The following is a 72,089-nucleotide window of genomic DNA, read 5'->3' as shown; positions in this document are numbered from 1 at the left end:
TCCCCCAAACGCTCTTTGATAGCCACTCGCAAAGAGGGTAATTCCAGTTCAACAGGAAAAATAGCTTCTGTACCATACACCAGCTGGAAGGGTGTCTGTCCTGTGGCTGCTTTACGGGAGATTCTGTACGCCTAGAGGGCCTCTGTAAGTCGATCATCCCAATCATGACAATGTGCGGCAATTGTTCTTGTCAAAATCGAGCAGAGGATGCGATTCGTGACTTCGACTTGGCCGTTGGCTCTGGGGTAATAAGGAGTGGACTTGCGATGGCGGATCTTATACAGCTCTGTCAACTCTTCCATGACTTTATTAATGAAATGAGTGCCTCTATCACTTACCAGCTCTAGGGGACTGCCAAAACGGGTGATGATATTCTCGTACATGAACAGGGCCACGCTATTACCATCGTCCCGCTTTAGGGCTTTAGCTTCACACCACTTTGTGACATAATCCGTACATACGAGGATGTATCTGTTCTGTTTCCTTCTGGTAGGAGGATCGATCGGGCCTACGAAGTCAATGCCCCACTTCTCGAAAGGCTTCAAAGGAAGGATAGGTTGCAATGGCATGGCACTTGTCTTCGTGGGTTTCCCCATTCTCTGACAAGCATCACATCTTTTACAGTAATCATAGGCATCCTTATGGAGGGTCGGCCACCAGTATCCTGCTAGCAGAGCCTTCCTGGCTGTGGCTTCTCCTGCAAAGTGGCCTCCACATGGCTCGTCATGGCAAGCCTTCAGAACAATCCCAATCTCATTTCCTGCAACACATCTTCTGAGCACTTCATCTTTGCCTTTCTTGTACAGTGCACTACCTAACAGGGTATAGGGGGCTGATTCTAACATAAGCTTCTTCCTTTCCCGACTAGAAATACCATGAGGATACTGTTGGGTTGCCAGCAGATTGGCAATGTCTGCATACTAGGGGGTTACAGTTTCTACCAAGAATAGGGAAGCATCAGGAAGGTCTGGATCATCCTGCTCCTCGTCTGCAGTCTGCGGGATACGCGACAAATGATCAGCCAGAACATGGGAACGACCAGGTTTGGTAATTACCTCAAAGTCAAACTCTTGGAATAGAAGGAGCCATCTCATCATTCGTCCTTTCACATCCGCTTTGTTCATCAGGAAGGATAAGGCCTCGTGATCCACATAAAATTTTAAGTAAATAGATAGGAGGTAGTGGCGGAACTTTTCTAGGGCAAACACCATTGCCAAGCACTCAAGCTCTATCACTGTATAGTTTCGTTCCCTATCAGTGACTTTTCGGCTTGCGTAATAGATGGGCTGATCCAGCTTCGAGGAGCCCTTCTGGCAGAGAACTATGCCTAAGCCTTCAATAGATGCATCAGTGTGTACATGAAACTCCTTCGTCCAATCAAGAGGTTGCAGAATGGGTGCCTCAATCAGACACTGCTTCAGAGTGTTGAAGGCTTTGTCACATTCTTCCGTCCAAGCAAACTCTGCATCTTTCCTCAGAAGCTTGTGCAAGGAGGTTGCCTTTGTTGCAAAATGAGCTATGAACCTTCTGTAATAACCCACATGGCCTAGGAATCCCCTCAACTGTTTGAGGTTGGTGGGTGCTGTCAGAGCTGTGATCTTTTCGATCTTTGTAGGTTTTGTTGATATCCCTTGTGCAGAGACAATGCGGCCTAACAGAAATCCAGAAGAGACCCCAAAGATGCATTTGTCGGGGTTGAGGGAAATCCCATACTCCCAGCATCGGTCAAAGCATTGTTCCAGGTGTCCCTAGTGTTCACGGATCAAACTATAGACACAGAAGTCATCCAAATATACCTCAATAAATTCGTGCAGATGATTTTGGAATGCAGCCATCATGACTTGCTAGAAAGTAGCAGGAGCATTGCAGAGCCCAAACGGCATCACTTGGTAAGCGTAGGTCCCCCACTCTGTGGTGAAGGTTGTTTTGGATCGGTCTTCTTCTGCTATCTGCACTTGGTTATATCCGTTGAATCCATCCAGAAGGGAATAAAGCTCATGTCATGCCACTGTGTCCAACAGCTGGTCTGTGAAAGGAATCGGGAAGTGATCCTTCTTCGTCTTGGAATTCAACTTGCCGAAATCCACACATATACGAAGCTTGCCATTCTTCTTGGGTACAACCACGATGGGTGAGGCCCATTCACTATTTGCCACTGGATAGATGAACTCGGCTTCCAGAAGCTTCGGTAGCTCTGCCTTCACCAATGTGGAATAATTTAGGTTCATTCGCCTCTGTCGTTGCCGTACTGGCTTGGCATCAGGCTCCAAGTCAATATGATGCTGACATATTGTGGGATCAATCCCCTTTAGGTCTTTGTAGGACTAAGCAAACACATCCAAATTCTCTTTCAACAAGTTATACAAGGTTGACAACTCCTCTTCTGGGAGGCTGCTACCCACCTTCAAGTGGCGTTCAGTGCCATCTGCATCCACAAAAGTCAACTGCCTTTCACCTTCTACTTCACAGATGAAGGTCCCGCGGACTGCTTCTGGGTATAGATCTAACTCCTTCAAGGGAGTGGTGTCCTCTTCCGATGTCCCACTAGAACCAACTTCTTCTTTTGGTGGAGACTTAGGTTGCTCCTTGAGATGTTGAAATGGGATTAGAGCAGTTTTGGGTTTGGTCTCACGATCAGTTACCTCTTGGCTTGAAGACTCATCTTCTGATGACGCATCCAGGAATGTCACATAACAGGAACCTTCTGATGCCTGTTGGAATTGTGGGACTGGTGCTTGTTGGCACGGTGCATCATCATCATCTTTTCTTGGCAAAGGTGGTTGAGGACGGTAAGAGCCACTACTGAAAGATGGCTTGTTCTTCTTAACCCATTTCTTATAAAGATTTTGCATATAAGAAGATCCATTTACTAGACCAAATGGTACCATCGCCATTCTATCCCACAACATGAGCTCGTCTGCTTCTGATGCTTCTGGAGGTTCTTCTTCATATGTATCTTCTTCGGGTGGGATAGATCCTTCCATTTCGCTTTCATAACCTTCTCCTTCCATATCCTCTCCATCCTCTTCTGTCTCTGTCTCTGGCTCTGTCTTTGTCTCTAGCTCTGTCTCTGTCTCTGTAGGAGCTCTGTAAGAGAAGAACGGGTTTTCTGTTTCATCCTCTGCCTCTGTCTCTAGCTCTGTTATGGCCATGTAACAGGGAGAGCAGTACATCCATGCTTCTATCTCACTGTCAGAAGTGATTTCGGAAAGCGTTCCTAGTTCAGACAAGAAGTATTCACCCATTGATAATGGCTTTGCATCTTTTGGGAGTCGGCTTACAATATCCACTGATAAGGAATGTGCCACTGTTTTCTTGGGATCTGTTTGACAGCATCTTCGTCCGCTGATGTGCCATCTATAGCTTCATTAGGGGAGTCAGAAGATAATTCCAAGGAGGTGGATCCATGTCCTTTTTGAGCACCATATAACTTCAGCACCACTTTGTGGGGTCCTCTACCCAAGGTCAAGGTTCCTTTGAACCAATCCGTCCTTGCTCTAGCTTCAAAAAGCCATGGTCTGCCTAGTAACAGAGGGTAGGATGTACCATAAGAGTTTGGCTTCACCACCAGATAGGTTAGCCAATAATCTCTTCCAGCCACTGTAGTCTTCACATATGGGAGAATACCCAAAGGCTTGATTCTGCTCTGATCCGCCAGTCTGATGAGCCATTGGGTTGGTTGCACATCTTATAGGCCTAGATCCTTCATTGTCACATCCGTCATTACGTTTACTGATGACCCACCATCAATCAGTGCATTTGCAATGAAGCAACCTTCTATCCACACGCCGATCTCTGGGGTACCCGGATCTAGGAAGGCGTTAGCCACGTCCACTTCTTTTACAGGCTCTGGAGCTTTGTTGGGCTTTGTTGCTGTTGAGGGAGCAATCCTTAGGCCACGTCTTCTTGTCAGTATACTTTTGAACCTTTTTCGGCAACTGGGAGACAACATCAATAATTGTCAGAATGTGAGGTTTGGTTTAAAGGTATCTAGATCTCTGACCAGATCGTATTCCTTGATAGGATCCACTGGCTTCTCTAACCGGTTAGGAAATGGGGCAACACCCATTTTCATTTTCCTTCTTTCTTCCAACAGAGGCATCATGGGAACTTCTTCTGCCACTTGTGGCACTTCCTCCTCTTCTATCTCTTGGACCTCTGGTCCTATCTCTAGAACTGTCTCTGTGACTCTCTGTGGCACTGTGGTGCTCTGTACGGCACTGTCAGGCTCTGTTCTGTTCTGTTCTTCTGGTGGAAGATTGAACTTCACTGTTCTGGTAGGAGGATTATTTTCTTTCTAGATAGGTGATTCCTTCTTCTTTGCACGTGTGATGGCAGCAGCTTCCAATTCCACTAAATTGAAGGTAGGCTCTTGGGCCTTGGCCGGACTATCAGTAGCACTGTTTTTCACTGGGGCTGGGCTTGGACAGTCTTTTGCAGTGTGGCCTTCTCCTTTGCATCGACTGCATAAGGGCTTGTAATCCACTGACCTTCTAGGATTTGGACAATTTGGTGAAATGTGTCCCTTTTCTCTGCATCTGTAACACTCTACTTCTGATCTCTGACCACCGCCAGACTGTCTTCCTCTGTAACTTTGAGAGGGAAATCTTCTGGGTCCGAAATTAGGACCAAACTCTCTAGGCTTGGGTCCAATATCTTGTGTTGTCATTTTGGATTCCAGCAAGTTGAATCTTGCGTCTTCTTCCTTCCTTTTCCTATCATGCATCTCCTTCAGAGAGCAAATATCCTCTATATGGTTCTTCCGTAAACAGTAGGAACAAAAAGCTCCAGGGATGGTTGGTTTTCGTGTACATTCAGTGGCTAAATGGCCTACTTGATGACACTTACCACACCAAGTATTTGACCGCATCACATCTCTTCCTGCTCCTGCCACATTGGATATGCTAGCGGTATTCACTTTCAGCGTCTGTAGCTGCTCTGTAATCACATCCATCAACTCCTTTTTTATATTTGCAACTGAGTTGAATAAATAATCCTTCAAGCTTTCTCCTCCTGAGGTACTAGCAGTAGGGTTTTGAGGAGTCTCTGTAATCACTGCATAAACAGGTTGGGTTGGCGCAAGGGGTCTCTGTTCTGGTTCTGATTCAGAGCTCCTATTTGAACTGTTGGCTGTTGGCTCCAGTTGGTAGGGTTCCATTGTTGCTGCTGATTTGGCATTGGGGAAATTGTTTGGGACCATTGTTGTTATGGTTGAACCATCATTTGAGGCATTGATTGTGGCCACTGTGGATTTAGTGCACTGTACTGTGATATTGGGGACATCTGTTTGATAGGGGTAGGGGACTGTCCCTGGGACTGCATTTGGTGGGTACATCATTCCTGGCATCAGAGGAGGTAGGACTCCTCTTCCTGGATTCATCGCCAATCTAGCTTCCACTTCATCGTATAGTCTTGCACCTTCTGTTGCAGCTTGCAGTGTGGCTGGTCTTTGCAGCTCCACAAACTTACGGACTTCTGGTTGTAATCCTCTGAGAAACACCCCCTTCTGAATGCCATCATCTAGATTATGGTTAGTCCATCTCTTCAGGATGGATTCCATTCGTGAGACATAAGCTTCTACTCTTTCTCCAGAGGACTAACTTAGGTTCATAAATTCCTCTCGCATCTGCTCTTCAAAACCTTCACGCCTGCATTTAGTGAGGAAGGCCAACTTCAAGTCGTCCCATGTGCCAAAAGTTCCTGCTGCTTGTCTCTCATACACTAAAATGCCGCGCCCTTGAAAGTGGCGGGGAATATTGCTAACCAATGCTCAGGGGTTCTGGCATTGTTAGCCACACATGCTACCATAAACTCTGCTACATGAAGATCGGGGTCTTCATTGTACTCTCCCTTAAAAACTGGCAATGGGACTACATTCGCTGGCCTATCATCAATATTTCTAGGACAGATCTGCCTTGGAAGTGGGGCTCCAACAGGAGGAGGAAGGGCTTGATGTGCCATTGGGACTTCTGTAAAGAGTTCCGCAAGGGCGTCAAAGGCGGCTTCTGCTACGAGCTCGTTCTCGGCTCTGATTTTTGCTTTCTCTCTTCTCACGTACCTCTGGACTCGTTCTAATGCTTGCCTCTTTATTGCATCATTCATCAGGAGGTTGGCTCCACTCTGTTGTTAGTGCTCCACAAAGGGTTAACAAAAGGCTTTAGTCTCTAGAGGACTGTCTTGCCAACATTTCTTCAACTTCTTCCTTTTCAACGTCTCTGAATTTTGCTTTCATGCCACTGCACAGAGGAAGGTATTCGGTTCTGAAGGTGTCAAAATGCATACGTCTGAGCATTATGGTGGTGCCATCATCATAGTAGTGCCAGCTTCTGATGGTTTCAATAGTGTATGTTGTGAAGAACACTCTGTCTACCAACTTCCAGTGTGTTGCCAATTGAACAAACAGAAGGTTATCAGTGCACCAAGCATCCCATGTATCTTGCTGTTGAGCATCTACGAACAAATTCCAACTCTTTTCCTTCTTGTCTTTGTGAACCTCCACAGACCAAGACTCCTGAAGCTTCTTCACAATCTCCCACTTGATGATGTCTGGAAACTTCTCAATGAAAGCCAAATCTTCCATAGATGGTCATTCTCTTTGTTTTTTCTCTTCAGTTTGTTCCCAAACAGTTTGCCACCAAGATGCAAGTTTCTGCTGCTTCAACAGAAAGAGGAAACTATCCACCACATAGAGCATGCATCATGATGGTGATATGTTTCCACCATTGTGGGATGAACTTCTTGTGGAAAGTGGCTTTGATTATGAGAAATTCCAACTCTTCAGTGGAAGAAGGAACTTTACAAACATCCATTGAATTCTTCTCTTCTTGGCAATGCCATTTCCTTCATTTTCAGCCTCTTCTGGTGCTTGTTGATGGCAAGTTTCTCCTGCTGCGCACCAAAAACATGGAGCCCCAAGAGGAACACCAAGGAAAAGGGAATTCTCTTGCAATAAAATCTACCTTGTAACATCAACAATATTTTTTATTAAGTTTTATATGATCACAATGAAAAAAAGAACACCAGGCACAACAAATCTTCATGCAGCATCATGTAGATCTTCCACGGATTTGATAGAACCAACCATATTCTTCAATATCTTCACAAAATCCATCAATATAACAAAGAAAGCAAAGGAATACACCATCTTTGAATGGAAATACATCACATAGTATTCATCTTCAATATCTTCATGGTATTCTCTCTCAATCTCTCACATACAATCACTCTGTTTTAGTAGAATTGGCTATCTCTAACTCTCTCTCTCTCTCTCTCCATCAATAATACATCATATCCTCACTACAATCTCTCATAATCACTCACAATAATCCTTCTTAGGTCGTGGATACCCCTCCCAAGAGGTATGTCTGATATGAAGAGTCACCGGAGCCACTACAGTGTCTTTTCATAGCTCACTACTGTCACTTCACTCCAATCTTTACTTGAGTCTTTAGCAGCTACTTCTTTCACTTCTTTTAGCCCTTTTGCACTTGTATTCACCTCTTTCCAAGGTTAGAAAACTTTCCCAAGCTACACATACATTCTACAGAACACATACAGAAGCATACAAAACAGTCATAGTACAGTACCAGAACAGCTACAGTACAGAGACAGTACAGAGACAGAAGCTCTACAAAAGACCTACAGAAGGTTACAGAAGGTCATCAAAACCACATAACTCATACTCAAACCATTCCAAACTCTCAAAAACTATTCAATAAACTTTCACAAGATCTCAATCTTCATCAATCATCAATCCATCCCTCCTTACAGAAAGAAAACAGAACAAAACAGAACAAAATAGAAGCTATACAGAAGGTATACATAACCAATCAGAACCTATCAGAACATATCAGAACCTCATATCTCCACTGATAAACATCATGAACTTCCAAACATGATCAATATCATCCAAAACACTCTCAAACCACTTCCAAACCAATCAATCATCTCATAAAATCAACCATTCAGCTTTCAAAAACAACAAAAATCAGTCAAAAAATAGGTCATTTCAACACTCAACATCCAACCTAAGACAAAGGCATGGAAAAAGATGAACAACAAAGCTCTAGGTATTATTGCATGGGGTCTATCAAATGATGTATTACACCACATCTCTAGCACCAGGGATGCAAAGAAGGCATGGAAAGAGCTTGACAGGATATTTGGTACACAAACAAAGAACTCAAAGGTAAAATTACTCGTGCAATTTTATAAGTTGGAAGTTAAAGACAGTTCATCTATGAATGTACACATCAATAAGTTCAAGAGCCTTAAAACTCAGCTTGCAACTCTTAAAAAGAACATTGATGAGAATGAGGCAATAGCAGTGCTACTTGCTAGTGTTAATCATGAACCATATGAGAATCTTGTGTCCACACTAAGTAATGTTCCCAGTCTCTCACTCAAAGACATTGAGCACTCACTGCTTGATGGAGAAAGCAAATTTAAAAGCAAGGATGTAAAAGAAACCAACTCAAGGGATAACCTCTTGTACACCAAGGGTACTTATGCAGCAAAAGGACGTGGTCAAGGATTCGCCACCAGCAGCAACAAGAAATGAATTATTTGTCATTACTCTGGCAAGATTGGCCATGTAGCCAGTGAATGTTTCCATAAGAAGAGAGCACAACAAGTGCAAGATGATCACTATCAAGGTCTGTTTATGAATGAAGGAGAAGAAAAGAATATGCATCTGTCACCATCAAAAACTCTGACAGATTATTCTAAATAAATTTTCATTGTTTTTCCCATAGTGGATGTTTTCTTTCCCTTAGTGGATTTGTATTGAAAAAAAAAACTTTGCCAAAAATGTAAATTTTCAAGCTTGACTTGACTAGGCTAACCATGAGCTAGTCTCCCAGGCCATGTCATCATGTAGGGGGGGCAAAAGCCAATAAGTGTAGGAATTCATCATTTGAGGGGGCGTGTTGGAAAATAGGTCAAATGATGTATGTTGCGTGATGAGGAGACTTGTATCCCATAAGCACACTGAAGAGAGTGGAGAAGCTAAAAAGCTATAAATGCATGTACTTAGTTCACTTGTCAATGCAATGCTATTTGTACCTTGTACTTCATTCCATGTCTCTGTCATGGTCAGCTCAAGATTGTGTTTATGAGTCCAAGCCTACATCTTGGAACATAATTCACTTGAGCAATAGTTTGCCTTCGTGTCAATGTCGTTATAAGTCTTGTTACCGACTTCTGCCCTCCATAGTTAGCGTTATGCTCTAGATCCATGTTTTCCCACATATGTATGTATACAGTGCTAAAAGCCAAAACATTGAGATTGTTGTGGAAGGAAAATAAAAAGTGAGATGATGATAATGGAGGGATATAAAAAAAGATAGCCAAAGGAGCTCTAAAACCTAATTTTGAACAATGTATGCCTCATGCAAGTTTTGCACATGATGTATATATGGAAAATTTATCAAAATGGAAAAAGCATGACCAAAAGCAAATCTAAAACCAATCACCTTTCTTATAAACTACAATCTATTGAGACATCCACAAATTTGAAGAAAGTATTTCCAAACTCTAAAGTGGAATTTACTTTGGGTGAAATCATTGGGATTATGAAGACAGAACTATATGATGAGATCATAGATATCATCAAGAGTAAGCATCAAATTGTGGATGCCACTTTGAGTCAATGCCACTTTGAGATCATAGATATTATCAAGAGTCAATGGCACTTTGAAGGAAGAAGAAGAAGAACCATTTTCATAGAGCATACATGATTTTAATATGCTTGGGATGCAAAAACAAGAATAAGAAGTTGTTGAAAATGCAATAATTTGCAATGAAACTTTCCAAAGAGTAGAACATGTTTACTTCATAGAAAAAGATGCACCAGGGGTTACTCCAAAAAGCCATTGTAGAAGGAATCATTGGGCCAAAGCTACTACAAAGACTCTTATTAAAGTGGGAGATATTAAGGAGCCATGTATTGCATTAATCGATCATGGGTCGGAGGTAAATGTTATGACAAGGACTCTTTATCACAATGGGTGATGGCCGATTGATATGGATCATGGATAGAGGATGTGGGATGTAAATGATACACTAGGGTTTTATATATTGGATATCCAAATGTCAAAAGCACCACATTGAATATATATAGGACGAGCAACATTTATTTGTATAAGATGTATCTACATACCTATGAATATTGGGCAATCGCATATTATTGGATTTTGTATGGAAACTAAGGTGCTATTGTTTGTAGGACACTTTGCAAGAAGATGATCTAGTCTTTGGGTGTTCTTTAGTTTGGATATGATCGATTTCAGTTGGCTATTGAAAGTAGCATTTAAACAAAATAGAAAAACCTTTAGAATAAGTAAGGATATGTACCTTGCCATAGGGAGCAATGAATTCAATTGTGCATATGATAAATTTCATGAATTAAGTTTTGTAGGAGTATATACCATAGATCATTATGCCTTTTCTTGATTACATAATGATAAAAGGGTGTGTGGAAAAGACTAAAGATGAATTGATGAATGAAAAGGGATGTAGAAAGTTTATTGCAGAACATATAGCCAATTGTGAAAAGATCTTAACCAAATCAGAACATGTGAATCTTACACTTTTAGGGAAAAAGTCAATTTATGAGATTAGATAAGCCTTGATTATGGGCCACATGTGTGGACGACGTGGAAGATGCCCATGCCTAGCTAAGGTTGATGCAACTAGAAGAATGAATGAAGTTTGTACATTTGTTTGAAAAGTATATAGATTCTTGGGGGCCTGTGTATTCTATTCATATGGATTTCACACTTTGCTCATATTATAGATGCATTCTATAATTGTTGAGAGAAGGGCAAAGGTTCGAGTGGGATGAAATGCACACAAAAGCAATACAAAAGCTGAAATAGTTGTTGCAAATAATAGCTACAATGAGAATAGCTTATTATAAACATGAAAGACCTATCATTGTTACACATGATACAAGTCTTATAGGGTTTGGATGGGCTTTTGCATAAGATGATGAGTAAGGAAATAGGTATGAGTAAGAGAGTAGAGGAATTGCAATGATAGATTTCATTTCATGACTCCATCTTTAGCACATTGCTATCAGGTTCTAAATCCATGAAAGCCTATTTTGTTTCTTGTAGCTCTTTCTCTTCTCATGCTATGTTTTTTTCTCCAAAAAATGTCTCCCACATTTTTCCTCATTATTAAGGTCCCTCTCCCTTGTCACTTGGCAAGGGAGTGCCAAGTGGCAATCATACCATTAAAGCCTTTAAAATCTCACCTGGGGTCCTAAATATTGTAGTGGGACCTCAAATCTTGCACTAGGACCACACTTCTTGGAGCATGAATGCACTTCAAAAACTAAGTGGAAAATATGCAACTTACCACTTGAGACTCACATCCATTAACACAAATCCCATAATGGGTAAGCATTGAAAAGTCAAATGAATGGCATTTACATTACTTGTCCAATTTGTCTACATGTAGTGACATGTCCATGGTTAAGCAATTTCACATACCAATGGCTCATATATCTTTTTTGAAAAAAACTCTCAAGTGAAGAAACATAGCATATGCTCCTAGACCTTGAAATTATATATTCCTCATCCTCATACCTAGCCCTTGATGGGATATTAGCAAGTGGATTATATTTATCTACAATATGATAAAACTATGGATTCAAGGTCTTGATATAAGCAATCCATTGAAGCACTAGTAATCACAACAAGAAGCAACAAACACAAACACAAGATTACTAAATGACATCAACACAGATACAATAAACAACTAGTCTAGAATAAGCAACCACAAATGTCACTTATATGATAGCATGTTCACATTAAACACTTCTAAATATCAAAGCTATAACCATTGTTCAACCTCACAATACAATGATTTTTCAAAGAATCACTTTGTCACTATATTATTCTAAATTTTCAAAGAAGAATTACTATGTCACTATACCATTGTAATCTTGTATGCATCAATGGACAATGTTAACGAAAAGAATAGCCACAAATGAATGTGATAGTCTCCAATACAAACAAGACAAAACCTTTCTTGTATCTTGTCACTATGATGACTACCCAACGTGAGTCACAATCTCTTACTATATAACCATGCTTCGTATAGTTGGCATCATTGTAAAGCTCACAAGACTACACCTCGCTCGCTTGGCATTTTGTGAGCAAAGGGAAGCAGCTGCATGACTGCTTCCCTTTGCTCACAAAAATGTAAGGACGAGGATGCTTCCACACAATAATTAACAAACCCTATACATGATTATGCACAAAACCCCAATAGTTGCAAGTGGACACTTTAAAAACTCTAAATTTGTTTGTATAAAATATATGCTTCTTATTAGCAATACAACACATCTTAACCATGGATTAATGTTTCTTAGCTAAAAGTGTACACATGACAATGCAAGTTTGTTTCATACTCTCTATGACCCATGTCCATAATCATTTTAGTAGCTACTAGGCAAGACAATGCCAATAATGCATTGTTCCTAACCATTGTCATAGTGGGGTTTCACCATCCAAACCATTTTCATCAGTGCCCACCTTAATCGAACCACCATCCACCGCTTGCATCGAGGGCAAAAGAGAGATTGCCACCAATCTAGCTCTCCTTGAATTGAAGAGCAATAGGTTTGGTCAAGGTTGTATGCAAATACACAATGTATTCATAAGTATCGATGTGGTAAAAGCAATGTTTCTTAGTGTGGCTTCTTTCCATTAGTTTAGGGCTTATTATGGCCTATGAAAGCCATATAATTGCGGTGATGCATGAGTTTAACTCATGTACATTGTTTAGGAACGTTCCCATCATTTGTTTTGCCAAAGAGTTTTGGACATAAAAAGGGTCATGCAATTTAAAAACATTTTTAAAAAATTCTAGAAATTGAAGCCTTCAATAGCAAAAAAGATAGGTTACCAAAGCATCTAACTCTTTGCACTAGGCAAGCTTTGCTAAAGTAAGACACACTTTAACAAATAGGTAGAAAAATGAATCAATTTCAATTAGAAGATAAAATGATAAGATGTGGACAATAGACACAAAATTGTGCTTGCTGTCCCACAAAGTTTATGGTTTTCTCTCATGAGTTCAAGAAAAGAAAGATGACAAAACATTGAATAATTTAAGGGATGTTTGCATCACATTTAAAAGTTGTACTAATACACATTAAGCCTTAGAGGAGTTTACTTTACTCTGTGATAATAGTTTTTCCAAAATTTACTTTACTCTGTGATAATAGTTTTCCAACCAGCATATGATTTAGTTTGGAGTATTTAGCATGTGAAAATAGTTTTCCAAGTGTACTTGTATTTAAACAATAAAAATAGTTTTCACTCTTTAGTGCAACATTAGAATTAGAATTATCCATTAGATTTATAAAAGCAATCCTTATACGTGCATGCTTTACACCTACAAATACCACTAAGATAAACTCAAGGGGAGTCAAGCCCCAAATGTGCTTAATTAGTGAGCTTACCAAGGAATTTACATACATATAGAAAAGACAAAATTTTAGATTGGAGAGACGGATAATTGCCTTGCATCCATCAAAAGAGGAAAGCTCTCACTCACTCACTCACTCACTCACTCACTCACTCACACACACACACACACACTCTCTCTCTCTCTCTCTCTCTCTCTCTCTCTATGAGTCCAAGCTAATCTATCTTGAAACCTAATTCACTTGTGCAACAGTTGGTCATTGTCTAAGTTCAAAGCATCATGATATTGCATTCATTCCATAGTTAAGTACAATGCTTTATAGAAGTTGAGTTGTTCCATTCTCCTCATTGTGCATATGGGATTCAAGACATCTCTTTCTGGAGCATACATGATTTGTTATTTCTCAACACCCCCCTCAAATGATGAGTTCCTACACTTGTTGGCTTTCCCCCCCTACATGATAACATGCCTTGTCCTTCCATGAGTTCATTACACAAGATTGCCTTTATGAGTCCAAGCTAATCTATCTTGGAACTTAATTCACTTGTGCAACAGTTGGTCTATCTTTGCCTATGTCAACACAAGTCTTCTCTTCTTCTTTCATCCTCCATAGCTCCTGCCATGCTCTAGATCCATGTTTTTTAACAGATGGCTCGTATGAGAGAGTTGTGCCAATAAGTTTTTCGGCACAACGTCTTGGATCATTGGAAGAACATATTGGAGGGGAGCAAGGACTACATAGTAGCATCCTTGCATGAGGAGTTTCCGGTACTCACTGCAGTAGATAGGTTTTCCACAGGTTGGATGATGGAGTGCATGCGTGCGTACATGTCACATAGATGATCGGATGCACGCAAGGCACTTAAGAGTGGGGCCTCAAAGACTGAGTGGCTAGATAGAGATGACAGGCGCCAACTCAGAGGGGAGACTACAGATTCTCTAGGATATTAGAGATAGTAGCGCAAGGCAGCGAGGGCACGATGGGAGGCAGGAGTGGTCCATCATCTTGGGAGTAGCAGCCACAGGACTTATCTAGAGGACTTTGTAAGTTTTTATTTTGTTCTGATCGCTTACTTTTTTGCAACATCGCTTTTACTAATAATTGTATTTCTAACAGTTGTATTCTATTTTCTTTGCAGCACTCCATTACAAACCGCAATCCCACCGGCCTAGAGACTTGATATGCAGAGAGACACGATCTCACTGCATTGATCGATAAATTATATGCACTGGTGGCCCAGTAAGTCACTCATCTTTCTTGTACGTAGTTACTAATTTGATTTAAAATGCATTATTATATGGTGGACTGATGTGTAGTTGTTTCTTTTTTTGCAGAGTTTATTCGATGCTCCTTTGCAAACGGGATGAGTTTTCGGATGGTGAGGATCTATAGCTCGCGCTTGGATCCGTGGAGTGCATATCATTTTCTTTTTTGGTCTTGTGATTTATGTAGGCATTTTTTATACACTATGTTATTATCATCCTTTGTATCTTGCCATGGTTCTATGAGTGCTTTCATCAAGTGATGTTATATTTATTTTATGTATCAGTCTTGTGGATTCGAGTACACTTTGCCTTCATTTTGACAACCATTGTACACTTTATTATAACCCTTTTGTATGGCCCAAATACAACACATAGTGCTACATGTGGACACTGCCTTGCCACAATTTTTTTTCTTTGTAACCGTTGTTATTAGCGTCACAAATTTACCTGCACACGTTGTTATTATCATCATAGTTTACGTCTCAAAACTTCGCTATTTGCATTGCAAATGCACCGCAAAATAACGATGCAAATAGGGATGCCAATAGTGACGGTTCTATGGCGTCACTAATACCGACGTGTTTAGCGACGACGGGGGTAATTTTTTTGGTGAACATTTTCATTGCTTTGAACGTTGGTAAGAGGCCTGTATCTTGTAGTGGGTGTCCTGTGCATCTCTATTGCTATAAGTTGGGTAAGTTTTTGTGATGTTATGGTATGTTTGATACTCTCTCCAAGAGCTTTCCAATAGTTATCTAGATTTGTTTGTTTGATAATCTTAGCAAAAGAGCTTTCCAATAGTTACCCTTTGACTTGGCTTATTGTCTTATAAGATCCATACATTTTCTTCTACTCAAGTAATAGCTAACAGTTGGCCCTTACCCTCAACTTTCATGACTATTTAGATAGATATGAAAGTATTCCTTTCAAATTTAATTTCTATAGCAATTCCCTATCCTCACATGTTGTGCCAATTTGTAGGTAGACTAAGTCGTAATAACCAAACAAATCAATGTGTTGAAGCTTCATATATATGCACACACACATGTCCCCCTAACTCCACATAGATGTAAACTTCAAGTGAAGCCAAGGAAAGAAGTTGAGTAAATTTGCAAAAAATCTCAGCTTGGCATACCTATAGGACTCTTGGAAATACATGAGGGTCTTGCTCTTACTTTCATATTCGAGGTCATGGCTACCCACATCTCATTGTGAGTACCTCTCCCTACAATCACATACTATCCTTGGGGAGAGGTCTCTAATTCTCTTATCTCATGCTCCTAAAAGGGGCTTTTGAAGGCATAATGGTTGGACGGAAAGTTCTGAGGAAATTCGGTTGGTAGATGCTAGGCTGCTAGGCACAAGAACGATGCTAGTAGTAGCAAGGCTTATTGCTATGGCTGGAGGAATGTGGTGCAAATGGTTGACTTCTACAACATTGACCAATAATCATGATCATGATGGCCGAGATCTTGAAACAACCAAATGTGCACACAAGGGCTATCAAAATGCTAGCAAGAAATATTGGTGATAGTGATAGAAAGATGGAGAACTTTATTGACAAAATAGGTAGAATTTGCTTCTAAGGTTGGTAGAAAGCGTACTGCATGTGTGTGTGTGTGTCTCTCTCTCTCTCTCTCTCTCTCTCTCTCTCTCTCTCTCTCTCTCTCTCTCTCTCTCTCTCTCTCTCTCTCTCTCTCTCTTGCAACCTTTTGACACCATGCACCTTCCATTTCACATTCACTCATGCCTTCACACGCCATCCATGCACTTGCATGATAGTAAACATTACTTCATACCTACAACAAACATTTTTCATATGCAAAAAGGTGCGACATTTTGAACATTGGGTAAGAAACTTTGATGTCTCCCAATTGATGTTTCTATTGTTTTTGTGCAGGTTTGCTTGCTAAGAGACATGGGCATCCCGTGCATCGCTATTGCTATAAGTTGGGTATGTTTTCATGATGTTATGGTTTGTTTGATGCTTTCTCCAAGAGCTTTCCAATAGGTATCTAGATTTGTTTGTTTGATAATCTTAGTAAGAGCTTTTGAATAGTTATCCTTTGACTTGGCTTATTATCCTTAGATTGATGGTTAGATGGAGTGGGTCAACAAATGGCTTAAGACTTACCTTCACCACCACCATTGCCATGATATATAGCATGCATGATGGGATGGCTAGATACACCTAGTTGAGTTTGCTTATAACAATACCACTCGTGTGAGTATGGGAGTTTCCGCTTTTGAGGATTTCTATAATTATAAGGTGCCCCTCCCCATAATTATGTTCAATGAAAGGATTAATCCACAAAGAAAGGAAGAGCTAGAAAGAATGCATACCCTATTTCATCAATGCAAAGTGAACCTTAAGAAGACACAAGAGCATATGAAACTCTATGCCGATGAGAGACAGAGACCCATGGAGTTTTAAGAAGAAGAGCTAGTGCTTTTGAGGGTGCCCAAGTCTAGGTATACTACATTGAAAGATGGCTCCACAAACACATCGCTATTATGGATCCTTAAACATATTGAAGACTTGGCATGTAGGTTGTAACTCTCTTCTATTACAAATATCCATAATGTTTTTCATGTAACCTGGTTGAAACCTTTCATTGGCTTACAAGGGATTATCTTAAGGAGTTGCCACCCATGGATAAAGAGGGAATTATCCAATATATCCCTAAGGTGATCATTGGCCAGTGGGAAAAGAAGCTTCATACTAGATCCATAGTGGAATATTTGGTGAAATGGAAAGGTTTACCTTTAGATGAGGTTTCTTGGAGACCAATATCGATAGTGGAGAAGTTTCCCTATCTCAAAGAGGTACTTTTGGTTGAAGAATAGACATTTGTGGTCCTTGTTTTAGTGCAGATAAGTCTCAAATACTCCATTGTTTCAAAACTTTTTTTATCCTGATCAATTTTCAGAGATAACTCACCTATATGGGCCAAAAGTACATGTCATCATGAGCTTTCTTTTGACATATGGCAATAATCAAATCGGATAAGTCTATCAAAAGTTATCTTAGTCTTACTACATCAGGGAGATTGTTGTAGATAACATACTGTTCACTATTTGTAGGTTTATATGAAGATATTGTGACCAAGACTTCACCTTTATGGCTTATCATGGATGTACATATGAGTACTTAGTCTTCTCTTTCGATCTAATCAATTTTGTTAAGATTTCTTTAGATTGTCCCCATTTGCATATTCATTGTAAACAAAGTAGTACTATGTCATTCTCATTGAGCAGTTCTTTGCAATAAGATCTTCTTTTGTTTTTGAGGGCAAAAACTTTTAGGTGGGGATAGATTGTAATGAAAGGAAATAGACATTCAATTTTAGTAAGAGAATAATACTCTAGCCACACTAGCACGAGCATAAGATGTAAGAGGATTACTTTTTTAATTATTCATTTAGTAATACAAATCCTTTTCATCTCCAACCTTCTTGCCCAATATCTATGGCTTCCTCTATTTTCTCTCTCTCTTGTCGTTCTCTCTATTTCTAATATTTCTCTCTCCTCTTTATCTCCTTCTTTACACCTACCCAACTTGAGCACTACCAAAATAGGGCCGGCATGCTCTAGAGAAGGAGATCTAGATATGGCTTGAGAGGAGTAAACGAACAACACAAGCCATTAGAGCCTTTGCACATGCACACACACACACGCACACACACACACACACGCATGCACGCGCGCGTGGACACACACACACACACACACACACACACACACACACACACACATCTATAACCATGTGCTCATTATAAGCTATTATTTTGAGAGCGATTTGACTCCTTTGAGAGTCTCGACAGTCTCTTTTGAATGTGCAAGTTAGTTTTATTCAAGCTAGCTTAAAAATATTTGAATTTTTGAAAAATTTCACAAAAGAAAGGGAATAGGAAATTTGAGAGGGTTGGAGAGGAGTGAAAGAGAAAGAAAAGCCAATAAATGTTTCCCATGTGCCTTTGTGGTTCCATCCTCTCACACACACACATCTAAGTTTCCTTTTTTAAGCTTTGCTTAAAAGTTTTCAAAGCTTTTCATAAATAGGAAATAGACACCAGCATGATTTTGAGCTACCATGGCTTCCAATCGTGTTCACAGCGATCGATGGCGCCTTACAACCATAACATCATCGTCGGAACTTACCTGTATGATGTCGAGCAGGGTCGACGCTCACACTCAAACCCTACAGTGGAAGCTGATTCTATCATCAGTTAGCGACATTGCTCAGGCTTGAAAACTAGGTAAGTGCTTGTACATGGATTTCCAGCGTTTGTTTTGCCATCATATGAATGTAATAAGTGAAAAATTCATTGAGCCGCAGCATCAAGTGGTGAGGCAACAAGAAGCTTGAGGCAGCAAAACCAAAGCTGCTTGTGGGAACTATCAACGCTCTTTATTCTATCTGAGATAAGAGACACACACAACCCTGCATGCCCGCAGGACGCAATTGTATTAGCTGAGAAAGTGGGCAAGAGCCATGCTGGCCTTGTTCCTATGTGTAGATAGGATTGCTTGTTGAGAAAGTGGGCAAGAGCCATGCTGGCATTATTCCTATGTGTAGATAAGATTGCTTGCAAGTTGAATGCACTCAGACCTTGATTGCATTAGGATCCTCCTCCTTGGTGGCTCAATCAGAAACAAGGTTCAGTTGGCACAGGAAAGGGATCTGTGTCTGGATTGTGCAGTGGAAGTTTGAAGAATATCCTTTCCATAGAAAATAACATCTCTTTGAATCAAGTTTTTGAACCAAGATCTTGTTTGGGGCCAAAGAAACAGTAGGCCTTGGACTAGAAAGAGTAGCCAATGAAGACAAGAAGCTCGAAATTGGGTGTGAGCTTGGCCTACTTGTCATCCAAGAGTGTGCATATAGGCATGATATTTCAAGATGTGCATGTGGGATAGAGATGGCCTTTTGCTGTAAAAAGGCTTGAACCTTGGGACAGTTGTTGTGGAGCTTCAGTTCAAAGAATATACTGAAGTATTGATTGCTTTCAAGCCTTGACCATAAGAGTTGCTATCAAGTCACAAGGTACACGAAATAGTTGATTGCTTTTGACCATAAGAGTCGCCATCAGGCTTTAGCTCGAAAGGCACAACAGAGCATTGACTGCTTTTGACCATAAGTATCCTAGAAGCTAAACTGCAAAAGCATCGGGTGGGATATGCTCATAACAATGTGATTCTTGTGCTTAGCCACTCTATTCTATGATGTGGAGTTGATTGAGGAGAGATGGTATTGAATGCCATGGCTCTATAAGAAACTCATGGAACTGGTGGGAGATGAACTTGCCTCTATTCTCACTTTGGGCTGCCCCAATGTTGATGCCTATTTGATTTGGCACTAATTGGACCATGGTTATGGGAAATAAGGAGACGAAAACGGAAACATAAATGGAAATGAGAGGGGGAAATGCAATGTCATCACAAGGTCCTTCTAAAGTATGATAGAATTCATGTTTCTAGATCAGATTACTAAAAGAAATTGTTGCAAATAAGAATAGCATGATCAAAAACTTAATGGGTGTGCCATGTGTCTGCATGGTGCACTATGCACGTGTGTTCTAAGGTGACTTGTATGTGAGAATAGCCATTGATTTGTGCGAGCAAGAGAGAGAGAGAGGGGGGGGCGGAAGAAAGAATAGCGAATGAGGATGGCGCCTGCCTTAGCACCATCTGACCTGCTTCTCCCTGCACGCCTGTTGCCGCCCTGCCCCCTGCATGTCACATCTCAACTACCTGTGCACTGTACCTACGCTTGCAGTCCATTTGCTCTGTCTTTGTAACGTGAGAGAGAACAGGAGAGATTGAGAACAACAGAGACAAGGCACAGCCCTGCAGGCACTGCCTTGCAGCTGGTGTGCTTGCACTCCTGCAGTGTGTGCCCTGTCTCTCCTGCGGCCTTCCTATCCTTCTGTCAAATGCAGCAAGCTCCATGATGAACCTACTGCTGCTCCTGCATCCCATGACTCAGGTGATGCTTTGCCTCACTCGTGTGCTCAGGTGGCTTCTACCTTGCAAGATTTGCAAGAACCAAATTGGGAATAGTTGCTCAAGTTTGCAATTCTCTCTTGGAGGAGTATGTCGACCATAATCATTGAGCTATTCCTTCCTGCACAAAGGAGGATATTCTGGATACACAGGTGGATACTTAGAAGGTTCTTTGTTCTTTTTCTGTGTTCCATGAGTGAGGTGTTATTCTTTTCTTTACTGTCTGGCTTCTCATGCTAGCCCGGATCCTTCAGTGGCTGACATCTCTTCTTTAGACTGATTGTGTGGAGGAGATCTTCGTTGGTCCGCGTGGATTCTATGAGGTTGTGCTCCTTTCCACTTTGACTCGGGATCTTTTGCTTACTAAGCAGCCTCTTTTCTTTGATAAGCAGTTGGTGCATGTTGTTTCACGATGGCCAATGGCAGACTTCCAGTCTTTGTTGAAGCATGCATGTCTAGTGTGGGTGGAAGTGGAACGTTGCCCGGTTGTTTATTTTGGCCTGTTGAAGGATGCAATGGCTACAATAGGCCATGTGTTAGTACCCCCAAGTTTGAAGGCAGCCAACTGAAACCGTGTGCATGTTGTGGGATACTGCTGGAATGTGACCCAACTGGTCATGTCTCAATTACAGCAGCATGTGGCCTCTTTGGTTCTGACTAAAGTGAGTTACTTTTGCTGGTCATTGCTTCTCCTGTGGTCAGCTGGGTCACTTCATGGAGGAATGTCCAAATTGAAAGAGTACCTTGGTGGATCAGCCCATGGACAAGGACCAAAACATGCCTTCAACCTCTAGCCAACCACAGATACATCAGCCCGGTCAATCTCAAGGCAAGCAGCCACCTTCTCTGGATTTGGAAACGTGGGGATGGATGGAAGCTTGCTGCAATAGAGGGAAAGTGAAGGAGACTTTCATGCCCATAATACCTACTAAGCCTTCCTCTTTGCAGAATCCCCTCCGTGCTTATTCTCATGGCCGAGATACATTCTCTGATGTGCCTACTACTTCAGTTCCACCTTTTGCCAAGGACCCCCACCCTCCAAACAACAATCGCACTAGCAGCGATCGAGCCAGTCATCGTCGTGCGCACATGGTCTTGCTTAGTTGGCCTTCGATGTTGTTGGTAGAGTCATCACTCCATGGGATCACTAGTATCTAGGTTCTACTTCCCACCCTGTAGATGTGGCTTCTTCCTCATAGGCTGAACATTAGAGATCTAACCCTTTTGCAATTCTTGACAACTTCTTTGAAGATAGTGTACTGAAGACATTGGTAGCGAAGGCTCAGGTCCATGTTGTGGAATCTCGTCAAAACTCTTGATCCTTTGTAGTGCGTCTTGTTTTGGTGTGCCTCTTGTAATCTTGTCCTTTGGTCGTTTCTCAATCTCTTGTATCTGGTTTATGTCTAATGGCCTTGAGCCACCTTGCACTTTGTAATCTTGAAATCTTGTACTTTTTTTCGTAATTAATACAAATTACCCATTACAAAAAGGAGAGAGAGAGAGGATATTATGAAAAAAACGAGAGAGAGAGAGGACATTATGAAAAAAAAAAAGAGTGAACAAAGGATAAAAAAGAGTGAACAAAGGATAAAAAAGAGAGAACAAAGGAAAAATGATAAGACTTGCAATGTGCAACCAGGGTTAACTTGCAGACAAGTGTGTAAACTCAACGGGGGTAGTGAACTCCAAATAGGTGTATGAGGACATGTTTGCAGATAGGTCGTGACGTGCAAGCAGATGTGTAGACACTTGTGAAGGGACTCTAAATATTTCATTAGTTCATGTTGATTTTACTTCCAGTGGTCATGCATTGTTAACTATATTGAAAGCACTCTCCAAGTTTATTTGGGTCTCTTATCATTTCGTATAATCTCCATAAGGTCATTTTTTGGACAAGGAATTGGTGAGACACGTATTATCTCTTAGGAGGGATAATGAAAGGATGATGCCACATGCATGACGATGGAAGCAATTGATGGCGATGGCGATTGCATAAAATGGATACAATGATGATAGATGGGATGGGATAAAGAATGGTTTGCCCAATGGCTCCCTTTTATAGAACTTTTGTCCTATTGAAATTCCAAGTTTTAGTTTTAACTTGTAGTTTAATAGCTTTCTTTTTCAGGCTATATGAGAACCAAATAAATTGGCCAATAATTTGAGGATTAATTTTAGACTACCCGTAGCTTAACACTCATAGCACCAATAAAGTTGACTTGTTCCTTGAGTTTAACATGTGACGGGTATTGCACTATTTTCCTTGGTGTTGTTCCATTGCAAATCAGGCCTAAATTCGGGGTTCCCTCTGCAGTTTTTGGGCCATTCCTTTTGTATGAGAAATTGGGCATGTTGTTTACAGATGACAAGCTTAATGGAACCAACCACTTACTGTGGGCATATATGATGAGGCACGTACTTGTGGCAAAAGGGCTATTGAATTATGCAAATTTGTCCAACATATTTTTTTGCTCAAACATCAAGTTTAGGTGCACTATTGATGCTTCTAGTGTATCATTTGGGGGGGGGGAGGGAGAGAGGAGAGAGAGAGAGATGAAATGATATATGAATGTCTACAAAAGGCCAAATGACTTCTGAGACCATGAGTTACAACCATTTGTGATGATACAATGGTTTGCAAGAACAGTAAGTGTAGAAGAAAATCAACTAAATAAGCTACAATAAAGTGAAACTCTAGTTGATACAATCTATGGTGGTAGAATCTTGGTCTACAAATTCCACTTCAATCTATGAGGTCTAAAGCCACTGATAGGGGGATATCATGGAGTCACATGCAAGGGGATACAAATATTAGGGATAATGTTTTGTTAATTAATACAATTACTCTTTATTGAGAGAGAGAGAGAGAGAGAGAGAGAGAGAGAGAGTGTTCCATCAGCTTTTTTTAATGTGGCAGGTATGGTAATTTGAGTTGCGGTTGTCCTACTTGTCTGATTCACGGGCAGTGATGCAATTTGAAGTGGGGACTCGTGTCCTTTGCCAATCTTCATGGGATAATCAACATCGTACGTGATTGCTAGATTTCATTTTTTAAAGTCCTATCTTTGTCGATTGTACTAGCATATGTGATTATATGTTTGGCCTTCTAAATTTAAGGTGTTACTGTTGATCTTGAGAACCTATTCATATATTGGGAAAATGTGTACACTCTTTGGAAGAGTTCAAAAAAAGAGCCCATTTTCTGGAAAGGTGTATTTTGGAAAGCTAAACCAGTCACTGGCTTAGACAATGCACTCTTTTTGTATGTAGGTGGTGTTTAGGATAGAATTCTTCCTTTGGCCTACGCAGCCTATCCTGAACAAATTACAGCCAACCATTGATGGTAGGCTTTTGCTATTTAACCCAATTATGCCTTTGTGAAAGTGGGGAATGTTGGGGTCAACTTGTAGATAAGAGGCAGCCCTATTCCTTGAGCTTCGAAAGTTTGTTAGTGTGAATTTTGTTACTCTTGCAGTCTTGATACTATTATAACATTCCTGTTTCAAAGCCTCTTCTGCTACTGAGCTGTTTGTGTTTGGCTATACGACAATTATTCAGAAGGTTTTTGATCATGTGTCTTGATGTTGTAAGTAGTAAGATGGTTGTTTATGAATTTTGCAGACACTGCAGAAATTGTTGATCAACGCGATACAAAATTTGGAGCTGAATATTATGTGCACTACCTTGATCGTAAGTACTTAGCCTGGGATATTACTTGATTGAAAAGAATTGATCCAGATAAAGCGTAGTCTTATTGATGAACAATTATTCTGCTTCACGGGGTTTGGCAATTCTTGACTTGTGCCGCTCATTGCAAAAAATTATTACTTCTCCTTCTATCTAAATGCTTCTAAATTCTTCTATCTGAACTCTTCCAAATCCAAGTGCAAGCTTGCCTGCTTGACTTGGGGGGTCATCTTTTACTCCATTCTTCTAGTGTTCATAGCTTACTTCTAGATGTGACATGTTGAGCTAGAAATGTATTACATACTGATTAGCTCTTTAAACCAACCCCAAAACATGTAAATTACCAAAAGTGTCATTAAATAGGGAGTAATTCTAGAGAGTTTCCATACCTGCACTTTCTTCTCCTTTTCCTGGCTTCATGGACAGGTGAGGAGTTTGAAGAATTCATGCACAACAAGTATGGTCCAACTTACCTCCGTCTTGCCAATTTTCCTTCTACATCTAGACCGATTGGTGAGACTAGCCACCTCTTTGATCAAGAAGGACATACAACATTTGTGACAATGGGCAAATCATCTTCTTTATCTCAACTAGGCCCAATGTTAGGTTCATATAACCCCTTTGAGTTATATGAAACAAAACCCTCTCCTGCTTCTCCTTTTGTTGTGCATGATCTGGATAATTTTTAGTATGTCAACTATAATTAACGAGACTCTAGACACAGATGTACATCTATAGGTATGCCTGGAGTGTACCTTCTGTTTCTTCTGAGCATAGAGTTGGCACTTCTTTATTACACTTCCCTCCCATCTCATCCACATCTCTTGAATCTCTTTCTTTTGCATTCAATAATCTTGGATTGCACTCCACTTGTGCATCTAGCACATTGGGAGCTGGGCCTTTCATGTTTGCTCCTAGTTTCTTCTATTTCACTACACCCCATGTCTATCTTCATATGAATGTCAATGTGCACCCTAGTATATCGTTAGGGGGAATGCTACCCTTTAATATTGTGCCTTCCACATTTTTGCAAATGAGCACATCCTTTTATCTTGGGATGGCTGTGATAGGCATCCCCTTGACTACTCTTGGTCACTCATCTCCCCCTACTCATCGACCTTCCAGATGATGGGATTTCTATCCTTTGCTTATGGTGTGTCATCTGACACTCCATAGGTCACTTCTATGTAGGGATTACCATCTTCTATTCCACGTATCCTTATCTCCCCTTCATGGGCTACTCATATGGTCACCATGTTCATGTGCAGTCAATCCATTCCCACACTCAATTTTGAGCTTTAGGAGTTTCCCATTAAGGAAGGGGATGATTTGAAAGTCAAGTTGGACGAATATAGGCTGTTACTCATTGAGTTCGCTATACTATTGTGGTTCTTCGAAGTTGGACGATGATTAAGTCACATTTTGACGCTTGGACTCTCTTGGTAAGATAACCATCGCATTAGTAGTCTTGATAGGACATTGGGCAAATGACATGTATTGTGCTGATGCCTTGGCTGCTTTGGGGTGGGACACCTTAGGGTAAAAATGGGCTCAAGCTTTTCTTCCAATCCCTTTTTGGTTTTAGTTTTGGGCCTGAGAGGGGATGTTGAGCTAAAAATTCATTACATACTGATTAACTCTTTAAAACAGCCCCAAAACATGCAAGTTACCAAAAACGTCATTAAATGGGGAGTGGTTCTAGAGCGTTTTTGTGTCCCACATGCAAAATCCTAATTTGGGAGGATAGAAGGATCTATAAATAGATTGGATGCCCACCATTTAGGCCTATCCTTGTCTTGTAGGTTTCAGTCATTAGCCCTCTTCCACTAGCTGTCCAACATTGAGCGACTACTGCCGCAGATCAGTTGCCATGATCTTTAGGTGGTTACAATCCTGTGTTTACCGGTTTCAGCCCCAAAGACAGCTGCGTTTTGGTTTTGAGCCTATTGCCCTTCCGTTTCCAGAATTGATTTGATTTGCATTTGCATCTACGTTAGGTCATTTTTGTATTTTTAGTACTTTTTTTAATTAGCCTTTCCTTCGATTGGTGGTTACTTCACTTAGGATTTCTCTAGTGGATGACACACATCAACACCTCCCTCAGTCCACTCCCTTGGGAGCCATTGGTTGTTTGACAGCTTTGTCCTTTAGCATCTTATACATTCTTTCCTTTATTTATAGCATTGATTCATTCACTTTAGAGTTCTCTTTCTTCTCTATTTGTGTTTGTGATTTTGCATTTTTGTGTTTTGCATTTAGGGTTTGCGTTTATTGCATTACCATCTGAGTTGTTGTGTTTTAGTTGTGTTTGTACATTCTGTGTTTTCTTAGTAAAATTCCTAACATGTCTTCACATGACCCCGTTGAATACATTTGTTACTTGTAGTGATTAGGTAGATTTCTAGGAGTTACTCTTAGCTATAATCAATACGAAACATGGGAATGAAACCTTATAAGGGATTTGTGGAACCTAGTTCTTTCCCCATTTTGCTTCATATTGATAGAGAAGATGGCTATGTCTAGATGGGGTCGTATGTGGTGAATTATAGAGTCTTTTTACAAGGTTTGTTATGAGATTTGCTTGGTGTACATGAAGGCTTTGGAATCACATCCTTTTAGAAATGCTTGTTTTGGGGCAGCTTAATGTGGCTAATCAGTATCAATGCTTTCTTAGCTCAACTCCTCCTCTCAGGCCCAAAATTGGAACCGGCAAGGGATTGTATTTGTCCAAGCCCATATCTTTTTCTATCCCCAAGGTGTCCCACCCCAAAGCAGCCAAGGCATCGGGCAAAGGGTATATGATGGTTGCCCAGTAACCTACCAAGACTATAGAGGCAATAGCTATCTCATAAAGGGAGCTCGAGTGACCACCCCAAATAGACTAAGGCATTGGACAAAGGGTGCTCCTTGGTTTCTTGGTGGCCTACTAGGACATGCAAAGGTGGATGGAACCACAATGGACTTTGATGTTTTTAATCTCTTTTTTAAAAAAGGGCTTTCAACCTCGAGTTTGATTTAGCATTAAGTTTATGTTTTCAATTAGTATTCGTCCTGTTGAATAATCTATGTCTCTACTACGGGAGAATAAAGGGATGGTCAGACCTAAGACATCACAAAGCAGGCAAGCTATACCAACCACCACTTGATGTCAGTGACAAAGAAATCTATGGGGGGGTGTATGCGGCTAAGCAAAAAAAGATAGGTGGAAGAAAGAAAAGATTGCTATATGAGTTGTTAGGAATATGGTGGATCTAGAGTCTACTAGTCCTTGATCTAAAAGAGTTAAATGCACACATATGTATGTTTACAAGAATAGGATGTCAATGCATGGGATTATGCAAGAGGCAATGCAAATCATCATGCTCATGCAAAATGCTGTGCAACAATGCCATTTGGACAATGCCCTTGTTGGGGAATTGTTTAGTTACCCAAGCACCTTTTACAATTATAGTCATCTAGCGGATGTGGAGAATGATACAATGTATAAATGATGAATGTTTGTGAAGCAATAATGAATGAAAATCCTATCACCCTCGAGATAAGGAGATTGCCCTCTCTTAGTGTGAAAGGGAAAGCAAGAGGGACTCTTCTCTTCAATCTGAAGTAGTAAAAGGGGGGGGGGGGGGGGAGGGTGGCGATACACCCACACCAATCCTGAGTAGCAAGTACTAAAGAATTGATTGATTGACCACTTTGGTCAATATGTTTGTAAAATTTTTGGTTGAAGGCACAAACTCTAGGCGGATGGTATCTAGCTAACAACTTCCTCTTTGGTGAAGTGGAAGTGAACACCAAGATGCCATGTCTGTTGACCAATGATGGGTTTACCAGCTAGTGCTATAGCACTTTGGTTGTCACAATAGAAGATAGTCGGTGAAGCACATGGGAGGTAGAGCACAACTCGTAATCCTCTCAGGTAGACAACCTTTTTGGTGCCATCAAAGAGGGCTTGATACTCTACCTTGACTTATGGCTTGACCATGAAATGGAAGCCATGCCTAAAGAAAAGATATAGCCTTTATGAGATCGTTGGCGGGTGTTGGCATTTGTAGTCTAGTCTGAATCATTGTATCCTTGAAAAAGCAAACCATGACTGTATGTGAGATTGTATGAATAAGTACACTGACCATATCTCACCACATGCATACAAGCAATCTGATTTGACATCTTAGGCGCATTGGAATACTAATTGAGTAAGGAGATAGAATATGCAAGGTCTAGCCTAGTATGAATCAACCAAAGAAGTTTCCCTACAATAGATCTATGGGTATGCTCATGGAAGGGCTGACCTAAGGAATCCTTAGAAAGCTTCACAGTAGAAGCAAGAGGTGTGGCCACAGGCTGTGCCTAATTAGTTTAATATCGCTCAACTAGTTGAAGGGCGTACTTCTGCTGTGAGACATAAATACAATCCTCAAATCAAACTATCTCCATCCCCAAAAAATAGGTCAATTATAGTCATCTTGAAAGTGAAACAAAGTTGGGCCTTTATGTCTGCTACGGTAGTAGAATTTGAGCTTGTAATGAATGAATCATCTATGCATAGAAGGATATAGTTGACCCCCTCTGAAGTGATTTTTACACATAGGTTTGGGTCATAAGGGGTAGAATGATAACCATGAGTTCTAAGAAATTCATCCATGGTGCTTGCTTCAACCCATAAAGAGCTTGTCGCAAATCAAAGACCTTGTCTTTATAGCCTCTAGAAGGAAATCCGAGAGGCTACTCCACATAGAATTTCTCCTTAAAATAACCGATTAGGAAGGTACTTTTGACATCCATTTGATAGAGCGGCCAACTGTGTCGAGTGGCTAGTGCAACTAACAAATGGAATGATGTCAACCGTGCAATCGGTATAGAGGTCTCCTCATAATCAATGCCATGTTTTTGTCGAAAACCTTGCACTACAAGGCGAGCCTTGTATTTATCCAAAGTTCCATCAACTTTTAATTTGGTCCTAAAGATCCACTTGGTCCCGATGACTTTCCTATGGCTCGGACAATCAATCAAGGTTTGAGTCTTATTTTGGTCAATGCTCTCAAGTTCCTTTTTCCATGGCCTCTCACCATTGGGGATGCTTTAGAGATTTCTGCCAACTCTCTTGCTTAGAATACTCTATATAATATGTCATAAAGATAGACACAAAGGAGGCACTAGGTGCAAGCCAGGGGTAGATTTTATAGGATCCTCCAGAGTGGAATCTAGTAGAAGGATCTTTGAATCCGCATGGTTTGCTAGTATCAGTGAGGTAATGGGTCTCGTAGAGGAGGCCCAGATGTTGAAGACTCTGCAAATGGATTACGAGCGGGTAGTAGATGCGGCTTAGATGATAGTATCTCTAATATGGAAGGAAGAGGAATTGGCTTAGAGCTGATGTAGCTCTATGTAAAACATCCCTCTCATAAAAAATGACATCTCTTCGAACAATCACCTTGTTTATTCAGGGATCGAACAAACGATAGGCTTTTGCCTTAGAGAAATAGGCTATAAAAATTAGGAGACTAGCTCGGGGAGTGAGCTTTCCTATCCTATCATCAAGAGTGTTCGTGTAAGTACAAGACGTGAAAACTTTGAAGTGGGAAATGATAGACTGAGTGTAAAAAAAATGCCCTGAAGGGGGTCCTCTAAGGAACTGTCATAGTCGAAAAGCGGTTGAGGATGTACACTGAAGTGTTAACAGCCTCGACCCAAAGGTACTCAAGAAGCTTTGATGCGAACAACATAGAGCATGCCATGTTCATCACAGTTTGGTTCCTATGCTTTATGGCTTCATTCTGAGAGGGGGAGCTGGTAGAGATGAACTGATGAGAGATGCCATGTTTTTGTAGAAACTTGGTGAACTCGTGGGAGATAAACTTGTAAAGAAAAATACCCTAACGCAGAAACATAAACAGAAACCGTACGACAAAGCACAGACTGATAAAAAGAACACAGTTAGGGTTAGGGTTAGAGTAACTCAGAGACAATGAGCACAGTGAATAAATGAAATGATATGACTACTAATAATACGATGCTCATGTAGCAAACACACTATGCAGTGAATGAATATTGAACCTCAAACTCCTGTATCTCTAGGATCAGGGCAAGGGCAATGAGCTGGAGAGTGTGTTGTACTCCGAACGGATCCCGATCGCAGCAAGGCAGTCTCCGGATGTCGAACACCAGCAAACGCAGCAGCGAAAAGCTGGATCCGATGCAGATAGCAGTGAGGAGAGAGAAAAACTAAAAACGAAGCCTTAAGGAGAGAAAAACTAAAAACGCAGGCAGGACATCCTACAGGAGAGAGAAAGACTGAAAACGTAGGCAGGACATCCTACAGGAGAGAGAAAGACTGCAGTGACTGTAGACAAGAGAGAGAACTGTCAGGGTGGCAGATGGAGCCTGCAAATGCAGCAGTTTGCTGGCGTGGCAGGCTGTACGATAGCAGTGCAGATGAATAGCAGTCAGTCGCCAGGCAGAAACAACAGCAATCAGCATGTGGAGGGCTGGAAACAGGTGCCAGACTGTAGGGAACAGTGATGGACAGCAAGGGTTGAGATGTCCTCTGTGACCGGGGTTTGGGCAACAAGCTGGTAACACTTGAAACTTGCAAAAACGAGATTGTAAAAGAGTGGAGGGCTAGCTGCCAATTTATAGAAAATTAGGGTTCTAGATCCTCTCCCACTTAACTTTCTTGATCCGCTCCCCGTTTTAGGATTTTGGCTAAAATAGCCTAAAATAAGCATGTTTTGGGGCTGTTTAAGTGGCTAAGTGCATTTCTTAGCACAACACCCCCGCTCAGTCCAAAAATAGGGCGAGAAAAGTAGGCTAGCCTAAATTTTGATTTACCCCAAGGTGTCCCACCCCAAAGTAGGGCATCGGACAAAAGGTGCACGTCGGCTGCCCAGTGGCCTACCAAGACTACAGAGGCGATGGATATCTTACCAAGGTAGCCTAAGTGATCACCCTAGAGAGGTCAGGGCATCGGACCAAGCGTGCTCATCGGCTGCCCAAGGGCCTACCAAGGCCTACAAAGGCGGATGGAATCAACAATGGACTTGTTTCTTTTGTTTGTTTATTTGTTGTTGTTTTTTTTTTTTTTTTTTTTGAAAAGTGTTTTGAAAATACATAAGTAAGATAGGGACAGCGGCCGATTAAGTGACAGATAGGAAAAGATAAAGAGAGTTTTAAACCTAAGTTATTTACAAAACTAGCAAGCCAATCCCTCGCATTGACGAGGATGAGTGCCTAAGGATGATAAAAGTGAGTGTATGTGCCAATCATGTGTTGAATATGTGAGAGGCAAAAAAAACGGTGGGCTTAGCAAGACAAGCAAAGCAAGCAAGCAAGCAAGGGTAGGGAAACTGCCTTTAGGAGAACTGCCATGTGTTATGCTATAAATATGGTGGATCCTAGAGTCAACCACTTCAAAAGACCGAAAAGGGATAAATGCGCACAGATGCATGTTGACATGAACAGAATGCCAATGCATAGGGTAATGCAAAGGGAGATGCAAGATGTCATGCTCATGCAATATGCTATGCAACGGTGCCACTAGGACAGTGCCCTCGCAGGGGAAGTGTTTACTTGTTTAAGTGCTCTTTTACAATCAGGTTATCCTGATAGTGCGGATGAAGTTACAAATGCCCATAATACAATACAAAAGAATTAATGAATGTAATGTCTAAAAAACTGTAAGCATCATCACTGTCATGATCAAGAGTAGAAGCCGTCCCCTCTCAAACTGGAAGGGAAAGCAAAAGGGAAGCACCCTCTCCCCGTCAAGCTGAAGAAGTAGGGGAGGGTGTCCCCAAGCCGATCCTGGATAGTAGGTACTGAAGAACTGGCTGGTTGACCGCTTTGGTCAAGATATCTGCAAAATTATCTGATGAGGCACAAACTCTAGACAAATAGTGCCTAGCTCAACCTGCTCTCTGGAAAAGTGGAAGTGGACTCTCATATGCCGTGTCTGTGGTGTGATGATTGGATTGCCCGCAAGGGCAATGGCACTTTGGTTGTCGCAATAGACAACTGTGGGAGAGTCACATGGAAAATGAAGCGCCGTCAATAAACTCCTCAGATAGATGGCCTCGGTGGTGCCATCGAAGAGAGCCCGGTACTCAGCCTTGGCCGTGGAAGCCGCCACTGTCTCTTGCTCACGGATGGACCAAGAAATGTGAGCCGTGCCCAAGGTAAAGAGGTAGCCGCCATGGAAATGCTGGGTGTCAGGATCTCCTGTCCAATCAGAATCAGTGTACCCTTGCAAACATAAACTAGAACCATATGTCAAGCCATAAGAAAAAGTACACTGCAAATAACGCAACACACGAAGACATGCAATCCAATGTGACATCCTAGGTGTTGTGAAATACTGATTGAGTATGCTAACTACAATAGAACGATAGGTGTGTGCATCGAAGGGTTGTCCTAGGGTATCCTTCGACAAGTGGACAGTAGGATCAATAGGCGTGGCCACTGGCCATGTCTGATCCGAAGTGTACTGTTCCACAAGTTGAAGTGCGTACTTTTGCTGTGACACAAAAATACATCCTCCAGAACGAACTACCTCCATCCCCAAAAAATAAGATGCCTACATAGCCGGTGCCTAGGGAGCCATCATTTGATGATGATGGTAATCTCATATTCAAATTCTCATGAGTGAGGATGAATGTGAGTGTCTCTTCATCCGATGCTGAGAGTCATCTTCAGACTCTCTCGACGACTCAGATGGTTGTGATGATGATGATGATGATAGTGATGCCTCATCATATATTCATAGGTCTCTCTCTTCTTTGTATCTACTATCATTGTATTCACATGCCACTATGATGCATCATCCATGGATCGTGTATGTACTAGACTCTAGTTGTATCACATGTTGCATGTAGCCCATGCAACTGTGATGGCCACCCTCATGTATTCATCTTATTTTATAATAAAGTGGCTGTTTTCACTTTAAACATGTGTTCTATCATTTAATGATTCATGGTTTAAAAAAAAAATCCTGTTATTTTTTTTTCGTACTAATATTGTGCCGTACCTTATAAAATCATAAGGTACCATTTAGTACTATATTTTATCGTACCGTACTGTATTATACCTTTCGTACCTAACAACTATAGAAAATTGATCAAAATAACAATCAATAACGCTGTTTGGAACCCTTAAAAAATTTGACAATTTTTATCTAATTGCAAATCTCTTAATGGGAAAACATACTAGACATATTAAAGTATTTTTCATAGCTGGATGACATTTTTTGAGATGGCTTTGATTAGAAACACTAAATGTTTTCAATTTTTTGCGAAAATGGTCTCTCAAAGGTGGATATAGAAATATACACTTCCTAGCTTGCTTTGACCATTTCTGTTTTTTTCAACTACTAGCTTGTGTTAATCACATTTCCCTTGAAATTGTTTCTTCTTAATCTTTTTCGTTGATGAGAAATTGAATTTTTTGTAGAAGGTCAAAATCACCATAAAAGTGGTTTTTGTGCTACAAGACTAGTGTTAAGTTTATTTATGGTTGGGCCCTTTACTTTGAAACGAACAAGTTGCTCCTCTCAATGGTAATGGTGAAGATTATCTATCTTAACATCTAGCCTTTTGACAAGCCCAAAGAAATTGTGAAGACTTATGCATACATATTGAAGCAAATATCTCCTCCATATTGCAAGAAATGAGGGCAGCTAGTGAAACTTCCATGTAGGATTCAATTTGCACATGAAATAGGACACAAGCGGTACCCACCACAAAGAACATGAAAGTAGTGGACATCAACCTAACCTCCCAAACATGGAGCCAAACAGGGTCACAACCATGCCTCAAGAGCTGGCATCTCATACCACGAGCCCACACTGTCTGAGTGTGCAGATGTGTTGGCATATGGGCCGAGAGTCCAAAGAGTGGGGATCACACAATGACGTGTATAGTAGAGCCGTGAGTCCTACTAGTTCTCATCGGATATGTAAGGATTTAACACTTCCTACTTATGAATGATTGCTATCCTTAGCAATATCCTCCAAGACAAAGTGGGGAATCGAATCTTCAATGAATGTATGAGCCACCATGCAGCCTTTTCCTTCAAGTGGTTCTTCCACTTGACTAAATACTCAGGATAAACAGTCCGATGAGATCATTTAGTCCTATAGTCAAAAACCAATCAAATTCGAGTGGAATATAATGAGCAGTGTTGATCTGATGCTTCTCATTGCTCATTAAAAAAATTTGCCCTTTCAGCTCAACAATAATACAAACTGTCTCCATCTTTGTGCATACTACAAGAAGTCCATTTTCCCTTCTATTATGCAAGAATGAATAGACTTATCGAGCATCAGCTTGAGATGGCATTCTACATAATCACATTGCAAACATCACAAGGCTCTCAAGTATAAGTACAAAGAACATTACTCCGGATATCTCTTGTGTTGCCCTTTCATTTAACAATAAAGCAAACTGTCTTTCTCTTTGTGCATGCTGTGAGTTATTTTACCATCAAAAATTTGCCAAATATCCCCACATGTTTCTTATAGAAAGTCTGTTGATTTCAAGCCCACAAGGCATGACTAAGTTGGATGTGTAAAACTAGGACAGAGACTGTCACTCTCTATTTTACACATGTCAGGCTTCATGAGAAGGTTTATGATGTGGGAAATTTTCAGAAGCCTTTAAAGTAATAACTAATCTGTTTGAAAATGCCTTTCAGAAAATAGAAGGTTAGATGAATGGGCACTTGCATCTCGCTTAAAAGAATGGAAACCCGAGGCCAGCCCTCCCTGCAGCATGACAGAACAGGTCACTGCTCTTATGATCCCTGCGACACTCGCTTCTGCAGGCCAAGGTTTTGCAGAAAGCAAGCTTGATACTCCAGGCGCAGCAGACCGGAAACTCACCAGAAACTATAAGAGACGATATGATGAGATTCACAATGTTCAGAAGGTATTATTTGAGCAGGACTTTGACTGCAGGCTCATCAGTTAACAGCAAGAATAAGCATTTGTGCAGTAGAGAGTCCAAGACACTTTGATTCAGATAAACCTTGAAGTGCTGATTTGCATCTTTTTAATGTGTTCAAGATTAACTTCAGATGGGTCTTTTGGTTTCAGTGCTGTGCAAAAGACCTTGTTCTCCTAAAAAGTACATAATTTTACAGAGTGTGGATGATCTTGCACCAATTGACCAAACGCTCGAAAAAGAACATGAAGAAAAGACAAAGGTTAAGAACATTCAGGTATGATTTACTTATATCCTTTGTTGTGCAATGGAAATTACAGGGAGTGTCTGCTAGTTTCCTATTTCTCAAGTTGGGCTGAAGTATCTGACCTAGCCATCCTGATGTGTGAGACTTAGACATTTCCCATGAGGATCCTCTCATCGACTTTTGAGGTTTTGGCAGGTGTTTGTTCTGTTTGAATCGGAGCCTTATGAGATAGGATCTTCATAGAGCATTGATTGGACACTCAAGCAATAGGAGCATCACCTCTCAATAGAGGGAATATTCCATTACAATGGGAAGTTGTTGCTGTGATAGAGTTTCCAATCCTTGGCTCTAGCATGTCGAGTCATCTTCATCTACTCCTTTGGCCCCCACTCAAGAACAAATTCGACGGGATGGCCGTGATGCCTAAGCACATGCCCTCAAGAGAGGGGTTATTTCGCACATCAAGTCATGTAAGACAGCTAAGCATGGGGCCAGTTTGCTTCTTTATACCAAGTGCGCAATGAAGCACAAGTTGCCTATTTCCATTAGCAACTAGAAGATCTCCTCATGGATGAAGGAGTGTACCAAATGGGGCCACAGTTGTGTGTGCCAACCATAGTAGGTATTGTACTCGTTGCCACAGCCCAAGTCATGCATGAGGAGTGTTTTAACAAAGCCAAGGTTTTCCACCTAAATCTTCTCCCTAGTAGAGTGTGGTTATATCCATGGGCAGTACCTTTTGCGTAGTCAAGAGGGGGTCTTTCTCCAATGCCTGTAGCTGTTGCTCCCATTTCTTCTGGTTTCCATCCACCCTAGCGATGACCTATCGGACACATGGGCCATGGCATATGAATAGCCCCCTCAGTCAGCACCTTTCAAGATAGTTGAAGATATGGCTGACTGGTCTTGTGCACTTATGCACTTGACTTCACACCACAAGTCCATCTAGCCTCCCTTATAGGGTTTTGAGCTTAAAAATGCATTTTAAACCGATTAGCTCTTTAAAATAGCCCGAAAACTCTCCATGACTGGTTTTCTTGCAGCAATCTGCCCTCAGCTCCTCCAAAACTTCATTCTCCTATCTGCCTCTTATGCCTATTACGTTTTTTTAAAAATGCTCTCTCTCTCTCTCTCTCTCTCTCTTTTGGGAATTTGTGCCACATGGCATACATGTAACAATTTTCCCGTTTAAACCTTCCAGTCTGAAATTCTCCTTGATCGGTGCAAAATTTGACCTTGGCACAAACCGGAGAAGTAATCATTGTGTGAAAACGAAGACAATGACGTGAACAGATTCTGGGGTCCAAAAATAGTAACTTCCTAAATTTTAGGGATGGTGACCCTTGCGTTCCTCAAGTTGTTCTGTGCAACTTTTATTATTGCGGCCACATCAAAAGTGTAATGTGGCTCAGTTACAGTGATTTATATTCCGTGAGCATTCTCACATGTGCATATTCTATCTTGGCTAGGCTCATTGTCCTGCACCATCTCCAGTGGCTAAGCACACAGTCCCAAACCAGTGGCATTTTATTCTTCAGTGCCCATTCAATATGGAACTCGTCCTAAGGCTCAGACAAACCATTAGTCCAATTTGTCCCAATGGCTGCCTCTTCTGGCCATGCAAAGATCCCGCTTATTCCAAGAGAACTTTGGGGGTAAAAAGCAACAACAACAATAGAAAAGAAAAATAAAATATTTATATAAGTAAATAAGAAAAGCAACTGTAAAAAGTATCACCACCTGGTGACAAAACTCTGGGGGTAAAAAGCAACAGCAACAAAAGAAAAGAAAAATAAAATATTTATATAAGTAAATAAGAAAAGCAACTGTAAAAAGTATCACCACCTGGTGACACTTGAGGTTGTGGTGTATTGCTTGGTCTTTTTCATTACATTATTCATCACATGCTGATTCATGATGGCTCAAACCACTCTGCCTTCAGGTCCACTAATACTTTTTCAAGCTACTCCAATGAAGGCTTTGCTGATGCATTATGGTCTTGGTTTGAAGGACAATGCTCTATCAACCAAACCAGCCTGAGCCCTTTCCGGCAGTGGTAGTGCCACTCCAAGGAGGTTAAGGGGGTCTTCCCCAAGGAGATAGCATAGTTTCTTCACCCCCTGGTATTTGTGTTGGTGAGTGGTTGGTCATCGGTGCCGTGGATCTTGGATCTCCCCCTCAATTAGTGCCTCATAGCATCTTTGAGTAGTTTGGTCATGACCTTTCCCTAGGCTAGTTAGTCAGGATTTCTAGGTTATAGGCTAGCTAGACTACATTTCCTTTAGGCTTCGCTACATTTTTCAAGTCTTCTGCTGCATTCTAACACTCATTTAGCTCTCTCTTTCATTTAACACAGCATCCAAAACATCTCAATATGAAACATCTGATATGTAGGTTTCTTTCTTGATCCTTTTGTGTTGGGTTTTGTATTACAGTTAGGACCAACGCAGGTCTTTAGCCACTGCATGCTTAAGATGCATGTAGCCACACACTAACAGAACCATAGACAGAGAGAGAAACGAGAGAGTTAAAGGTGGCACCTGAGTGCACCTTCTGTTATTGCTTTCCATAAATTTTGTTTCTGCTTGAGGTTTGTCTGTGTGAGTATTTCAGTGTTTTACATACAGGTGGTGGAGCTTGGCCGGTATGAAATTGATACATGGTAATTTTCCATACTTCTATTGAGGCAGACGTTGAAATAGATTATAACATTGGGTAACAACATGTTCTGTTTAAGCTTTAGAGGCAGCTACACTGGACACCATCTGAGAAAGTCAACCTTTATTGCTTGCAGGTATTATTCACCTTATCCAGAAGAGTACTCTCAAGTGCATAAATTGTTCGTGTGTGATCATTGTTTAAAGTACATGAGAAAGCGAAAGACACTGTCGAGACACAAAGAGAAATGTTGGATACACCATCCTCCTGGGGAGGAGATATACCAGACATCAACTTTACAAGAAATAACATCACAGGAGCCTGGGGCATCAGAGGATTATTTAGTAAGTGGACAGATGAGACAGAATGCAACGACACTCTCAGTTTTTGAAGTTGACGGAAAGAGGAACACTTTGTACTGCCAGGTACTGTGAGAATAATCTAAGATGTGTAGTGCATGGTTTTGTTTAATAACATACATCACTCATGAAGATTTAGTTCTGCATTGACTGCTGAAAATTTTGGAGTTCTATAGTTTACTTTTTATTTTGATAGTCATACATCTCTTTGTATGTCTTTGGGCAGAATCTTTGTCTGCTTGCTAAACTTTTCCTTGATCACAAGACACTGTATTATGATGTGGATGGCTTCTTGTTCTACATTTTAACAGAAGTACATGAATCCAACTATCATATTGTGGGTTACTTTTCTAAGGTTAGTTTCCTTAATAACTGAGTTTAAATTGGCTGATAAGATTAATGTTTTAATAATACAAAATGCTCATTACTTATTTTGGAGGTTGCATCAGGAGAAAAACTCTATAGAGGATTTCAACATGGCCTGCATTCTGACATTGCCTCCATTTCAGCGAAGGGGATATGGGCACTTTCTTATTGCTCTAGGTAATGCTTAAACGAGTTGCATGTGATGCTGTATTTAAGTAGATTGTTACTGATAGACATCCTGATCATCCCTTCTTTAACAAATAGATGGGGTTAGTGAGAAAAATGGGTGGATTGCTTTAGTGAAAAATGTAGTGCTTTATGAGAAAGTTTGAAAGACAAAGAACATTTAAAGGATTTTAGCTTTTTGTTCAGGTAACAGATTGTAGATTTCTTTCAAAATCTGTGTGTGCTCTTCGGCAGAAGTTTTCTTTTTATGTAGTTTGAGCAACAAGTGCAAGCTTATTCACGCTGCCATATACAAATTCCAGCCTATGAACTTTCAAAGAAGGAGGGAAAGGTGGGTACTCCTGAGCGACCACTTTCAGATCTTGGACAGGTTAGTTCAGGAATTGTCGATATTACTTGTTGATGCATGGTCCAGTCAGGTTTTATGACTCTTGTCTTTCATTTAGTGCCTTTGTAAAATTTTCCCTTATCCAATGTAAGAATTCTACAACCAATAACATAGCTGGCAAGTGAGCAACTCAAACCTTGCTGATATCTTTGAAATGTGATGTATGGATTACCAATCTGGTGTGTGGTGATTCTAATTGGGGTCTAGACGGGTACTATTTTTGTTGCCATGCTGTATTGTTGGCTGCATTATGTAAAGAATGTTCCCTTGTCTCTAGGATTCATATGCAACCTTAATCCTCTTGCTCCTAGGATTCATATATTTCACTTTATAATGTCAGTAGTAATCTTGTAAAGAGTGCACATCTCCAACAATCCAAGAGTAGACTTCCACGGTGGAGGAGGTGCAGGAGGCATGGGAAGTCTTTCTTCTTGTAGTAGGAGCACGAGATGCTTGGAGGGACCTTGCCTTCCGCAGGCAAGATGACTCACTAGATTTCTCCTAGGGCTACAGGCGGTTGGGCGGTGTACTCTTGGAGTGGTTGGACAGGTTTTATGTTGGGAAGTGGGTGTGCTACAGAGGAGGGCAGGTAGGGTAGCTTGATGGGACCACCCTCTCTGATCATTGCCCAGTACTCCTTACACTGGATGCGCTTCCCTTAGTACTAGATGTTGAGAAACCCTTCACCCTTCACCCGCAGTTTGTGTTTTTGCGTTTTTACGTTTTGCGTTTAGGGTTTGCAGCCCCAAAAAGGGGCGCTATCCTAGACTGACTATGCCTATTTATAGGCCACTCTCTCATTCATTCCTTACGTCTGATTCATTCAGTTCGTCACCTCTTCTCTCCAGCCTCTCCACTACCCTCACACCCCTTCAGGAGGACATTGCGGTTTGTGGTTTGTGGCTGTCTTTTATCATCTTCCTTGTGCTACAACACCCTTGTTCCCTTGTATCACATTCACTCCATGATTTAGAACTTCATTATTTCATTCATCAGAGTTTCGTCTCTCTTCTCTTCTCTTCTCCATGTTTGCCGAGTTCACTCCGTGTTCCTCCCTGCAAACCCTACTGTCTCGCTAGTACGTCATCTTTTGACATGGTATCAGAGCTGGATCTGCTCAAACAACGGCAAAGATCCTCCACTCCAGTGAAGGCAAAGACCGGTGGCGGGTTCGACATCCACTTCTCTTCTTTTTCCGCTACATCAAAATCTTGTTTTTGCAAATTTTAGGTGTTTTAGCTTGCTGCCCACACCTCGTTCGCGGAGGACATCTCAGCCGAAGATATCCATTGCTGTCTCTATCAGTTGGTACTTGATTTCCAGTCCTCTTCATGCAGTTTGGAGTTGATTCTAGCCAAGCGACTGCTGTTTTTGTGCAGGCTTGCTGCCCTACAGCCTGCCACATCATCACAGTCCTGCTGCCTGCGTTTTTAGTCTTTCTCTCTCTTGTAGGTTGTCCTGCCTACGTTTTTAGTTTTTATCTCACCTGCTGCCTGCGTTTTTAGTCTTTCTCTCTCCTCACCTGCGTTTTTCTACTGGTTGCAATCTCTTACTGCTAGTCGCATCCTCCTCCCACAAGGAGCTCACATCCAGCCCTTCCATTGCCCTCCCATCCCTTGAGGCGGACATTGTGGTTCGTGCTTCACACTACCCTCACACCCCTTGAGGCGGACATTGCGGTTTGTGGTTCATGGTGGCTGACCTCTTCTACCTCTTTCTTCTTCGACAAGGCACACTGGTATCCATGGCTTCTTTACCAATAGATAACCAGTCTACTGGGTGTTCCTACTGCGGCATGAACGGTCATCCCACCAAAGATTGCCGACTTCGACCTTTGCTCCCCACCCCCCCGGAGTATATGCGTCTTCCACCAGGCACTCCTTGTGCCACCTCTCCTTTCTTGGCCACAGAGATCGTTCTGCATTGACTATCAGAGTACTATGCTTAAGGCAATAAGACGCATCCGATGCGCACTCAGTCCTTTCGAGCACATGGAGGATCGATTAGCGCTACGGCCTCCTGGAGATCGTCGCAATGCCAGCGACAGTCTTCTCCCACTTATTTTCAGGTCCAATGGCTTCCACGACCTACGGCTCTGTAGTGTGCTCTATCGAGAGACAGTGATTGTTTGATACCGTCTCCTCGTCAGTCCGCTCCTTCGAGAGACAGTGGTTGCTTGACTCCTTCCTCTTCTTCGGCTACCCAGTCTGCTCCACTGAGCGACAACGACTATTGCCCACCTCTTGCTCATTGTGAGCCCTACCCTTCCCCACCCTCGACTACCCAGGTTCGAGAGGCTACCTCTGGGAGCTCTTCGGCACCCTAGATACCTTCTTCGGTACGATCGGCGGTACTTCCTTTGTCATTAGACATTTCAAAGTCCGTGATTCATGAGTTTTTGGATTCCCTATCTACTTTAGAGGAGGATTCAGAGGGAGATGTTGTTTCTTTACCCTGAGAGGGGGCATTTACTTCTTTGACTTTAGCGGGGTCCCCTCCATCTCCCACCTCAGAGGGGGAACCTACTCCACATGAAGTTCTTCACCCATCCTCTACTTTCTTGGGGTGGCTGTCTTCGACCAGTCATCTCTTCTACTGATACCCAGGATCTTCACGTATCACCTAGATCGGGACCTCACAGGTTCAGTCGCGACTTAGTGACGAGGCCTTCGTATTTCTTCCAGCATGGATGCACGGAGCTAGTGGCTTCTCTCCCGAGGTTGAGTTTCGGGTTCTCCAGTTCACTTTGTCTACTGTTTTTTACTGTAGGTTCCCTTTCCGGTGGAAATCTTGGATCTTGGGGATCCTCTACATCTTCTTCCTTCTTTTCTCTTCTTGCCTTGGTCACTTGGTTAGCATGGAGCCACCTCTTGAGATCAAGTACGGGCATATCCTTATGGTTCTCGGCACCACACAAAGTTTGACATTCCTCCTATGCATTGCATGTTTTCATCATCTTTGTACTAGGGCGCTTGGGCAAGTGAACAATTTTCCCACGAGGGACACTGTCCAAGTGGCACCTGCTGCATGAGCATTCTTCAGCATGTAGCATTGCATCTCCACCTCACTCTTCTCTTGTTTCCCTTTTTGGGCCTGAGAGGGGTTGTTGAGAAACCCTTCACGCTTCACCCGCAGTTTGCGTTTTTGTGTTTTTGCGTTTTGCGTTTAGGGTTTGCAGCTCCAAAAAGGGGCGCCATCCTAGACTAGTTGTGCTTATTTATAGGCCACTCTCTCATTCATTCCTTACAGTTGATTCATTCAGTCCGTCACCTCTTCTCTCCAACCTCTCCACTACCCTCACACCCCTTCAGGAGGACATTGCGGTTCGTGGTTCGTGGCTGTCTTCATCATCTTCCTTGTGCTATGGCACCCTTATTCCCTTGTATCACATTCACTCTATGATTCATAATTTCATCATATCATTCATTAGAGTTTCGTCTCTCTTTTCTTGTCTTCTCCATGTTTGCCGAGTTCACTCTGTGTTCCTCCCTGCAAACCCTACTGTCTTGCTGGTATATCATCTTTTGACACTAGATACTTGCTCTTTCCGGATTCCTAATTCGATCTATGGTTGGGAGGAGGTGAGGAGATAGATCAAACAACTATGGACTAGGTATTGGATGGCTGGGAGGTGGTCAGATTGCAGAGGACGTGGCAAAGGTTTAAGGGGAGTTGAGTAGGATTTGTCAAGAGATAGCTCTCCAAGCTCGGTAGCAGTGTTGGGACGAGGAGAGGGCACTTCGGAGAGACCTAGCAGCCATTTAGAGACTACTTTGGGAGGCACTTGGAGATCCCACTTTGCACATGCAGGAGTTATGAGTGCGGGCGGCCCTTGCGAGCCTAGAGGATAGGTGTTCAGAGTTCTCCTTGCAACTTTTTGGGTGCGGAAGGGGGACACGATGTGCAGAGAGTTTTTCCATGCACATTGGCCCCACACCTCTGGATTTCAGATCCGAAGTCTTTGTGACTAGCATGGGAGGGTTTGCTCTTGCTTGGAGGAGGTGATGGAGCTTGCCACGGTCTATACATGTAGCTTTTCCAACAGGAGGCAATATCAGATAGGGTGCTTAGATGTAGAGAGCAGGTTTTGAATTGTATCTTGCCCCTTGTGAGAGAGGAGATGGGACAGGAACTCCCCAAGCCCTTCATGGAAAAGGAACTAGCCGAGGCATTCCACATACAAGATGGGCAGAAATGGCCTGAGAGGATGGGCTGTCTAGAGCTTTTTTTCTCCACATATTGGGAGGTGGTGAAGGATCCCCTGTTGCAGGCATTTGAGGAGATCTTCAATACAGGTTGGATGCCGGGCAGCCTATTAGTAGGTCTAGTCAGTCTCCTCCCCAAAGGAGAAGGCCGGTTGGAGTTGTCCTAGTGGCGGCCAATCACCTTGTTATTAGTGGTCTATTAGGCTTTGACAAAGATGATTGGTAGTAGGCTTGGTCCCATTCTCCTAGGCATCATCCATGACACGTTGGTAGGTTTTGTCTAGGATAGGAGCATTCTAGATGACGTCTTCACCTTCTTTGAGACTATTGAGTGGGCCTAGCACAACTGTTAGAGGTTAGCTGTGCTTCTTTTGGACTTTGAGAAGGCCTATGATGGGGTCGACTGGGTAGAAGGTACTATGGCATGACTTGGCCTCCCCTTAGAGTGGATGAGAGGGGTATCATCACTGTACAGGTCAGCTACCAGCAAGGTCCTCATTAGAGGTAGGAGGGGAGAGAAGTGTTGTTTGAAGAGGTCGGGGTATAAAAAAAAGAAAAAGATTTTTCCAGGAAATAGGAAATTTTCATTAGATCCTTGTTTTGCTAATATTTCCCATTCTGAGTATGCATGATTGTCTGATTCTCGTATTTTTGAGTTGGGTAAATTATTTTTCAACTCATTGGGTTCGAGTCCATTGACGGTATCAACTACATCTTCCCTATATTGAGGTTTGGATATATTACGTTTTGGACAAAAAATTTGAAAGAATACTACTAGTTGCTCGATCTAGAAGAATGTTGCTCTTGTGGAGTCTTGGACTGTAAGTAGGGATGGAGAGTGGCAGGGCTGCCCTCTAGCCCCTTACCTCTTCCTATTCTTCATGGAGGCGATGCCCTACTTTCTCCTCTCTTGAGTAAGCGGCCTATGAGGCCTTAGACTCTTAGTCAAAGAGGAGATAGAGTTGGTGGATTTTGAGCCCTCCATGTAGAGGATGATGAGGTGATGTTGGAGCAAGTGAGACTTGCATTGGAGGTATTCTGCATAGCTGTGGGTGCAAAAATCAGTTGGTGGAAGTTAGTTGGTTTTCTCACAGATCCAAATTCTAGCATCGAGTGGGGCATCCACTTCAGCATCAGAATGGTGAGCAGTGGACATATTATTCTTTATCTTGGCTTTCAAGTGGGACTCCAAATTACCCTAACCTAGCAGTCTCTCCTAGTAGTTGATCAAAAGAACGTTGACCTATTGGAGCACGAGTTGCCTCTCCCTGACGGGCAATGCCCTAACGGTCAACTAGGTCTTCTTAGCATTAGCTTGGTACATTGCTTCCTACTAGTGTTTTTCCTTGTATTGTGTGGCTCAACTCTGCTACCTCGTGCAAAATTTTCTTTGGGTTGGTTCGAATGGGTCTCGAGACAAGTAGACCAAGGTTGCATGGGCGACTATCATCCGGCATTTCTCCGGTGTTGGGGGGGGGGGGTTTTGTAAAGAAACTATAGAAAATTAGGGTTCTAGATCCTTTCCCACTTAACTCTCTCGATCCGCTCCCCGTTTTAGGGTTTTGGCTAAAATAAGAATAAAATAAGCATGTTTTGGGGCTGTTTAAGTGGCTAAGAGCAATTCTTAGCACAATAGGGGGGGTTTGGGGATTATCAACCCAAAGTACTAGAGTGGCCCTCTTGGGCAAGTTGGTGGTTCGTGGGCTCACTCAAGGGGGGACAAAGATGGAAGGTTCTTTTGCAGGAGGGCCTTTAGGAGTGCAAGTCACGGCAAAGATGGAGAGTGGAGGCCTTCCTTGCGATGGATTTTCATGTAACCCCAAATCATCCCACCTAGATCCTCTTTCTTGTGCACTTTGCTACGAGTATGATAGGGCTTGTGTAAGGCCTTATTCAAAGGCCCCTAGTATGTGAGGAGATAGACTGCTAGCTAGTGGGCTGGAACCCCCATGTTTGCAATTGAGACAAGATCCAAATTGGTGAGTGACCCCACATCTAGTGGTAGGATGGGAGGCCAGCCCTGCTCGTACTATCAGAGTATGGAGGGAGATCTATATGGCTGGCTGACTGGGTGATTACAGTAGCTGTCTAGATTCCAGCAGGGAATTGAGTCCAAGAGGAGGGAGATTGAGGCAACTATGCCACAGGATTGGTTGGACCTCCCCGTCAGAGAGCCGGTGCTGCTTGGTGAGGTGTGGACGGCTAGGTTCTTACTAGTAGGCATCCCCCCTGTAGGTGGTAGGTAGAATGGGTGGTGCCCCCCACAAGGTTTTGTTCACAATCGAGGTTGGCAAGTATGTTAGCCCTAGACAGAGATCGGCAGGAGGAGGAGCTATTAGCTATACCCTCGAGGAGGATTTGGGTCCTTGGATTCCAAAAGAAGACTTGAGTGCTGGACCCCTATGTACCGTGGAGTGAGTTTTGGGATTGGCATCTCTAGATTTGGGAGAGTAGCCTCTAGATATGGTGGAGTGGGACCTTGGAGAGTGGCTTTGGCGGGCCACAACGGTTGCCAAGAAGCCCCAAGGTTGTTGCACTTGTGTGGTGACCAAAATTTAAGCTCGGAGTGAGCAGAGATAGAGCAGAGAGCTTAGAGAATTGTGTAAAGAGTGTACTCGTGTATTGCATGATACACAAAGAATAAAAATGTATTTATATGTTAGGGTACAAGTAAAGGGTGTGTTCACACCTGTGAGTTTATACACCCGGGAGTTAACACCCGAAGGGGCTTTACACCCAACAACCTTCCACTTAAAGGCCCAAAGTGGTGCCTGTAAACTATCCAACTCCCACTAGTCGAATACAATGCTCATTCTGAGCCTTTGCAAGACTTTTAGTGAGAACATTTGTAGGGTTATCTTGGGTTTTGACCTTAGTCAGTGTGACAAGGCCATCATCCAAGACTAGTCGAATAAAATGGTACCGAACATCTATGTGTTTGGTACGGGTATGAAACATGGCATTTTTAGCCAGACATGTTGCACTCTGGCTATCACAACCAAGCACTGGAGTACGGGAAGAAAGACCAAAATCCTTGACCAAATGGCCAAGCCAAATGGCTTCCTTAGAAGCTTCTGTGGCTGAAATATATTCAACCTTTGTAGTACTCAGTGCTACAATGTTTTGCAACCTTGAACACAAAGAAATAGCTCCGTCAACCATAGTAAAGGCATACCCACTGGTAGACTTTCTAGTGTCAAGATCTTTGCCATGTCCGAATCACAAAACCCTTGCACCTCTAGTGTACCTTTTCCATAGCATATACATTTGTCTTATGTACCTTTTAAGTATCTAAAGATACATTTCACTGCTTCCCAATGTGGTTTGCCAGGGTTAGACATGAATCTACTAACAACTCTCACTGCATGGGCAATGTCTGGTGGACGAGTTGCAACCATGGCATACATCAAAGAACCACAAGCTGATGCATAAGGTATGCCTTTCATTGCAGTAGCAGTTGCATCATCTTTTGGGCAATCAGCTTTGCTAAGCTTTGTATATGGTGGTAAAGGTACACCAAGAGACTTAGCATCAGCCATATTAAATCTGTCAAGTACTTTGCTGATGTACTTGTCTTGTGAGAGAAACAAGTGCTGTCCTCTATCTCTTTTAATGCACATGCCCAAAATGCGTTCAACTAGTCCCAAATCTTTCATTGAGAAGGCTGAACTCAGTTGCCTTTTAAGAGTATGTAAATTACTCTTATGCTTTCCTGCAATCAGCATGTCATATACATATAAAACCAGCACAACAAGGCTTCCATCATCAGCCTTTTTAGTGTATAAGTAGCGGTTTGCATGACTGCGTTTGAATCCATGACTGAGTATAAAGGTATCAAATTTTTTATACCATTGTCTAGGAGCCTGTTGCGGCCCATATAAGCTACGTTTCAGCTTACAGACTAAATGCTCTTTCCTTGGAATAACAAAATCTTCGGGCTGTTTCATGTACAGCTCTTCATCCAAGTCACCATGAAGAAAAGAAGTCTTCACATCCATCTGATCCAACTCTAAATCCAAGGATGCAGTGAGAGCAAACAGTCATCTTCACCACTGGTGAGAAAACCTCTTGGAAGTCTATGCCTTCCTTCTATGTATAGCCCTTAGCAACCAGACGTGCCTTGTATTTGGGCTTTCCATCAATACATTTCACCTTATAAACCCATTTGTTAGGAATAGCCTTCCTATCCTTGGGCAAAGGTACAAGTTCCAATGTGTTGTTCGCATATAGAGATTTCATCTCTTCCTGCATACCAAGCTCCCACTTTTTCTTGTTTTCACATGATTGTGCCTCTTTGAATGTCAAAGGCTCACCTTCATTAGTCAATAAAATGCAATCCAAAGATGGCTGAAACCACTGTGGCTGCCTTCTGATCCGTGTAGACCTTCTTACCCAATTATCCGTGTTGATAGGCAATGGGCCTACATCCTCAGGTATGTGCATACCATCAACTGGTGACTGATTTTCAGCATTTTCTTGCTGCTGTAACCTGTTTTCAGCATGTTCTTCTTGTTGTCCTATTCCATCATGTGCATCAATTTGCTGTCCATTATCTTCTGGCTGTAGCACAATAGGTTGCTGCTCATTTTCAGCATCAAAAGGGACAGTATCTTCAGCTAATGGTTGCTGAATGTCTGGCTGTTCATGCTGAAACTTGACCTTCTTTTTGTCAAGGTCACCATCTGTAGTATTTTTCAGCAACTTTGCCTCATTAAATAGTACGTCTCGGCTGCCTACTATCTTCCTATCATGAGAAAACCAAACTCTATATCCCATCTCTCCCTCATCTCCATATCCCATGAAGATACCCTTGATAGATTTCATGTCTAGTTTAGTCCTCTTATTTACAGGAATATGCACAAAAGCATCATAACCAAAGACACACAAATGGTCATATGAAGCAGGTTTGCTAGACCAAACCTCTTCAAGAACACCATTTTTCAACACACGATTGGGAGAGCGATTGCACACATGAACTGCAATTTTAAGAGCCTCTCCCCAAAACTGCTGTGGAATTTTAGCTGTGGACAACATGCATCTGACTCTCCCACAAAGTGTGCGATTATATCCTTTGGCCACACCATTTGATGCAGGGTTGTAAGGGGTTGTCAACTCCCTCTTAATGCCATGCATCTCACAAAACCTTTTAAACTCATTAGAGATATACTCCCCCCCATTATTTGTTCTTATAGCTTTTAATTTAAACCCTTTCTATGTGGTAACAAAGGGATGAAACCTTTTAAAAGCATCAAACACTTTCTTTTTGCTCTTTAGTACGTACATCCATGACTTTCTATTGAAATCATCGATAAAAGTGACAAAATATTGTGCACCTCCATATGAATTAACAGGCATAGTGCACACATCTGAATGTACTAAGTCAAGAGCATTGGACTTCTTAACAACACCAGAGTAATAAGGAGACTTTACATATTTTCCATATATGCAATCATTACAAAGTCAAGTCCAGAGCCTTTTATATCAAATCTCCCTGAAGAGGAGAGAACTTGAAGGTCTTTCTGGCTCATATGGCCAAGTCTTTTGTGCTAAAGTTCCATTTGTGAATGAACTTCAGCCACAGCCAAAAACTTGCCAAGTAATGCTTTACAATGCAAATAATATAAAGTTCTCTTTTTGCTTTACAATGCAAATAATATAAACTTCAGCCACAACCAAAAACTTGCCAGGTAATGCTTTACAATGCAAATAATACAAAGTTCCCTTTTTGCTGCCTTTAACAATCAACATAGAGCCCATGTGGACCTTCCAAGATCCACCACCAAAGGTAATAAAATACCCTCTTGCATCAAGTTGCCCAACCGATAGTAGACTTTTCTTTATGCGGGTACATATCTGACATCATGCAAAATCAACTCTTGACCATTTTCAATTGTGTCCGGCACCAAATCTGGGAAAAGCCCCAAATTTTAAGGAGCAAATGTGCATTGATTCGTATTCTGTGCTTGCTCGCACGAACAACCGGAAGAGGGAAAATAACATGAACTGAAATTTCTGATTTTTAAAGAAAACAGGGGCCATTGACTTGCCCATTTGACGGACGTCAGAGTCCTTGCAGCCATGTGATGCGTGACCTGAAAGGGTTGCCTGTTGGTCTAGTCTGCAGCCCCGCGACGTGTGACCTGAAACGGTCGCCCACTGGTTTTGTTGGACCCTGTGGATTGCCTGCCTCATGTCTCGAGCAGTCCGCCACGTACAACCTTCATCTCTTGTTGTCACCTGTCTGCTTGCCTACTTCTTGCCTGCTTCTTGCCTGTGGCTTGGTCATGCTCCGTGTGTTGACTACAGGAGTCACCTTAGTCTCCTCCGTTTGTGTGTCACCTGGGTCTGACAATTGTCGTTGTCCCGTTGAGCTTGCAACTGGCGACTACTGCCTGTGGCTTGTGTGAACCATTATGGCTTTGATACCTGTTTGTTGCACTTGTGTGTTGACCAGAATGCGAGCTTGGAGTGAGCAGAGATAGAGCAGAGAGCTTAGAGAATTGTGTAAGAGTGTACCAGTGTGTTGCACGGTACACAAATAATAAAAATGTATTTATATGTTAGGGTACAAGTAAAGGGTGTATTCACACTCGTAAGTTTATACATGTGGGAGTTTGCACCTGAAGGGTCTTTACACCCAACAAAGGCTTCTTGGCTTACATAGCCTAGATTGGCAAGCATGTTTTGATGTAGGAGGACATGGATTGGGCATCCTCTTGTAGCAGGCATTGGGTGGAGCATAGCATGATTGAGGCCTTCGATTAGACCTTTTGGCAATGCTTGTGGGATAGGTGGAGGTTGCAAAGCGTGTCATATTTCTTGTGGCTACTAGCACATGGAGGCTTGCCTATTGGGAGTTGGTTGGTGCAAATGCAATAGGATGGAGTCTACAAACATTGCCCATTGCAGCGCTTGGAAACTCCAAAGCATTGCCTATGGTCTTGTGAGGCAGCATAGCTAGTAGGTAGAGGAGCCTGCTGTATTCTCCACCGAGTGGTGCCCAACTTGAGATTTTTATCTTGGGGGGCCATTTGTTGGCAGATAGTTAAGGTCGCCACTTACTGTATGAGGCTGAGATGCATGACACTATTTTTCTCATGGAGGCAGGTTCGTGTGCTTTGGTTGGCTTGGATGCTCTACCCATCCATCAGCTACTGGAGCCTACAGTAGAGCGATTAGTGGTGTGGGGGATTATTTGGAGCCTTACAGTATGGCACATTCGGAAGGCACAATGTCGGGAGGTTTTGGGCAGTGAGTACATGTTCACATATGTGACCTTGGCAGAGCTTTGGACCTTGATCGTCCATTCCCTCTGTGGCAATTGGGATCAGGTGCAGGGTGACTCTCGAGCTTGAGAGGAGCTCCGACACCACTTCTTACGTACTTGGGGAGGCCATGACCTGTTCTTCATGATGTAGGCAGCAACCCCATGTGGCGATGCTCTCCTCCTCCATGGCTTCTATCCCCCATCATCCCTTCCACCACCCCAACAACCCAAAAAGCCCCCACTGCTCATCCCCTCCCCACCTCACTTGTTATTACACCACACTCCTACTGTTTTCTAGACCACTTGCTTTCTATGACCTCCCACTCAACTCCTGCAATTCGCCTTTGCCACATGCAGGAAGATTGTGGGAAGCAGATCCACAATGCTGAAGGCTACACTTTACACAACATAACTTTGAGACCGCCCTTGGGAATGCTTGGTGGTGGTGGATGTTAAGATTGCAAAAACCAACATTCTAATCAAGAGTCCCTTTCTTTTCAGAACTTATTAATCTTTATTTGAAGAGTGGATCCATTGTTTTGATCCCTCCCATGACCTGCTCCAGGATCCAAGGGCATACTAATTCACTCTCTTTCCTTGGAATTTTACATCTTGGCTGCAATCCTGATGGCTGTGTCACAAATTGAATGTTACTCTTGATGAATGGATTGCTTAACCTTAGGGGAAAAAAAAGAGAAGCAGGGAGAGCAGCCAAAGTGAACAACAAATTCGGAGTTAACTCTAAATTGAAGGGTGTGTTGCTCAAAGAGCAGCACCATCCTCTTGTGGTTATTTGCTCTCTGTAGCCTCCTTCTTGAGCCCTCTTAGCTTGGTTTTCTTTTCAATTTTATCCCTTGAGCTCCTTGTGGACTTTTAGCCCTCTTTAACATTTTTCCCCTTGCTTTTGTTGGTATGATGTGTGTTATAGCTCTCAATTGATGTTTTGCATTGCTTCTCCTTTTATGTTTCAGAGATACGTATGCTATTCTGGAAACTGTTGTAGGGTTTAGGAAAATTCATAGCAAATCCTCTCGGCTCTCATATGTGCCAACTCTCTTGAGTCTCATTTATTGTCACCTATATAAAGGCATCCTACATGGCACCCCACACATACACTTGCTCTTCTTGGTGCTACATTCTTTATGCTACTTGTTATGAGCGTACATAGATGGCTTGCTTTGGGGTACCTCTTGTTGATCAGTATCCTGTTGTAGTAGCTTCACATTTTTCTCAGTACTCTTGTTTATGCTTTATATTGTCTTTTTGCTACCTAAGTGCATTATTGCATGGCCCAATACATGTGGCTCTGATACTATGTTCGACATGTGTGCAAGTGAAATTGTAGTCCTCCATGAAGAGAAAATTTTCATGCATTTTGGCACAATTTAACTCCACAAAAATAGCTCCAAAAGGAATGATTTATTAAGAAGGCATTTTATTTTTTGGTAGCAAGACAAATCCTCAAAAGTCCCTTGTATAATGATTGTTATGGGCATCCATCTTCCATCCCCTCATTCTCTCATTCCCAATGCAACCTCATCATCATCATCATCATCATCCTCCTCCTCTCCATCAGGCTGGCTCTCAACTAGCTGGTGTTGCTACCCCCTCCACAAGTTGCCACCCTTTAGTCTGGTGCTGCCATCCAGTCCCAGGAGCTGCTGCCTTTCTGCTGCACCCATCAGGAGGCTGCGTTTTCATCCTGAGCCTGCTCCCTTGTTGCCACGCTGCTTCTGGGGGCTGCATTCTTCCTTAGGCTGCTGTCCTACATCTGCTGCCCATCTGAAGCTGTCATGCACATTTACTTCATCCTGTTGGCTGTGTTCTTGTTTCCAGCTGCTGCTCAATCAGTCAGAGACTATCACATCCGTTCTTATGTCATGCCTATGAGCAAAGGTAGCAAGTAGGAGGGACATGGTTTCTGGAGAAAGTTAACAATCACGCATGCACTCTTTCTTTTACAATCCTCCAAAAGGGTGGATTTGTCTTGTGTTTATCATCACGACTTGGAGAAGTGGAGCCTTAGGAAATGTGATAGGTGAAAAACTGGCATGAAAACAGGTTTGGGTGGCATGTTGGAGCTGAGGATGGCCTTGGGTGTTGGCAAAGGAGAGAGGAGGGGAGGGGATAATTGTACTTGTCAAGACATTTTTATTGATACCCATGTTGCTTGGACATTTATGTATTTGGTGAAACTTGAAAGTCACCCACACCATGAATAACCTTAGGGCAATTAAAGGGATCTTATTTAATTAATGAATATGGGGGCATGAAGAGGTATGCCACCCAGCAAGCCATGCTATGTAACTTTCCATGTGTGATGAGGATGAATGAAAATCAGAGATGAAGATTGCTTGCTGCCCAATTCTCTGCGCACTCTTTCTTTAATTAATTGCACATGATAGTTTGCTGTTTAATCAATGTTAATCATGCTGACTTTGATTTCATGATTCTGAATTTCTCCAACATTTTGGTATTGGTGCTTTTCTGCATACTAGGTAAGTTTCAAGAGCTATTGGAGCAGGGTACTTCTAGAAGTACTTCGTGATCATGGAGCTGGCCTCTCAATCAAGGTCCAATAGTTTGAAGTAAAATTTTCATAAATCCTATTGCAACTATTGCACACTTCCCCTTGATGCTCTTCACTTGATTGATTATCATAACGAGTTATGATAGTGAGCATTATTTAGTGAGAGAGCCTGATCTCTGTACCGTGCAAGTCTTCTCTTACTGTTGCATGATCTGCCATGCAGGATCTTAGTTCTATGACAGCTATACGCAATGAAGACATTATCAGCACTCTGCAACCATTGAAATTGATCAAGTGAGTGAATATATAAGGTCTCTGGAGCCTTCAATATGCTATATCAAGTTCACTCCTGCATTTGTAGTATAAACAGTCCACATGATGTACTTGCTTCAGCTCTTTTCATAAGTTAATTGTCACTTATTGTGAATATGTGAAGATGTCTTTTTTGTCTCTAGACTTGTACTGACTTTTTCCAAGCAGGTTTCCTTAAATGATAGTTGTAGATATTGCAACTTACTTAAACTCATCACACAATGATCTAATAACAAGTTTATCTTATTACCAGGTACTACAAAGGTCAGCATATTATCTCAGTCTCCTCAAAAATTATCGAGGAGCATCTTAAAGTAAGTCCTACTTTTTTATACCCCGCTGAAGCACAGCACCTCTTTTTAATGCAAATGAATAAAACGAATTACATTTTGCCAAGCCTCGAAGCATGAGTATCAATGTTGAAGAGAATCACAAGAAATCAATGAACTAGCATATGAACTTGCTCATTAAAACTTCGTGTAAATCCAATGAATGGTTATAAAACTGTCATTTATGCTTGTGTTCATGAACCTCCTTGAATATATCAAACTTGTTAACAATTTTCTTACTCATGTTGAAAGGATGGATGTCTGCACTATGCATATATGCACAGATCTACTTCTATATGTACATATGCATCTTGTAAACTGACATCTTAAAGGGTACAGTTGATTGTTTATACAGTTGCTCTTTTCTGAACCAGGTTTTAAGTTAAGGCTCAATTTGGTTACAGGCATTAAAATTTGCATTATGGATTTATAAGGTGGATCTTACTATTCTATTGCAGGCTCATATGCGACCTTCCTGGACAATTGACCCTGCAAAACTTTTGTGGGCTCCACTCGCAAGCCCTGGTCAAAGAAGGGTGAAGTAACATTGGAGTTGAAGAATGGTCTATTCATGCAAGATTCCCAATGAAGTTGCTCTTAAGATCTTATCCTGGAACATGGTAAAGGGGCCACAAAGATTTACGCAAGGATGAAATAATGTTGGAATTGACAGTTGTAGATTTAGACATGATCTGGATGATGTTAGTCTGAGGTATTTTTGCTGATACATGGCAACAACGGGTCAGAAATAGTTGCAATTATGGCAATGGTTAAATCTTATCTTCTTGAAGTTGTTAGCTAAGGATTGCAAATCAGTAGTGTGATTGATACTAACTGCAGTCAGTAAGCTATTTATTTAGTGCTACTAACTGAGAGCAAAATTGTTGGGTTTTGTACAGCAATGTCGTTAGTGCAGATCTAGTCTTTAAGTGTCTTGCTAGTTTCTATCTGGTTTTATCTGAAGAGTGACTTCCCAATTTATGTTTTAGTCAACCAAAGTTTTGGTTGAGGCTATAGTAACAGCTATGGATGTCTAATCTGTCCCACTAGAAAGTGAATCAATCCCTCAGATAGACTCTTTGGTATAGCTTCAACTGCCATAACCTTCTGAAAACCCCTCATTCAACCCATTGTCTCCAAAGCACTTGCTCCATGGTTGGGGTACATGTCTTGCATGGAGTGATGAAGTAAAAAACATATACACCCAAATATGAAGCCATCAGCTTTAAAAAGGGGATGATCTCTGCATCAGTCCATGCCATTATTATAGAGATGAACTAGCACTTTAGTGTGCACAACCTTATTTCTTGGGAGAAAAACATTAACTACATATAATGAGTGGTATTTCAAAATTTTCAGGCAAGAGAAATCTATAAAACCAGATAGAAAATGGTCCTCTATAGGATTCCTCAGCAATACAACAAAAGTAAAATACAGGAGCTGAAGCCACTCAGACAGTTTGCAATGCCAAACCACTTGTGACTAGAGATGGAAGGCTAGTATATCCCAAGCACCACTCCTCTTGCACTCCTTTTCACCTTGTAACCTTTCTCATCTCTCATGAAGAGAGAACCTTTGTCTAAATCTTGGAGAGTTTTTTTGCATTTGAAATGTCTTGTAAATCTATCATATGATGATATATCATAGTACAAATATACCAGGCAATAATGCAAGTAATCCAATGCCCCTCAATCTACACTAATTGCAAAATATTATGCATGAGTGGCTAGAAATGAGATAGCTAGGCTCCCCTAAAATACCTCACATTTGCATGTAGGGCCTTTGTTTGTTGACCCAAGGTATGATCTTGCAAGTCCTTATCATAGCCTCAATAGTTGTACCATGGAAGGCTATCTACAATGCTCTCCTTCAAATTGCACATTGTGCGCTAGTGGCACAAGCAATATCCGTCTCCAATGGCTCTTTGCTTTCGTATGTTGCTTGCCAATGTATTATTTGCTACTAACTTGGCTTAAACTTGGCATTGTTTTCATCTTCCTCATTGGTATCCTCCTCCCCAACCTAGTAATGTATTCAAAAAAGAAAACATCACAAGGTTTATCCAAAATGAATCTCTCCAAAGTCATGGGCCTTACTAAAGCCTTTGTAGGGATCCTATCATAGGCCTTGTTTGAAGAAGTGTAGATTGTAATATTTTCCAAGAAAAATCAAAGTGAATTTGTTTTAGATGAGGACTAAGTTGCAAACAACTAGTTGTTGTAGATTTAAAACTGCTAACCATAGCCATCATGATGTTAAGTAGTGTACAACTTCAAAATCAATTTAGGGTATATAATAAGTTACATCTTGGTGAATGAAACTTAATGGGAAAGAAGACAATGAATTTCAAGCTCCAAAGAACAATATTTACTTTAAAACTTAAATTGAGCTTGAAAAGTAGTTAAACTTCACTTGATATCTAGTAGCAAATGGAGTAATCATATTTGTAGATATGTTGAATATCCCAGCCTCATGGTGCTTAAAGTTGTAAGGTGCCCTTATGAGGAGAAGTTATGTGTGAGCATGTACGGTCATTGACTTTCATGTGAGATGATGTTTATGTGATTCAATAGTAAAAAGGTAACTATGTGGGTCTAGTTTGTGAGTTAAATGGAGCAATTAAATTATGGGTTTGGGTTGGATGAAATAGTCTCAAAATATTCTCTTTTAGTAGACTAAAAGAGGTATATTAAAACAATCCTAGAGGGAGCATTTGAGAATATTCTTAAAGGGAATGCCTTAAAGGGACATCTTAGAATATTCTTTGAAAAACTATTTCAGAATATTCTTAGACTCCATATAATTTTTACTCTATGAAAAGGTGTATCCATCCATCCAGCCTTGAGCTCCTCACTTATATTTTTTCTATATTAATATCTAAGCTTTAAGGTGGAAGCACATTGATTGACAAAGCCATCGTATTTTGATTCTTCTCTATTTGGTTGTATACTTTTTATTCTTTGCTTAAATATTGTACATTGTGCCATTTAATTTAGGAGCAATGCCTTATCAAGAAGTGACTTTCATCAGGAAGTAGTGCTGCTACACCCATGATTCAATAATTAAGGATCTACTCATCAACCTTAGCCAAAAGATAATTTAGATGGTACAAAATACTTTGTAGAAGGTGAAAAGTATTATTATCCTTGATTATTATGAGCTTATGGAGATAGTACTTAGGATTGACCCACCCATCAAATTTGAGTATAATGATTCCTCCCACGATGATCTATTATGAGCTTGGAAATATAGGAACAAAATACTTTGTATGACTTGTAAGTTCTTTTCACAATGTTTTGACCACGATTGAGCAATAAAATCAAGGTATCAAAGGCTTCGAATGTCCTCATGAGTCAAAATGAGACTTAAAATCAACTAATGATATAGAGCCTAGAGAAGCAACTAACAATAGGGAAGTTTATTGAAGAAGAGACATCAAAGTTTTTTATCATCCCGCAATCAAGAATCTATGTGACCTAATGGCTAGCATTGGGATACAAAGGACTAGTGAGGAACTAGCTTGGTGGTGTCTTTGTATGTCCACCAAAGTTTGATGGATTAGTTTTAGCTCTTTAAGGCTTAGGTGAGACTTCAAGCATGGAAATTTAAGGGATTTTGTGCACTACTAATGGAGGAATTGTGGCTTTCGGCTCGAAAGGAAGCAATAGAAGATGCTACTTTCTCTATCAATGCAAAATGTAAATGTGATTCCTCCACAAAAAATAATAGCAATAAAATATAAAAGAATGATAAGAAGTTTTAAGAAGAGTGCTTTTATTATAAGAAGGGAGATGCAATTTTAGATTTTCATGTCAAAAAAGGCAAATGAAAAGAATAGTATTGTGAAAAGTAAATGGAAGGAGACAACCAATAATACTGAAGTAGAGTTGCAGCTATGCATCAACAGATACTAACTCTTATGGATTGATTTACTTTTGAGAATTTGGATATCCCGTATCTATCATTGTCCATGGGTTGTCAGTGATGGATACTTATGCATTGGCTGTATACATCTATGTATTTGACATTCCATACGCTTTGACAGTTCTTGGTTTTTGGTCGCTACGCTACTAGTTGCATTCTATATACCATAGATTGCTACCCAAAAATTCCTAGCAATGGGAGCCTAATCTATTGACCGTTTGCCTCTTGATATATGGTTATTTACTGCAGTTTATGGACAATAATGCTAAATAATTTTTATGAGAAGTTTCTTTGAGCACAAATGCCTTGTTTGAGCACTCTATTGCATATTGTTTGTAGATAGCTACAAACTCTTTTGTTCCCCACCTTTTGCTTGCCTTTTGGATTAGATTTCGGAAATTTTTGTTGTAATTATAATAGCCCATACTCTTGTCATTTGCAGACCTTTGGTATTCATTATGGTTGGTACTTCTTATGCATCACCTAATAGTGCGATTTTCAACATTGAAAAGGTTGATGGCAACTTCTAATATTGGAATATGTAAATATGGCATGTGTTGGTGTAGAAGAAGTAGGTTAGGCCATTAAAAACAAAGGGCATAAAGCCAAAAGGTTGGGATAGAGATGATTAGGATGAGCTTGATGAGTTATGCAAGTCCACTATCATGCTGCCTTTATCTAAGCAGGTGTATTTCAATGTTCTCTCTACTGAGGATGGTGCATATGATTTATGAAAGAAGATCCTCGATCTTTATAACAAGAAGAGTCTTACATCTTAGTTGTATTAGTTGAAGAAGATTATGGATCTTCTCATGAAGAAGAGCATCCCGATGTCTACTTATTTAAATGAGTTCTACTCTATTTTCAGCTATCTTGTCTCGTAAGGCATCAAGTTTGAGGACAACATAAAGTCTTTGTTCTTGCTTGTCACACTATACCAGATTCATGGAATACATTTCATATTGCTATGAGTGCTAATCCCCATCAGGTTTTTTTTTGAAATGCAGTGATGTGGAGAGTGCTCTACGGACATAAGAAGTAAACTGGAAGAATATTGATGCAACTTGCACTTCTCATACATTGACTATTAGAGACAGAAATGGTGGAAATGGTAATAATAATTGTGGTAGAGACTCATAGCCCAATTAGGGGCAAGTCTTAGTCTTGTGGGCAATCTTGCAGTAAGTTCCACGGACATAAATACTCTTTTGACATGCCATTATTGTAAGCAACAGGATCATATTAGGCCGCAATGCCATAAAATGTGTCATGATAGGTGCAATGAGAAAGACAAGGAAAAAGTACAGAAAAATGCAAAGTCTACTGAGATTGTGCCCGATTCTAGTGTGAAGATAGATCGAGATAAATGCCTTGGAGTACAATTTTGGTGACTATATTCTTGTAGCTTTATCTCTTGATGTGACTCAGTTAACTAATGCACCCTATTAGTACTCTCAGTGTTGGATTCTTGATTTGGGGGTTTCATTTCATGTTACCTCATCTCACCATTGGTTTCATAGCTACCATACTATTACAAGTTCTGTTACACTGGGAGATGATATTACATTGGATATCAATAGGTAATATTAGACTGCATTTTGATACTGATGCTTCTTTTGTACTTCATGATGTATGTCATGTCCTGACTTCAATGAAAAGCCTTATTTCAACTAGATAGTTGGATGGTGAGAGGTATCATGTATCTTTTGGTGAATTTTCACAAAAGATCACTCGTGAAAGTCTTTTTTTTGCTAGAGGTGCCAAGGTTGGCAGTCTCTACCCTTTGCTTGTTTCTAGGTTTATTGACCATGTATTGGCTGTGATCGATCCTCCACATGTATCTTTATGGCATCATCGCCTTGGGCACATGTCTTTGAAAGAAATGAAAGTATTGACCCATTTGTAATATCTCCCATCACTAGATTATTATTTTTTTGATTCATGTGATCATTGTCTTTATGGCAAGGAGACACATAATTTGCATAAAAAGTTTGGTTCTACATGTGTGGATGAGCCTTTGGCTCTTGTGCATTTAGATCTTTGTGGCTCTACACCCTATCAATTCTTAGGTGGTGGAAATTATCCTATTAAGAAAAAATTAGATGTCTTGCCCATGTTTCAACACTTTCTCATTATGGTTGAAAACTAGTTTGAGTATACACTGAAATGCCTATTCAGTCTAATAATGGGAGTGAATATGTATCTTAAGGCTTTTGAGCAACTATGTGATGAGAGGGATACTAAGCATCAGTTGATCACCCCATATACCTAACCTAGGAATGGTATTGTAGAGCGCATGAATAGGACTATTTAAGAAAGAGTTTTTATATACTTAGTCAAGTAGGTTTCTACAACACTTTTGAACTAATGTAATTACTACTACTATGCATCTCATTAATAAATCCCCACACACTACTGTTTGTGGTAGAGTTGTAGAGGAGGTATGGTTTGGGAAACATCCATTGTATGCACACTTACGAGTCTTTGGATGTGAGGCCTTCTACCATATTCCCAAAGACAAGGGCAATAAGTTCAATCCAAAGTTTGTCAAGTGCATCTTTCTTAGATATGGGGATACATGTGACCTTGGAAATCATCTTTGGGATATGCAAGCTCGAAAGGTTACTTGCAGCCATGATGTTATCTTCTATGAGGATAAGACGCATATGAGAGTAGAGCAAGTGATTAAGATATGCAATGTGATATTTTACAAGGAGCCTCCTGTCACAGTACAACCAATCCTAGTGAGACAACGTGCTCTAGTTGTTGATGATATAGTGGCCCATGATCCATCTATTGGTGCAAGATCATGATGTTTAGACAGAGAGGATTGACCATATAGACCCCACAACCAATTTTGAGATGCTTTCATAAAGCTTCATATCCTCCTAATTGCTATGAGACCTATACCGATTATTCGAGGGTGAAAGATTCTATTGAGTCACTTATCTATGAGGAAACTATGTGCAGAGGTGATTCTTATTCTTGGGAGAGGGACTATGTAGTCTAAGTTTGATTTGCTACAGAAGGAATGTACTGGGGACTTAGTTTCCTTGCTTGATGGAAATCATGTATTTCCATGCAAGTGGGTATATAAGCTAAAGAGTACCCCTAGTCACCCTAAGCCATCATATAAGGCTAGATTTATTGCTAAGGCCTTTAAGTAAAAAAAGGGAGTTGATTTTGATGAGATCTTATCTCTTGTAGTTAAGATAACTACCCTATGCTTGTTCTTGGCCTGGTTGTTCAATTGGATTTCTATTTTTATTAGATAGATGTCAAGACGACTTTCTTATATGGGGACCTATATTAGGATATTTATATGCAACTTCTTAAGGGTCATGGGAACACCTAGTGTGCAAAGGGCTTAAGCATGTAGCTAGGGAATAGCACCATAAGTTTGATGCTTTCATGTATTTGCACAGGTATTCCTGCAGTGATATGGATTTGTGTCTATACACAAAGAAGGTATACAATGGTAGCCTTATTATCTTGGTACTTTATATTGATGACATGCTTATAGCTATGAGTGCTCATATACTGAGTTGGATGCTTTGAAGACTCAGTTTGAGAAGAGATTTGAGATGAAGGATATGGGATAGGCTTCACACATACTTGGTATACCCATTATATGCAATTGCTCTAAGGGACTTCTTTACTTGTCTTAGAAGATGTGCATACAAAGAGTACTTGAGCAATTCAATATGCAAGAGAGTAAGCCTTTGGGCCGTCCTTTACCTTCTCATGTGAGGGTTAGTCAAGTTGATTGTTTGTAGGTAGACGATGAGAGGACTGAGATGGCCAATGTTTCATATGTATTCGTAGTGGGCAATTTGATGTATGCCATGATAATCACTTGTCTTGACGTAGCATTTATAGTGAGAGTTGTGACACATTATATGGTTACACCTAGCAGGAGACATTGGGATGTTGTGAAGAGTATCATGAGATACCTTAAAGGCATTGCAAATATGTACATTTGCTATGGTAGACAAGATACATGAGTCATGGGTTACACAAACACATATTATGCAAGACATATAGACAATAGGAAGTCCACATTTGGGTATATCTTTACTTATGTTGGTGATGGGACCTAAAATGGGCCGGCACTGGCTATAGTACTAGCCGGACCTCTAATATGCATAAGACAACCCCACGGCCTTGCGGTCAGGAGCATCTATAGGACACATTGCCCTGCCATCGTACGCACATTTTGTGTTTGTATTGTGTTTTGTAGTCCAACCCTCAACCTTCTCAGACGCCTCAAATGGAGACCCTACACATTTTGGTGTAATTCACCACACATAGAACAACATAGGAGGCATCCCTTGGCTGAATGCCGCAGTCCCATTGCGACCCTCCTACATCTTGGGGATTGGCCCCTCCATGCGTCGCTAACACATATAACACATACGAAACAGACTCCGCTCTTGGTACCAATATTATATCATTCCAAGAATGTACTGGTCCTCACTTACTTGTCCTCTTTGGACCCACCGTCTAGACCTACAACTTGGGTGCCTTACTCTCTCCAGCGTGGGTCATTTATACTTCAACCAATTGCCATGCATGCTAGGGATAGATACCATGTGTATATGATTCATGCAATAGTGAATGATTGTGCACAAACAATTAGGGTTTAAAATCAACCTATGTGTCATGTAAAAACAACCCTTTTAATGGATTTCCACTAATACGCAGTGCTTCGTTGTAGGAACCTAGCACCAAGGCAAACCTCGTGTTGCTAGATTCATTATTTCTAAATAAACCGTATCCTGAATGTTATGTATAAAGAGAATAATTAGACTTTGTATTATTTCAGTGCTTAAAGTCAGGCACATAATAATGTCATGTCTCACACACACACACACACACACACACACACACACACACACACACACACACACACACACACACACACACACACACACACACACACACACACACACACACACACACACACACACACACACACACACACACACACACACACACACACACACACATGCACGCACATGCACATGTACGCACGCATGCGCACACACGCACACACACACACACACACACACACACGCACATCCATTTCACACTCTAGTACATATCCTTTTCTACACCCATTAGTATTATGCATGACACATAAAGATATACGCTCCTTAGCTAAATAACTTGGATTTAACTACACTTAGAGAATATATAACTTACACACCATGCATTATGTCTCATACCTTGATCCTTAAATCCAAGATGAGCTCTCCTCCATACCAATACTATCAATTAGATGATAGTAGCCATACTCTAAGTATAGACACTTGAGTTTGTGATACAAGAAGTATGTCTTATTGCAATTTAAGCTAGTACTCATGGTTTAACTTGCAAGAATGTGTTCCTTGGTAATGGAGATACAAGAAGTATATCTTATTGCAATTTAAGCTTGTACTCATGAGAACCACTTTCTTGGTTTAATGCAAGAACTGAATCTTAACACTCATATGCTAATTGAGGTATACCTATGTATGAAATTTGGGATCACATGGGCCAGGCTTCATTAGTGCCCTTTGTTGATGCTAGACTCAATCCATATGGAGCTCTCCCTTATTTAGTTCGATAGTGTAAACTAATGATAATAGAGATTGAGATCATACTGATGATTTTTTATGCTCTTCCCAATTGAGAAGATATGGGACACAAGATCCTACAATGACAACCATTTAAGCTCAATATAAAGTGTCAAATAGACTATGTTAATCAACACATTCACTTGAACCTCCCTGGATCTAGAGTAATCTTGACCTTTAATAAGGGAGAGTTGGCTGAAATGATCACCCAAGACTAAATCCACCCAGCCACCTGCATCTACAGAGTAGAAAGATGCTCTATTAGAACAACTTGCAATGGCCCAAGACAAGAAGCTCTTGCATGTGGGTAGCTTAAGAGGTGAGTGCTCATGCAAAACTCCCATCAATCTTTAAAGGCACACCAAAACATAAGCAAAAATTGCACGAACTCCTCCTAGGCTATGAAAGCAATATAGATGGACCAACCCAAGATATTAAAGTTATCCTTTCGAGCGCATTATCTTTTTTATAATTCTCTTGATGATTTATTATTTTAAATATGCAGCTAATAGGATTTTCAACTCCGCTAATGAAAATCATTAACCCTGAGTTACCTTTCCTACATTGTCTTCGCTAATTAACGACCCTAGAAATAAATATAAGATTATCTTCACTGTGGAACAATATAAGGAATATGACTGGCAGCCTACCATTTGGGGCTTAGGTGACCTTAAATTATGACTATTCTAAAAATTCAAGGAGCTAGTGAGCATAAATGACATCATGGATAAAACACTAGTAAAAGATGTGGTCTAAATATTATGTTAAAATACGAAGTGGACCCACTCATTTGATCACATGTTTGAACTTCATTTGAGACTACAAGCTCAACTCAAAAACTAGTATAGTAGGCTATTGGATAAGAGGGGGAAAAATTCTCAATAGTGATCCTTACACCACAACTAGTAGACTTTTCCTTTACAATCAAATAAAAAGAAGGAAAAATATGAGAAACCCTCATAAACACCCACAATTTTCCAAAAATGGAAAAGGCTTGATGCCAAATCAAAATGGATGCTTGTTTAGTGTCACTATGGAGAAAAAATTGCACATAACACCCCAAATCTTCTACCTCATGTTCACTTATAACAAGCTGACCTCTTTCACAATAACAAGGATTCCTAAAATCCTCATGGAAGGCATACTAATAGAGGAGATTTTGACTAGGAATTTGAATGAATTTTGAATAGAGCGTGTCCATGAACTTATAGTTAGGGCCAAAAGAATCTCATTCAAGATCTTGATGTGAGCTCCACTTAACCGAAGAGAGTGATGATGAGCTTTGGGAGTGCACTCACTAAGGTGATCAAGATAGCACTTGGGCTCTCCATAAAGGCACCGCTTGTCCAAGGGGTTGTCATATTTTTGAGAAAACTCACCACACAAGAAACAAGACATGAATAATCACACACATAGGAGACAAGAGAATTATGCTGCATTTAATACTCTATTAGTTAGAATAATTAGTTAAATAGTTAAATGTAGTTAATAGTAAAATATAATCAAGTTATTAAATATTTAAAATATGTTAAAATAGTAAAATAAATAATTAATTTAAATATTTAAGTAGATTAATTAAGTTAGTTAATTATATTAACTAAATAAATAAACATTTATTTATTTATATAATAATTATTTTTTAAATTAGTTATGAAATAATATTTAAATATGTATATTAAGATTGATACATTTGAAAAAATATTTAGAGATTTTTGAAGGTTGATCATTCTGTTTTGTTAGAAATATGCTCATACTTTAGAATGATTATAATAGTTAAAAGTTTATTTTATTGTGTAAGAGAATTTCTTATACCTCAAAATAAACTCATATAAAATTTAGGATTTATTATTATTCTATTATGTTGAAGAGTATTTCACACTATAATATAAGAGACATACAAATACATACACATACACTAAGGTATGCGCGCACACCCACTCATGTATACACACACATATTTGTATATTATAAAGATTGAGATCGCATGGAGACCACAACTAGTTATAGTGAGGGGTATAAAAGGTGTAAAGAGACCTAGTTAGGCTATCCATAAATTATCAATCAACAAGTCTCTTCACCTTCGCTAAGCTTACATGGCTTCTTCCACATTTTTTCTCGTTCTACATGTTTCTCTCCTTCTCTAGTCCTTCTCTCCCTTATTCTCTCTCTCTCTCTCTCTCTCTCTCTCTCTCTCTCTCTCTCTCTCTCTCTCTCTCTCTCTCTCTCTCTCTCTCTCCTATCCTCTTCTTTAGAATTGATATAACATCTCATTGCTTTGGTCATTTCTCCCTTTCTCTTTCTCAATCTTTCTCTCTTTCCAAAATAAGAAACCCTAGTTACCCAAGACATCAAGTATTAGTACATCGAGGAGTACAATTAGTTAGTAGCTTTCTTGGGAGACATGCAAGATCTATGGCTAAAGATTTGAACATATATGGAGAAATATGATTATCTTAGCAAGTTGTCAGTACATTTTGTGCTCAATTTTAGGGGTTCTTGGTAAAACAGACCCCCACAAAAGTTAGAGAAGGGGCAAACTAGAGTTATTTTTTGTAAAGACATTCTCTCTCCACTTCTTGCCAAGCTGCCATGGCTTCCTTAGAGAACATCTTGCATTTTCTCCATTGATCTTTATCTCCAAGAGCAAGGAACCTTTCAACATCACTGTATAAGCAAGAAGGAGCAAATTGACTACTATCTTGAAGCAAACAAACCCCCGTTTGAGTCAATAGAGTGAGTGCGAGAAGTGAGATTTTTTTGAAAACCTCCAATTTTATTCCACATAGTCCACTTGGTCCTCTTTTCCTTTTAAGAAGATATTAAGCACCACTACTGCTCCTCCATTACCACCACCACCACTGCCACCACCACTAGCACTGCCACCACCACCATCACATCTTACTCTCTCCCTCCTCATTAGAACCACAACCAATTCCTCTCTCTCTCTCTCTCTCTCATATCTTGGAGGCCCATGACATGCATCTCCCTCTCCTCCTCCCTCTCAATAACACCATCTCTCTCTCTCTCTCTCTCTCTCTCTAACAACATGTTAGTAGTTCCCTCTCCTTAACTTCTTTACATCACTACATTAAGATTATGTGATTATTTTTATAATGTTATCACAATGTTAGTGGTTGAATTACACATACACAAGTGATATCATACTCATGTATACATTCACATTCCTCCTCTCTCAATTATTTGCATATATGTTACGATTCCTCTCTCTCTCACTCATATGTTGGGGACCAACCATTGACATGTGACTCCCCTAATATATATATATATATATATATATATATATATATATATATATATATATATATATATATATATATATATGTATGTATGTATGTATATTTGTCTCTCTCTCTCTCTCTATCTTTTTCACCCCCAACTCTCATTTATCATCACACACACACACACACACAAAATACATTATTAGTTCTCTCTCCTTAACTTATTTGCATCACTAGATTAAGCTTATGTGCTTATCCTTGATAATATTATCACAATATTAGTTATTTAATTGTGCATACATAAGTGATATCACATTACACATACATTCACATCTCCCCTCTATTTTCTTTGCACGCATTTTATAATTACATCTTGATGTGTTAGTACTTCAATTATGTACACACAAGCAAACCATAGACACATCCACTTAGACTTACACATTCCTCTCTCTCTTTCTCTTGCTCCCTCTCTTCCTCATTTGATTAGGCTTGCATATAGATTGAAGTTATGGATTCGTTTACAATAGAACCTTGCAAGAAATTTTTTCACAATCTCCATAAAATATAGATGAATATTGCTTCATTACTTATAGTTGTTATTCTTTCCAAGAATTCTTCATTTTACACTCCAAACTTCAACAACCAAATATTTTAATATACTAATAGATTTCACATTGTATTGCATGAACTTACCACAAAAAATACTAAATTCACAAATACATTTGCAAGTTAGTGAATTAATATGCACATAGAAAATAAAGATATTTATTGTAAACATTAAATATCAATCTAGCTCTATTGCTCGAGGGTGAAATGGGTGTTCTTTGACAAACTCCTAGACTCCCTTGTGAAAACCTATTAGCTCAGTCAAACAAGGAAGCATGTATTCCAAGAAGATGGTATCTATGGGATTTTCCTTATTCAAATAGGGAAGCATGCATTTGAAGAGGATGGTCTCCATGACATTTTCTTCAAATGTAGAAGGACATATACATGAGTTAGGAGGGTTACATTGCATATTTTTTATGCTATCATCCACAAACATTATCATTATAGGGCTAAAGTGCGGCCAATCAATATCATCAAAACAATTTAGAAATTGTGGCTTTGCCTTACTCCTTCCCAAAGAATGAGTTATGAGAATAAATGTACCGATGATATCACTTCCTATGATCAACCATAGTCTTTTTAGAGGAAGACATAAAAGTGCGATATATTCTAAAGAATACATTGAATCTAGATCCTTATGTCTCTTGCACCTTTTTTTCTTCAAGTATTTTTGAAATAATGCCTTCTCATCGGAAGGGAATTCACCTTTGGGTAGTCCAGGAAGATAGGACATCTTCAACATCTTCAATATACCTTCTCATTCCACTACTTCTCGATTTGGTGATCTAGATACATGAACTACTCCTCCTTCAAGTCCACCTAGTCCTTGCATTTTGTAATATTCCCTTCTCCAATTCCCGATACATGAGCTTGCCATTTGTAGTTCTATTACATATAGAGAACACATTGACAAGATACCATTACAAATATAATTCAATAGAATGATACTAAGTTATACTTGTAGAGAAGTCTCCATGTTGCTAACTTGCATGGCTTTTGAGACTCAATATCATCATCTGGTTTGAAATTCTCTTTCTCTCTTATGTAAACTAGAAGAAAAATCTTGTCCACTTGAATGTTGTAGTAGTTTCCTTATTAAAAATGAGAGAGAGAGAGAGAGAGAGAGAGAGAGAGAGAGAGAGAGAGAGAGAGAGAGAGAGAGAGAGAGAGAGAGAGAGAGAGAGAGAGAGAGAGAGAGAGAGAGAGAGAGAGAGATTATGTGACTTACTTTGAATTTTTTTTCTCCACTAGAAAGGGGATTGTTGGTGTGGCAACCTCTTCTCGGTAAAAGAAAAAAAATCACAACTCCCCTCCATCATCTCTCTAAGGGGGTGTGATTTTTTTTCGCTAGATATAGGGGTTGTTGGCAATCCCTTCCCGACGAAAAAAAATTGACAAGTTGACGTCTTCATCTCTTTAAGGGGACTTATGAATTTTTTTTGGATGGGAAAGGATTGTTGACAGTCCCTAATTGTTTATTGATTTTTTTTAAGAGAGGAATTGTGAAAAAAAAAACACTGAGAAGGGGTTGCCGGCGACAACCCCCTATTGGTGAATTTCTTTTAACAAGTCCCGTCAAAGAAATGATAGAGGAGACTTGTGAAATTTTTTTTTGGTCTTGAGAAGGGGTTGTTGGTAACCCCCTTCTCAATGGAAACAAATTTCAAAGCAAGCCAAGTAAGTAAGTAAATAAATAAATAAATAAATAAATAAATAAATCTCCATTGCTCGTTTGTCTTGCTGTCTCATTTTCTCATTCGTCTATCTCTCTTCCCCTCTCTCTTTATATTTCTATTTAGTAATGAACTAAAAGTGATTAATAATCAATAAATTATCTCATTCGTCTGCCTCTCTTCCCCCCACTCTTTATATTTCTATTTAGTAATGAACTAAAAGTGATTAATAATTAAGGTATTAATAATTAAATAATAAATTATGTAGTACATGTGTGCATGTGCCTCTCTCTCTATGTGTATATGTGTGTACGTGTATATATGTTTGTGAGTGGCCCTTATCTTTATTTCTCACACTATGTGTATCTATGGCAACTCTATGTGCGTGTGTTTCTCTCTCTCTCTCTCTCTCATCATTATTAGGACTTAATATAGTCAAGAGAAAAGAAGAAAGAGAGAGATATATATCTATAAATAATTTTTTAATGAGAGAGAAGATAGAAAAATCTTATAATGTTTGATGAGAGAGAAGAGAAAAATAATTACTAGATAAGAATACCATATTATGCGTATATTTGTGTATGTCTTAATGTGAGACATAGTAGATTGAAACTTTGTGAATGAACAATATTGAAATGTTTGGACCTTATGAACAAAAAGCAGTTCTCTCTTTTGAAAAATGATAGAAACTAACAATTAACATTGGCTATTGTCTTTGCATTGTGTATTTGGAAAAATAAAGATCTTATCAAAGATTTGAAAAAGTGTTACACTATTGAAATAATAATCGAAAAGTGAATTTTTAGTCTAATTGTACTTGGGCCAAGAACTTTTAAATAGGAGAATTTCATCACAAGTTGTGTGTGAGAGAGAGAGAGAGAGAGAGAGAGAGAGAGAGAGAGAGAGAGAGAGAGAGAGAGAGAGAGAGAGAGAGAGAGAGAGAGAGAGAGAGAGAGAGAGAGAGAGAGAGAGAGAGAGAGAGAGAGAGAGAATAAATATCCAAGGCTATTAATGTAGAAGAGGGTCCAAGGTAGTATATACCTCTCTATCCAAACTACTTTTCAGATTTCTTTCTCTTCTCTCTTATCAATGATTTTAAAAAAGAAACCTCTCTTGTCTTTCATCAATAATTGTTTTTATCTCCTCTCTCTCTCTCTCTTTCTCTCTCTCTCACATCCAAAAGTTATTTTTATCTCTTGTTCATCCCTCTCTTATCCATTGACTTAATACCCTTCCAATTGAAATTCCTTACATTCAAAGTATCTAAAATATAGTTTTGATTTTAAAGACTAAGCAAACCATTGATGAATTACCTAGTTAAGATTGACTTGATTTTTTTATGAGCAATAATATTTAAAGCTATGTCTTTAGTTCACCTAAAACCAGAGTCTTGATCAAGTTTGGCCAAGATTGAATACATGGGGCTCCAAGGTGAAGGATTCTTCATGGGCAATGCTTCACATAAGCTTTCAATTTCTTGAAGTGGAAGACAAGCAAAGCTCATTGGAGCCCCATACATCAATGCATGCTTTAAATTCTTTAAGCATACAACACATTGAAGATATCTTGCTCCCATGAGCTAAATTGGTGGAGGATTCGGGCTCTTTGATTGAGGAAGCTCCATCCACTTGCTCCAAGCAATGGAAGAAATATGTTTAATGAATCCTATCTCTCTCTTTATCCATTTGTTGAGCCTATGCCAATTATTTGATATATTTTAGACATTTAGCCCTCTTCTTCACTTAACCATTCTCATAATATGTAATGGATCATTTGAAAGCATCGGTGTCATTCAATCGTTCATTACATGCATCATGGTTAATGATTAGGTTAACATTTCTCATTGAATCAAAATTTGTATCCCAATCCATAACCCCTTTGATTTGTGTGCTTTCCTTGAGTAAACCTAAAAGAAATTGTAAAAAGGGGTAAATTACTAGCCAGTCAGTCACAGAGGTACTGAGATAATCCCTCCATGAGTCCATCTTCTATTGCTCTTGCATATCATCAAAAGCAAAAAAGCTATTTCTATCAAACTTCCATTGCATGGTCTTTGATTAGCATAGTATGCTACTGCCATATCTATTTTGGCTAAGGCAAAAGGCCGATGCTAGGCAAGGTGGCAAGACAAGAGTGAGGTGACCTTCCGTTACCATTAACAACCTTGAAGGGGTGCACAACCTAGCTTGAGGAGGAACTTTGTACATCCTTGAAGTATTGGAGCCCGATACTCATTTGCAAGTGCAAGTACACTTCCCTTTTGCTCATCCACACTTCCTTTATCCCATTTGAAGGCATTGACAATGGGAAGTGGATTCTTGCAAAATGTATTAGCAAAGGGTTGGATATATGGTATTCCAAGCTTATGTATGGCTTTCTTAGTGAGTTGTAGACATTCACAATCCATGAATTGAGTCCCTAAAATGTATATAGTGATGCATATACCTTGTAATAGGTCCCACATGGAACTCAGCCCCTAAGGAGGTTAAAGAGTAGAAACTTGGTCATAGATAATTCTCTGTTAGAGAGATTTATAGCTCATTGTGAAGAGGGAGACATCCCTTTTGATTTGAATTAGAAAGTTATCCAATTGGAGTTATGAGAAAAAAGTTGTAGCAATCTTTATGCAATAAGGTCTTGTAGGCTGCACTAAAATGGCAAAGCATAGAGGCAAAGGAAAGGTCCAAGAAGTCCAACATGACATTAGAGACTCCTGGGCATCCATGAATGATGATCCTAGCTCAGGCCAAGAGTACAATGGAGAAATGCAAGAATAAGTGTTGGATATGGATCCCTAGATCATGCTACACCACATCTATGTAAGCATCATGAACTTCGCCATATGGAAA

General features: G+C 40.5%; 1 protein-coding gene across 7 annotated transcripts; it reads left to right on the top strand.

Moving 5' to 3' along the window:
- Positions 1–18,685: 18,685 nt before the first annotated feature.
- On the top strand, positions 18,686–55,046 carry LOC148013160 (histone acetyltransferase of the MYST family 1-like). Of its 7 annotated transcripts, none has more exons than XM_087668331.1 (14): positions 18,687–18,965; positions 23,630–23,738; positions 24,334–24,402; positions 35,083–35,315; positions 35,530–35,607; positions 38,205–38,239; positions 38,315–38,660; positions 38,821–38,949; positions 39,044–39,137; positions 39,449–39,477; positions 53,505–53,579; positions 53,760–53,830; positions 54,102–54,162; positions 54,636–55,046. In XM_087668331.1, the coding sequence occupies exons 2-14, from the start codon at positions 23,681–23,683 to the stop codon at positions 54,720–54,722; spliced, it is 1,365 nt and encodes a 454-aa protein (XP_087524457.1). In that variant the 5' UTR covers positions 18,687–18,965; positions 23,630–23,680; the 3' UTR covers positions 54,723–55,046. The 7 variants fall into 7 exon arrangements, 4 of the variants coding, with proteins under 4 accessions (XP_087524457.1, XP_087524456.1, XP_087524458.1 ...); XM_087668330.1 differs by having other exon boundaries at positions 18,688–18,965; positions 39,449–39,516; XM_087668332.1 differs by having other exon boundaries at positions 18,689–18,965; positions 38,372–38,660; positions 39,449–39,516.
- The last annotated feature ends 17,043 nt before the right edge of the window (positions 55,047–72,089 follow it).

The sequence above is a fragment of the Lygodium microphyllum genome, chromosome 26, assembly GCF_053477565.2.
Source record: "Lygodium microphyllum isolate KBCC chromosome 26, Lygodium_microphyllum_v1.1.10, whole genome shotgun sequence".
Taxonomy (NCBI): domain Eukaryota; kingdom Viridiplantae; phylum Streptophyta; class Polypodiopsida; order Schizaeales; family Lygodiaceae; genus Lygodium; species Lygodium microphyllum.
This window is presented reverse-complemented; position numbering and strand designations above follow the sequence as displayed.

Bases quoted from the DNA above. Each gene is read 5' to 3' on its own strand.
- LOC148013160 (XM_087668330.1), top strand. From the start codon at position 23,681: ATGCAATTTGAAGTGGGGACTCGTGTCCTTTGCCAATCTTCATGGGAT. The intron at 39,517-53,504 runs GTTAGTTCAGGA...TCTGCATACTAG, and splicing joins CACTTTCAGATCTTGGACAG to GTAAGTTTCAAGAGCTATTG. The intron at 53,580-53,759 runs GTCCAATAGTTT...TCTGCCATGCAG, and splicing joins GAGCTGGCCTCTCAATCAAG to GATCTTAGTTCTATGACAGC.